General features: G+C 39.1%; 1 protein-coding gene and 1 pseudogene across 1 annotated transcript; both read left to right on the top strand.

Annotated features, from left to right (window-relative positions):
- The first annotated feature begins 11,474 nt into the window (after positions 1-11,474).
- LOC137287501 (uncharacterized) lies at positions 11,475-54,832 on the top strand. The gene is made up of 3 exons (XM_067819839.1): positions 11,475-12,208; positions 32,238-34,263; positions 54,187-54,832. The coding sequence occupies exons 1-3, from the start codon at positions 12,092-12,094 to the stop codon at positions 54,759-54,761; spliced, it is 2,718 nt and encodes a 905-aa protein (XP_067675940.1). The 5' UTR covers positions 11,475-12,091; the 3' UTR covers positions 54,762-54,832.
- LOC137286646 (uncharacterized) lies at positions 18,003-27,072 on the top strand (annotated as a pseudogene).
- Positions 54,833-64,320: the final 9,488 nt, after the last annotated feature.

Here is a 64,320-nt window from a genome sequence, read left to right as displayed (position 1 = left end):
TAGCATATTATCACAGGTGATAAGGTGATATTGTTTATGGTATTGTTATTCACTGTTCCCAAACACAAAATAAGTGGGATACTGAGTCAGAATTCTTTTCTAAAGAGCTTGCGCATAGTGAAAGAAACACCCATGCATCTTCACCCCACCGAACACTGTGGTAAGAGCATCAGTATCCTACCTCTAACAGAGTGACCACTCTCCACTGAACAGTGGTCTGTCCCACTCTCATTTCACGCCCCAATTACCCCATTAATTATGTCCAGGGGTCAAACTTGTAATTAGCCTTTGCGATTTATTAGGTGTGAATTTGAGGCCTTGCGGACCGTTTTACCATCACCCACCAGTTATCTCCCCTTGTGGATCTTTCCAAGTTGTAAATGTCTTGTAAACATCATCTTACCAAGCTTGTAAATGTGTAGTAAACATCATCTTTACAAGAGATTTACAAGCTTGTAAAGGTGAACTTTTTTTCCAGTGAAACCAGTACACACACCAGCACACCAACGCACTCTAACACACACTAATACATACACACACCAACACACCAACACACAGACAGAAACACGAAAACACACACCAACAGACCCTAACACACATACCCACACTTCAACACGCACACACCAACACAAAGACACCAACTTACACACAGCATACCGACACACACAATACACACAACACACACACACACCAACAGATCAAAATACAAACCAACACACAGCAAGAAACAGACGCACAAACACACACCAACACACTCCAACACACATACGGCGACAGCACACAGAGACACACACCAAAACACACACCAACAAACACACAATCAACATACAAACACACACAGACCAACACACACCTAACCCAACACACACACCTGCACACCACATACACACAGCAACACGCCAACACAGACGCACCAACACAAAGAGAGAAAGACAAAAACACGCACCAACAAACATATATTCAACATACAAGCACACACACCAACACACTTACACTAATATTTCCACCACCAAACACACACCAACACTCAGACAGAAACACGAAACAGACAATAACACCCATACCCACACTTCAACACGTACACTCCAACACAAAGACACCAACTTATACACAACACACCCACACACACACTACACACAATACACACAACACACACACACCAACACAGACTCCAACACACTCCAACACACACTCCAACACACATACACCAACAACACCAACACATACACACACTAACACGCCAACACAGACAGAAACACCAAAACACACACCAGCAGACCCTAACACACATACCCACCCTTCAACACGCACACACCAACACAAACACACCAACCTACACACAACATACCAACACACACAATACACGCGAGACACACACACACACTACATACCTAAACACACACCAACACACAGGAAGAAACAGACACACCAACACCACACCAACACAGTCCAACACACATACGGCGACAACACCAACACACACACAAACACACCAACACACACACACCAAAACACAAGTACACATTAGGACACCAAGATACAGACACACCAACACAAACACAAACTCACACGGAACACTCACGCACAGACATCAACACATACACAAACACCCTCACACACACAAACACTTATACCAACACTAAACACACACACTAACACACAAACACACAGACAAGAACACCAACACACACACGCACACACACCAGCAAACACACAACACTTACACACAACAACGCACTCACAACTACATTCCAATCAACACACACACCAACACACACACAACATATCAACACTTACACACACAGACACACAAACACAGAACAACAAACACACCAACACACTCACGAAGACACCAGCATGCACACCAAAGCACATACAGACACCAACACACTCACACCAACACTTCCATCCCCTCACAGACAGACAGACACACCAACCTACGCCAGCAACACACGCACAAACACACCAAGAGCCACTCCAAAACACACACACCAAAACACCAACACACAAAGAGGCACACCAATACACCAACACGCACGCACCAACACATACGTCACACACACACCAACACACACCAACACATAATCAACATACAAACACACACACACACACTAACACACACCTGCACACGAACACACACACCTCCACACCAATACATACACGCGCTAACACGCCAACACAGACGCACCAACACACAGACAGAAACACCAAAACACACACCAACAGACAAACAATCAACATACAAACACACACACTAACACACACCCACACTCCAACACACACACCAGCACACCAACACAAACACACACCAACACGCCAACACAGACACACCAACACACAGACAGACACAATAACACACACACCAACAAACACACAATCAACATACAAACACACACAGACCAACACACACCTACACCAACACACACACACACCTGCACACCAACACATACTCGAACACGCCTACACAGACGCACCAACACACCAACACACAGACAAAAACACAATAACACACACCAACAAACACAATCAATATATAAACACACACAGTAACACCCACCCACACTCCAACACTCATTAACACACAGAAAATTCGCACACACACCAACACACTGACATTAATTTTTCCACCACCACACATACACCAACACACACACATTAAGCCACAAACCCAGACGACGCAAAAACAACCAAACAAAGACAGACACAACAAAACACACATCAACACAAAAACACGCACACAGACAGATACACCAACACACACACACCAATACACAAAAACAGTCACACCAACACACAATCAACATACAAACAACACACACACACCAACACACCAGAACGTCAAGATACACGCACCAACACACAGACAGACACACCAAAACACACACCAACAAACACACAATCAACATACAAACACACACACTCACACACACAGACCAACACACTCTAACACGCACTAATACATACACATACTAATACATACACACACCAACGCATAGACACAAACACGAAAACACACACCAACAGACCCTAACACACATACCCACACTTCAACACGCACACACCAAGATAAAGACACCAACTTACACACAACATACCAAAACACACAATACACACACACCAACGGACCAAAACACACACCAACACACAGCAACAAACAGGCACACCAACACACTCCAACACACATACGCCAACAACACCAATACACACACAAACACACCAACACACACCAAAACACAAACAGACACCAAGACACCCACATACAGACACACCAACACAAACACCAACTCACACGGACCACACACGCACACACATCGACACACACACAAACACCCTCACACACACCAACACACATAGCAACACTAAACACACCCACCCACAAACTAACACACGAACACACAGCAGCAAACACACAACACTTACACACACCAAGGCACACACAACTACCTTCCAATCAACACACACACCATCACACAGACACACGAAAACACACACCAACAAACACACAATCAACATACAAACACTCACACTGACACACACAGATCAACACACACGCACCAACACACCAACACAAAGACAGATACAACAAAACACACACCAACAAACACACAATCAACATACAAACACACACAGACCAACACACACCTACACCAACACACACACCTGCACACCAACACATACACACACCAACACGCCAACATAGACGCACCAACACACACACAGACACAACAAAACACACACCATGAAACACACAATCAACATACAAACACACACACTAGCACCCACCCACATCTCCAATACTCATTAACACACACAAAACTCGCACACACACCAACACACTGACATTAATGTTTCCACCACCACACATACACCAACACAAACACACAATTGAAGCCACAAACCCATAAGACACAAAGACAACAACACCCACACAGACACAACAAAACACACATCACCACACAAACACGAACACAGGCAGACACACCAGCACACACATCAACACACGTCACACACACACTAATGCACTAAGCCAGTCACACCAACACACACCAACACACAATCAACATACAAACAACACACACACACACCAACACACCAGCACACCAGAACGTCAAGATACACGCACCAACACACAGACACACCAAAACACACACCAACAAACACACAATCAACATACAAATACACACACTAACACACACAAACACACGAAAAAAATGGTGATTTACAAAAATTTACAAAATGTAAATGTCATATTTAGAAACATTTACAAGGCTTGTAAACTTTTGTAAATTTAGGAAGGATTTTACAACTACTTCTTTCAATGTTTTCCATTTCTCAAGAATCCCCATGACTCTGTATACTTACTAATTTATTATTTTTTTTGTTCTGTTAGAGTTCTTACTGTTGATATGCATAATAGATCTTGCATGTGACATATTTATTCATGAAAACTGAATGGAATAATGGAAAGGAATAAGCCATAATTTGTATAGTCCATTTGTGCTTTATATCAATGCAACTGCGTCTGGTGCATGAAAACATGAAAGTTGATGTGTACGGCCAGCATTGATCTATATACCAAGTACTTGTGACTGTTAAAACAGATGTCTTGCCTCTGTTCGAGATCATCATCCCAAGCTCATTACGGTGATTTCACCACTCTACTCCGTGGGAACTATATGCATTCTCTAAATAACACCTGTCACCAGACCTTTTATGTTGGTGCTCATTAACGGTGTTATGCAATTGGCGTATTCAAGAAATCTCATAAACATGTCAATAGATAATTGGTTGTGATGTCAGTACGTGTGGATTGGAGCAAATACTCAAACGAATTAATACAAATCATTGTGTAACAAGATTTATATAATCATTTACAAGAAGTATGTTACAGAATATTTAAATGGTGCGTGCCGGTCTATCATTTGTTTGTTTACATTGTTTACATTGTTTCGGCGTACATAATTTTTTAATGTATCATTCATACATAAAACATAACTTACATAACTGTACTCTCTGTTTTGCATTTGGTAACTTTCGCAAATATAAGAAATTCTTAAAGTGCTACACAATCATACATCATCAGTGTCAACAGTGATAGTTCACTTTATACACAACTGACTCAACAAACTGGGAAAAACTTTTCCATACTCTATCATGGTCTTCCTTTCTGCTTGAAGATGTTTTTTGTCTTTAGTCTATGGTTACTTCGGTGAGCATCCATAATTTTACTATCAAGACACCAAAAATAATTATTCTCATAAATGCTCTATATTAATACAATTAGTTTGTATGTGTGGAATGCACTTTACAAAGGTAAATACACCAAAGTTCTAATACAAGATTATCATATGACAAACCACGAGGTTAATTCTTCAATCATGTTTAGTATCAAATCTAAAAGAAGAAGTGACGAAGACGTAGGCAGATTTTAAGATGGACAGATTATTAAGATCAGATAATTCACTATTTCCATATAAGATTGTCTTCAAGCTTTACCCATGTTTGTAATTCAAATTTATATGCATATGTGACAACACATGCTGCATTTAAATGTTGTATTGTATGTTGTATCGTACCGGTGTCGATATAAACTATAAAGCTGTTCACAATCCCATTTCATTTTTTTTCAATAAAAAACAAACACAATAATTAAGCACAAAAAATGAGATGTGTAAATCATTCCCTCTGCTGGTGATGGCTGTGAGGGATTAGTTAAACGACCAAACCCAGTTGAGCATGCCTTATAATCCTCTTACTCTTCAAATAAACAACTTCAGTCCAAAGAGGATATCACTAGTGGGATTATTTGGCTGATTTGAGTTAGTGTTTTGATAACGCTTAGTCTCGGTGAACAATAGTCTATTTCAACATGGTCAATTGGTAAAATTCATATTAAAGTGACATACCTTTATTTACATGTTTACATGTAGAGAAGTTACAGAGAGGAAGAGTAACTCAAAGTAATTTGATGACCTTTTGAGATCTAAATACATATATGAACACACGTTTGGAAAATGCAGTTGATCATTGCACACCAACATACGGACATTTTTGCTGTCGTGAATTTGAGACTTTACATCTACAAAGCCGTTCAGAATGTCTGTCAGCGATATTTCTTCAGAGGGCACATTCAGCTCAGGTGAGTATATTGCAGATGACGCAAGTATATCATTTGTAAAATCAGTAAGGTAATCCTGATGACGCTATGTGTTCCTTCAGCAGCAGGGTTGTTGAGAAATCTTAGACTCAAGACTACCATATCATTTAGCAGGGAGCTCAATACACAGAGTCGTAGAGTATCCCTGCCATTCAGTAAGTGTTTAGTATATTGAATCACGATATGAGAACAACAGCCCGACTAATTGGCTGATCAAAGGTTTACTACATGTCATAAATATTCTTCCTGGGACTTAATCAGGCTATGGGGGTGGAATATATTCCCTAGATATATATATAGGTAACACCAGCTGTTTTTTTAGTGGTTGAGCTGAAGGATTACCTGTTGCATGTAACTTCAATTATAACGTATAATTAGTATAAGACTGATTTTGGACGTATTCTTACAGACGTAAAACGTTCTGTTTTATGTTTTAAGACATAGGTTTCATCAAAAACAACAATGACGGAGCAATACAGACTAATCCCAGTATTTATGCATATACGTATTTTGGGTTCTAATATCTCATGTCATTATATGGATGGACTAGTGACCTTAATAGATATATCCTTTTCAAAATCGCTGAGGCATTTCAAAATCAAATTTAACACAAATATATTTTAAAAACTAAATTGATTGTTTATCTCTTTTTAAATGTTTGTAACGTTTTCAGACAGGAAATTCTTATACGATGTTGTATTAGCAGTAATTCGACTTTATTTAAGATTTTAGTTGTAATACCTGCTAGTCATTTTGTTAGGTTTTTCAAAATGCTAATTGCATTTTTCCCATGAATTTACTTTCACAGACAACTGTGAGGCAGGCTCTACGGAATGCTGAGTCTGTAAGAGGAATGACCCTAAATCCACAACAGATGTAAGAATATAATTTAATATGACTTAAATACAGTAACTGCAAGAGTTTCAATGCATTAAACCATTCAACAAGTCAAACTTCTGGTGTTTCTACAATAACCTCGACATGAATTTATCTTCATTGTGTAATAAATTTTGAATTGTATTTTTTCAGGTTGGAAACAGGACAGAATAAGGACGCTAAGGCAGCTCTCCCTGTTATTCTGCACGCTGAGTTTCAAGGTATTGCAGTTCTGCTTAATGCTCTGTCCTATATGCATCAGTGCACAACAAAATAATGAGCACAACCTACTGTCATATAAATAAGAATGCTCATTTCTTGAGCTCCAAACGTGACTTTTGTTGCACAATAAAATTATGCAACAAAATGTGATGTTCAAGGGCGATTTTGTTCAAACGTTTGAATCGGTTGCATGTGTTTGGTGACGACTTCTTGTTATAATTCTGTAATCACTCTATAATATACGTCAGTTTTATTGAAACATAAAGTTTCTGTCAGGGTATTGTATCTTGTTTGTTGCAGTGGCTATGACAAGATGTTTGCAGACAAAAAAAGGAAACTGTCTCAAGAAAGAAAAACAACCAAAACAAACAGAGTGATGTCATGAGAAAATGTTCCAGAAAAACTACAGTAAGTAAACATGAAAACCAATTTAACTAGCTTTCGGGAATCAAGAATTAGATGAAACTGTTTTAAGAGGATGCACTATGTAACTTAGCTTACCATCAATTAACAAGGAAGAAGGCATGTTAATTGATGAATCTCAACTGAGATGATATCAAGGTATTAGGCCTTGTTAATTAATGAACTCTTACTGGCATGACGTGCTCATCAATGAACAAGGGATTAGGCCTTGCTATGTGTTGAGGCTTTGTTCAAGGCTGGGAGATACAGTAACACTCACCCCACAGTATTAATCCTAGTCTGTCGTACAGACCCTGAAAGCCAAGAAAGCCCACGCAAGTCTAGAACATATGGCAAGTCTAGATTTCCTTAGCTTCAGAAAATGAAGAAAGTCTCAGGGCTCCATTTCATTATTTGTTTTCACTATGAACGTTTTCAGTGAAATATGTTCATTTCAGAGACTAACTGTTAGTCTATATTAATCCGTGTGATCTTTCAAAGGAGAAAGGGAGTTGAAGGGATGCGACAGGCAGACCTCCCGAGCCATAAGAAAGCAAAATATGAACCAGTATTAAAGAATGCACAACTACAATGCTACCACATTGTTTTTTTATTGTATATTTGATAATAATGTGTAACATATTTTCCGTAAATTTGTAATTGGAATGTTTTTGTATGAATTTTAATCTTCGTCTTTCTTGTTGTAATCTGTAAATAAACATCTAGTGTAAGCTTGACACTGTCTATTTGTTTTGGGGTAATTTCATTCGCATGAAAGACATGAGTATTATAAAAGTGAAACAAATTCCGCATTATAGAATACCATTTCCATCAACACTGCAGTATTGACCACGGAGCACTATCAAGCGAACATCAAATGTATTTCAATGTTATGATATGCTAAATTCCTTGTTCACGCGTCATGAAACAAATTCAGCACATTACAACTTTCACCACCTAAACCACCCGCTCCTCAGCGCATTATCGCGATGATGACACTTCAAGATGTCAAACCAGCCTACAACTCATCAGAAACAATTTCAAAATGTTTTTTATCCAATTTTTTATCCAAGAAAGATGCAGTAGAGTTGCGGGGGAAATGGAAGCAGTGTGACTCGCCACACCTCAAATATGGTTCCTATGTCATATGAATAAAATGACAATGCACAAAGCCGAACGAAGGTCATTCTGTGTATTTTACAGGCACAAGGTGGATAAGAACTTACTACTATTGATCACGAGATAACCCCCCCCCCAAAAAAAAAAACATATGAAATATCAACATGTCAAATATTCCACCACTATAAGTACTAGTAACATATATTCCATTATATCAGTTCTGCTGTTTGTAAGAAAATAAATAAAATTACAAGCGTACAGTAGCGATTCAGAAGTGCAATATGTTGTAGCAGGGAGCAGTATTGTAGAGTATGCCTGGTTGTACTTGGACTTTCGTCCCTCCTAAGGAAGCCCGCGGGAGACCAAACCCAGTCATACCTGGTGGATGTGCACTCAAGTGTAACGACGGCAACCGATTGTCTGCTTCATTTGCTGATACGCCGAGCGCTCATAAGGTGGGCCCATAGTGTGTTCAGAAAGATGTATTTGATGGGCATTTTAGAAGTATGGCGAGTCACAAGAAAGTAAGATTCTTTGTGGATATCAACTTTGTGTCTTGTATATGATGCATGGTTTCAGTATGGATTGATATAGCGTTGTCAAAAAAAACCAAACTTATACACTACGTTGTTATCCATAAAGAATGTATGTAGAGATGTTGGGTTTTGTAAATCTCTGAATTTGCGTTCGATCCAATCAAAAATCATCTCAGCAGAGATGGTGAGCTACTGGAAACTGTCATTCGTCCAAGTACAAAGCAGGACTTGAAACTGACAAGCGTTTGCACCAGTTTCCGTGAGATCCAGTCATCCATGAAAAACGGATGTAGTTTGTTTGCAACCCAGAGACATAAAAAACATGTAATATGTACAAGTATCACATCTGCTTTATTGCATAATGTGTCTGAGACAGGACTCGGGTGCATGAGTCAATAATCAATTTATTTTGTTTATGGCGTATAGCCTGATAGGTGTTAAGTTTAAATGGCATGTGGTCAATGATTGAAGCTGTGTATTGCATATTGTCTTTAGCAGACAGGCAGCCATACATATAGGTGTCAATAAACCAGACGTTAAGCTTTCTCTGTGATAGAGGCTGTTTCTTACAATCTACATGTTTTTTTATGTAACGAGTAGCTTATTTACTTGTTTGTGTACACAACCAAGATTAGACTACTGCTCACGACCTCATACTCCGGGCATGCATACTGTTTCAAGCTCCGCGAACCTATTCACTGCGCATGCGTTATGGGCGCAGCGCAGCACAACTGTTGAAACAACTTCTTCCCCCAGCGCTGGGTGAAATTTAGTGAATCGCTTCAACTCCGTATTCGCGGATTTGTTTTTCCATCGCGGTTTTTTTTCTTTATAGGTTGAATTGGCATTTTCTATGATTTGTTTCGGTAACTGCATACCGAAAGGTATCAGAATCTGCAAAGTTGTGTTTTCCTTTTTTATGTGACCTTTTAGAAAGTTTCGTTCCATGAGATAACCTGTCAAAATAATACAACATATCAATAATGCCCTATGCTCCAGGGTGGGCAGTTCTCTCTGGAGGTCTTGATGTTTCTTTTTCTTTGGGACAGTGTCTGGCCAGCACTATGTTGCACCATGTTCAGTTTATTAATTTGCGTCCCCAGTCCAACATGAAATTTATCACCTCGAAAACGTTGGGATGGGTTTTTCGAACAAGTTACTTTAACCTCCCATGCCAACCTCTTACCTGTTATTTGTCCAGGGCACATTTCTGTGATGGAGTTCCATTCCTGAAGGTTGTTGTTTAGTTATGTTACATATAGCAGTATGTGTTAACTGCCACTAACCCGTGTACAACAGGTGTAGTCCCACGAAGCTTAAAATTATTCAGTTAGGTACAGTTCACTCGGCTTATTGGACTTCATGCCTCAATGATTTTATGGGATTATGGTGGATTGTTGCTTGGCTGACCACAGAAAGGAAGAATCAACAGAAACAACAGAAAGCAAATATGATTGTAAAGTATTTCAAAAGGTGATCTATCCCATATGTATAACTGGTACTATTGGTAAAGGTTGGATCGACCACATGATTCATAGCAACATATACTGTCATGTGTTATGTTATCACAACACAATCTCTATCATTTAGCATATTATCACAGGTGATAAGGTGATATTGTTTATGGTATTGTTATTCACTGTTCCCAAACACAAAATAAGTGGGATACTGAGTCAGAATTCTTTTCTAAAGAGCTTGCGCATAGTGAAAGAAACACCCATGCATCTTCACCCCACCGAACACTGTGGTAAGAGCATCAGTATCCTACCTCTAACAGAGTGACCACTCTCCACTGAACAGTGGTCTGTCCCACTCTCATTTCACGCCCCAATTACCCCATTAATTATGTCCAGGGGTCAAACTGTAATTAGCCTTTGCGATTTATTAGGTGTGAATTTGAGGCCTTGCGGACCGTTTTACCATCACCCACCAGTTATCTCCCCTTGTGGATCTTTCCAAGTTGTAAATGTCTTGTAAACATCATCTTTCCAAGCTTGTAAATGTAAACATCATCTTTACAAGAGATTTACAAGCTTGTAAAGGTGAACTTTTTTCCCAGTGCATGCTGGAGCGTACATGTAGACATGCAGGAACGGTCATGTAGACATTTTGTAACGTTATCTTACATCTAGACATGTTGGATCGTACATGTAGACATTCTGAAACATTAGATGTAAGTATACTGGAACGTGCTTGTAGACATGCTGCACCAATCATGTGGAGATGGTGGATGGATCCTACATGTATACGCAAGCAATGGCGCAGCAGTATCGCGATCACAGTCTTTGTGGCTGTTTTTGGTAATCAAGTGCGGTGCAGTTTTGCCAGCCTGCCGTTTTGGGCAGCATCCGAGCACATCAAACGTGATGTCAAGAACTTGTACTCAATACGACATCACTACTACTTAAAAGTGAAAATTTATCGGTCATTTACATTATTTGGTCCTTTGCTTCCAATCACAGTATCGTGCAACCTTTTTCAAGGGAAGGTGGAAATACACTGAGATTTCGCAGTGAGAAAAGTGGAAGAAGAAATGGGACTGCCGACTGGCAAATAGTAACACAAGGAGGCAGAAAGATATGTGTTGAACACAGACGTACAGTTAACTGTCGAGATGTATTTGTTAACTCTTCTCACTCTGCATGTTTCTTCTGGACACGGATGCGTCAGGTGATAACTGTGTTTGAGAAGTAAAAGTAGAACCTACTAGAGGTATGGTTGAATCATTCTTCTGACTGCAAACAACTTCAAGACTTGGTGAAATGATACAAGATTCAGCATGAACGTTCATGGGTTAGTAGAAAAAACTACCCAAACAGATCAGACAAAAAGCAAGATTATTTCAGTATGCTTGTTCATTTTGAAGAATGGTGAATTTGATGATGTTTCTTACAGGGTGAGTTGTTTTGATATAGCTTTGAGAATGAAGCAATGTTTATTAATGACTGAAAATAAAATTTCCAGGCACTGTGTACGTTGCCTAATTAATTAACCCAATTATTGTACAGATTGATTGATAGCTGAACGGCTGTTATTGAGAAGACAAGATTAGCATGGGTTTCATTTGGTGATCACTGAGGCTTATTTTGATACAGCAATCTTTATTGCTCAGATGTCAGGTGTGATGCTATGGCATTATTAAGATCCCTTTACATAGAATGTCAAAAGAAGAGGAGTGAGTGAGTGAGTTTAGATTTTCACAGCACTCAGCAATATTCCAGCTATATGGCGGCGGTCTGTAAATAATTGAGTCTGGACCAGACAATCCAGTGATCAACAACATGAGCATCGATCTGCGCGATTGGAAATCGATGACATGTGTCAACCAAGTCAGCGAGTCTGACCACCCGATCCTGTTAGTTGCCTCTTACGACAAGCATAGTTGCCTTTTATGGCAAGCATGGGTTGCTGAAGGCCTATTCTACCCCAAGACCTTCACGGGTCTCAAAAGAAGAGGAAATGTGTTACAACAAAAGGTGTTGCTGTGAAACCAATTGTCTCCAAAGATTATTGGACAGGAAAGTCTTGCAGGGGGACATGCAGTCAATGGCCAGTGGATCACATAAGTGGATCCTGGTTTACCAAACTCACTTTACTTAATTCTGTGTCTTTCCTTCACTCACCACCAAACGTACAAGTGAAGTAGCATATCACCCCATGGATATCTTCTTGCTACTTGCTGCACTTCTCAGTGGATGAGTGCAACGACGTAACTATGATGTGAAACTGAAAGATATGCTTGTAGTGATAAGTTGAGTTTATTGTGTAACAGCAGATGCTACTAATTCATTTCTGTAATTTACTTCAGTATTGAAATCATTTCTGCTTCAATTAATTTGTTAGATATTTGTCACTTATTCAAACAGAATAAAATCCAGGCTAAAGTTGTCTTCTCGTAATCCCTTTTCAATAATAAGTCAGTCTGTATGAAAATTTGGTTAATCAATCAGGCCACAATGTACACAATGCCTGAAAGTTTTAGACAATGTACTCAATGATTAGTTATTTCATTCATTGTGCACATTGCCTGATTGTAGGCATTGACTGTAACATATGTTTCTGGTCCCAATTCCTAAAATTCTGGCCATAACTTTGGTGTGGGTATTTCACAAGAGAGTAAAACATTCAGATGTCCAAAATGATGCCATCACTTGCAGATGGATTTTGAGCAGAGGGTTTGCAGTTAACAGAAAAGAACAGAATATTTATTTCATTTGGGTCACTATGTATGAAATTCAGTGTACAATACTTATTAAGAACATGCAGGGTCATAGGACAATTGGCTAAACTAACTATCCATTAAGTAGCACTGAAATAAAATACAGCTAAAATTTTCAATTGGTTTATATCATGTTCAAAAGAATTGTAATGTTATGTATGAACAACATCCGGTAGTTGACTAACGGATCTGTTGTCTGAACTGAAGCCAAAATTATTTACCTTGTTCATGGTGTTTATTTCAAGTGTTCAGTGATGTGCAAACCCATGCAATAAAATATCACATCTCACTAATTATGAGAATGGCAGAAAATAAAGCAGTTTACATTACTTTAGTGCTTTAACGTGTGACATCACGTCACAAGTACAAAAGTTGATGGATTTGCCTGCTGAATATGCATAATGGCTGGTGCTGAAACAGCAGAATTGTTATTCAGATATTAAAAATGATACTTGTGCAAAAATAAATTGGGGTAAATGTTTCTGATGACTTCATCTTTAACCCCCTGGATGCCGAGTTTTTTTTCAGGCGCACATTTTCGTAAGGTTTGAAAAGTGAATGTTGTGCGAGATTTGCGCTCGCGTGGTCTTGGATCTGCGTACGGCTATAAAATTGCTCAGAAATGTAAAATAATAATTTCCTATCCATGCAGCTACCTCAGGGGTTTGAGAAATAGGCACGGCTAAAAGTTGTCCAAATCTTTTGTGTGTGTTGAAAAACAGTAAATTTCTCCATTTTGTATCGTGCACCAATAAAAGCACTCTGCTACGAATTTTTTAATTTGTCATCTTTACAGAAAGTATGAGCGAAGAAAATACAGCTTGATATCTGAATGACATAAGTGTATATGAAATGGATGTATGTGCTAGTGCATAACGTCATACTCACAAAATCAAAACTGACCTGCAATAAATGTCAAAAATCGATTTTCTTCAATGATGTCAAACATCGACAGAGAGGTCATGCATGTATAAAGATAAGGGGGCATAACTCCGCTATGGTTTACTTTAGGTCAATGTAACTCACATGGAGAGAATTTGCTGTGGATACGGACAGTATATTTTCGTTATGTTTTGTTCACAGTGAACCAAACTATTCCAATACTATTCCAATGTGAGAGGGTACCTTTTGGTAGTTTCACAATTTGTAAGAAAAGATGCCAGTGTACTACATCAAAAAGCAGGTAATAGAGATTTGGATGTCCCTATCCGATACATAATTTAGTTCTTAGATTCCCATATTCTCCTGTTTGTGTAGATGTATTTTGATTAATTTTGCATCATTATTAACGGAGTAACAGCCACATTTTCAAATGTAATGAAATAAAACTGAAATTAATGCGACATTTTAGTTGACATCACGGCATGTTTGAGGCATTTTGTGACATCGGAAAAGACGACTCTGGTTGCTGATAAGTATATATCTAGCCTAATTTCCACTCAATGTGTAAAAGATCTCAGCTTCTGTGTCAGAATTCAACACTTTTTAGCCAATATATAAAATGAATGGTTTTACCACTGAAATAGTGTCCTGAATATATCAACATTTACATGGTTTTACTACATATCTTATTGTGAGCAACACGCGCACCTGTCTAGCATCAATTTAGTGTAAATGAAAATTTCACAACACCTGAATATTCATTGAATACTCATTTCGGAAACAGACTTTTCTTCTTATGATTATGAAATTATTTCACTTCATATGTATGCAATGAAATTTAGTTTTTAGACAAAGAGATCACTTTTTCAGTGCAGAAGTATTGGAATATGGATGTAAGGCTTGTCCAAATTAGGACATGACCTGTTCATATATTTTCTTAACAATTTTCGCATAAATATTTTTTGGGTTAGATATTCAGCCATCAGATATATTTTACTCGAATTTGAATTGACTTTATTATCGAAAAAAAATGATAATGAATCATAAAGCGTTTTTGACAAATTCGCACCTAGTCAATCAATATTCATAAGTGTTTTGTCTATGAAAACGACACAAACCAATACAATGAACAAGACAATTCCTTTAAATGTGTGTGCCCCTACATTTCATAAAATGTACAAATCATTTTCATTAATATTATCAGTTTTACTTATAAGTTGGAATTAAATCACTGTTTATTAACCTGTTCATAGGAAACTGCAATATTTGTCCCAACGTATTGAATATTGTACATCATGGGAACTAAAGCACATGTTGCAGTAATGGCTATGTGTGATCTTCCAACACTTGTGTAGAGGCTTAAAATGTGGTATAGGACACTTACTGAGTCAATTTCCCATGTAAATATTATTCAAACAATCAAAAGCTTTCAAAGAATAAAAACGCATACCTTATATCCACATATGGTATGGTGTTGAACATGGATATATGTAGATACTGAAATCAGTTTCGTGAAAAAATATCTGAACGATATGCAAAATATACATTACAATAGACTACTAAAAGTGCAATCGGAATGGTATGGGCATTGTGTTTACTCTTGTTCAACTGACCTTCACCTCAAAGAAATTGTCTAATATGAGCAACAATGTTGAAGTGTGATATCACTACAGATGACCGATTTCTTTCAAAATGGTGGTTTCGCTGACAAGTGTACACAGGATTTTGCGAATACTTTTTCCTTGATTCAGGGATCTTTTGTACATAAATGTGAGATGTAAGTAATCAGAATTATTCTGACTATTGTTGTATTGTTATATGTTTTTATCATTTACATTGTAAATGACAGAAGAAGCCAGAAATGCCAGATGTGTACTGTTGTTGTTCTGCGTGATTTTGCGTCAGTCATGGCATCACGCTGCACTAAAAGTTTGACAGTTTCTTATGAATTACCAGATGATTTTATTGTATCTGTTTTTAATTTGCTATTTCTTGCTACAATACTCTTCTGAATATGCTAACCGTATTAAGCCATTGTAAGCAATGATTAGACGGCTGGATCTTAGAAAATTTCCGAAAATGCTACGCAGTGTAAAAGTGGAATTTTTCTTTGTTTACATTTCAAACAAGTGCTGTCTTTCGAGCACAGCGTTCGTTTTCATACCAATTATCTTTTGTTTATTTTTACCTAGACAGATGGTATTGGTGACAAAGACCATTTGTAATTTAATTCTAAGATGTGTGGGGAATTCAACGATGCATTTGTCTGAGCTGACTATGAAATATACGTGATGTTATAGGTGTCTCAATGCAGGCCTTCTTGAAATGTGATTTTGTAAACACTAACCTAATATGGCGGAAAGCGCACTTCGGCGTTCGTGTAAGTGTATTTTCGAAAACATCCCAACCGATTCTGGGCTCATCGGTGATGTTTCAGAATTATCATTACTGGTTACATGAAAACTTGATATCAGTGATCATTAATATGCTATTTTTGAAATTCATTACTCCCAGTAATTATCCGATTTTCACATTTCAAAACATACTGCAAATTATGCTGTGAATCTCGATTTTCTACGGTTTGAAAATTGACAACATTTATGATGAATCCTATTTTGAAAGGCAATTTTAAGCACTTCAGCTTGGTCTGAGATAATAGTGGATGGTATCAAGAAACAGGGAATTGTCCACAGAATTCAAAACAGTGAAGTGTTTATATATGTGTGGTATATTTAGAATTTTATTGGACTTCAAAGTGAGGCATGTAGAGGAAGGACATATATGTCCCTGGCATCCAGGGGGTTAACCCAGTCAGATATTACAATTTCCCAGTATTTTCTTCTTAATTATTTGAGTATTTTTGTGAAGAGACATTGCATTATTAGTTTCCTTATCTCCATTCCTGTGAATGGAAACATCTTTTCAAACTTAAAAAAAAAGAAGAAAATATTATCCGAGAAGAAAACTAAGTTACTCGAATACTTGTCAGAGTGAAAATTCTTCATAGTCATTAGCCAAATTCAGAAGACCTTGACAACATGGATGACAATCAGATTCTTAGAAAATTGACCGGTCTGAATATCCATAGTATGGTTTGTCTATTTTTCAAACAAAGAACATTTATGATGTCTTTTAGTGGCATTTAGAATTTGTTGAAAATGACCAAGATCTTTTATGGATAAATCTTCTTTTAATTCTTTGTCACACAACATTTTGGGGTCATTTCAGACCCCTTCATTACATGAACTGACAGTTGATGCTATGATGTCAACCCTATGATGTCATTTCTGTGCCATGACATCACAATGCGTGTGACATCGCAATCACTGGGAAGGGTTACTTACATTATGATGATGAATTTATGCTACAGTTGAAAGTTAATACATATTGATGATGAATTTATACCACATTTCAAACTTGAAAGTTAATTCATAGTGATTTCTAATTGCACAATGATTGTTAATTTCTTCTCAGAATGAATAGATAAGTGATTTCTCATGTATCAAATGTTCATCATGAGTTATCCTGCCGTAATGTATTTTCGCGCACCTATCATTTCCATGTTCACGTGGTTGGTACAGATAAAACCATGACATCAGATTTCATGTTTATAAACAAGAAGTCGTCAACTCGTCTCTGCCGTCACAATGTGGAAATCAAATGTGTCCAAGGTGAGCTTCTTATCAAAAGTTATCTAGCATACATATCTTTATGCTTCTGCACTAATTCCAAAAACATCAGGATGAAAATGTACCCTAGAAAATAGTTTTCAGTCATGACAGCACCTATCTACTGGTCGTCTGCATAAGTAACTACTGATGCTAAAAGGTCATGACCCCGGTGGGTAGGGTCTTGCTTGGGAAAAAAACCATGGAAGCCCAAATCAGACATATTCTTTATATCTTAAGAGCAAAATTTCATCAAAGGTTACCAATGAATAGTCATTATAATGACCTTATAGGATCAAATGAAATTGTTTTAAGTAATTAATTGAGAAAATATGCTTGTATTTATTCAGGAAAATTCTCCAAACTGATACTGATTACATAAAAAAGACAAATCAATGATGGTGATTTTTTTTTCGGGGGGGTGGGGTAAATTTTGTTGAAAGTAAATAACATTTTTTCATATTTGCGTACATATTTCTTGAAAATAAAATAAATCATCAATACATTTTATTTCTTTTTCAGAATATGTGCACAAGTCCTGACTTGCATTCAAGGCTTTGAGGGCGATACAGGCCTTACTCACCAACAGCAATGACAAATGCCTATGTTTCAGTTGTTGAAGGTGGTGCTTCTGTCCGTGGAGCAGCAGGAAAATATGATATTCCTGAGGCAACATTGCATGACTGAGTCAGAGGTTATGTGAACCCTGAAGTTGTCAAGTCCAGTATACTGCCGCTGCTCAACCAAGAAGAGGAATTGCATCTTGTTGAACATCTGAAGGTTATGGCTGGTTCAGGTTATGGCTATAGCAGAGCAGAAGTAGTGGGCATGGCAAGTACTTATGTTGTAGCCCTTGGTAAGCGTGATGAAGACCATCCCCTCACTTTGATGTGGTTCTACAACTTCATGAAGAGATGGCCTGAACTGAAGGTGTGCAAGCCGAGTTTGGAGCTACAGCGGGCAAAGGCCACATCACAAGAATGTGTCAGCATACTTTGAAGAGCTCCAGAAAATTCTCAGTAAATATTACCTCCTTAATTCACCAGAGAGAATCTACAATGTTGATGAAAAGGGACTGAAACAAAACCATTCGCCTCCATCCATTGTAACTTTTTAAGAAGCTGCTGCAAGAGGATGAGGCCAGAACTACTAAGATTGCACTTCAGGAGCTTCAATACTGAGGTTTTCCGGTACTGCCTTGAACATCATTTTGCCAAGTTTGTACAAGGCCGACATTCAAACAAGAAGATACTGATCCTGTATGAGGTCGCAAGTCCCGTATTTCTCTTCCTCTTATTGACTGGGCCAAAGAACACAATATTATTCTGTTCATCCTCCCTGCACACACAAGTCATGTTCTGCAGCCACTTGATTTAGGATGCTTTGGCCCATTTGAAAGGATATACAACAACAAGTGTCATAAATTTATGGGATCTAATGCTTGCACTGGTATTGATCGATATTCTGTTTGCGATCTCACATGTAAAGCATATGGCAAGGCACTTTCTCCTGACAACTTGAGAAGTTCTTTCAGGAAATCTGGAATCCATCCATTTGACCCACTTTCTGTTGACCAGTCAGCGTTCATTCCGGCAAAGGTTTTGAAGAGAGGGCACTTTGAACTCAGTTGACATCAACGTCAACATTCCTAAAGTCTAGGGAGGAAGCTGCTAAGGGAGTTAACAAGGTTACCAAGAGGAGGAGGACAATCAACAGAGTTGTGTCAGGAAAGGCCATCTCTGAAGACTCCACAAGGGGAGAAAATTGTACAACATAACATCCTGGTCACTGGTACGGCTTTATCTATACCCAAGAAAAAAGCAACAGCTTCATCATCTGGCCTCCAACAGCCTGGACCTTCCAACATCAAAAAGACAAAAGCTGCACATCAGGTTAAAAGTGCCACAGTTTCTGATAGTTCATCTGACGAGATCACAGAGAATGAGAAATGCTGTGTTTGTCACAGATCTGTGCCTTTGGAAAAAGTACATTCTGATTCCATCTATTTCACTTCATGGGGAGAATGTATGTATAGAGGATGTGACCACTGGACTCACCTCAAGTTACAAGGATATTTTTTACTGTCCATTCCATGATTTGCCATCCTTGCAGACTGAGGAATGAAACTGTCAATGTTCTCTACTAAATACTGGCAACATTCAACTTTCACGTCAGTTTCTCATGTTGTGAACTTTTCATGTTGTGAACTTTTTTCATTCAGGATTAATGGAACATTTACTACTTTCACTGCATTTTTTCTGAGATTATGCTGTATGCTATGGGTGCCCGAGCTTTATTGTTTTGAAGATGTGATGTTCACAGCAAATTACCACTATTTGTATTTGTCGCCCGTAAAAGTCATTGATTTGGTAAAAATTGATAGACAGTTAGAAGAGTTGTGATTATGATCTGGAGATTGAATACCTTCAGCGTGTATCTTGTCAGGATTGCACAGTAACACACATCAAAAGATGAGCAGCACTCTTGTATCTTGATCACTGGGCCACTGTCAGCTGCATCCACTAGCATCCTCCCACACAAATGCAGATCTGCCATACCTCCCGTGGTTTCTTATGTAGGGGTGAAAAGCACTTCCCAAAGTCTGAACACAATAACCTTGAAATCATCTTCATTTAAGGTTGTAGGCTGTGTTTTTCGGTGGATTCTTCAACATGAACATCAAATCTCGACAAGTGGGAATTCCAAGCCTAATTAAATGCTCCCTGTTATCTTCTTTGTGAACACTTCTCAACATGACGACTAGCACGAAAGCGATGGCCGACTAACGTTCAGGCAAGATTTAGGTCACGCAGTCAAGTTCAAAATGTTAACACTTCACAAGTGTTTTGATGAATTACATTATTGCATCTGAAACCAAGTCCTTAATTGAAAAGAATTAATTTTGATTCTGACTTGATTTATGTCTTTATTTGTTTGTTTTCTTGATTAGTCATAGGAAAAACATTGTCTCTACGCAGCGTAAGTTTTCCTGGAGTGAAGTGGTTGACATTCCAATCACCAGTATGATGTATTATTCCGCATTATGTATTTTAACGATATTTTCATGTCTTAGAACGTGGATAATAAATAGGATACAAAACTCATTCCCCTTTCATATCCTATAAGTATCGTATATGTGGGACTTACTAAACTCCTGCATAGAACATCCTACCTACTATTCATGACCAGGTAAGATGTTTGACTGCCTGGGTATGTGTATCCAGTCCCAGACTCAATAGCTTGGGACCATGATACTATGAGCTTCTCTTTGGGAGGGTGTGAATGCTCACATGTTGCAGTTCTCCTTCTGTGGGTTCTACAGAAACTAATCAACACCAAGAAGATGAAAATGCTTTTGGTCACACCAAACAACGTGGCACACCAACATGAACCCTCTGGTGCTACCTCTACAAGATGGTATGCTGAGCCACCCTCAATCTTAAGAATTCTTATTTCTTATTGTCTTTTTTTTCATGTAACGGTTATTGTCGAAATGACACTGGGTGTGTACACATGTAATAACACATCCATCTGATATCATTTATCTATTTAGTGATGCGGGGTGTAACCACACTTGATGACATATTCGTCTGTAACATTTATAGGTAAGGTGAAAGGAATATTTCAGCCTACAATCCTGTCATTGAGTCCTTGCAGGAGGAATGTATGGAGCTCAAATATCCACTTTAATTCAAGAGATCTTCATTTTTCCATGGTTGTCTCAGAGTCTGGATTGTCTTTGAGTTGGGTAATGATTTGGAATTGTAGATCATTTTTGCCATGATATTCCGAATTGAAGTGAAGTGCGACAGATTTGTTGCACTTATGTGTGATATCAGCATAGTGTTCTGCTAATTGGATTTTGAAACATCTTTTGGTTTCACCTACATACTGTTTCTTGTAGTGTTTGCAAGTGAGGAGGTATACAAGTGGCAAGCTATACAAGGTATACAAGAGGCAAGTGTCTAGGCAGATGTCTGAGCCACTTAATATGTGATGGCGTTTTCTGACAATGGCATTGAGTTCCATATTCATGGGATTATAGTTGCTAACTAGAACCATTCTGTTGTTATTTCGTTGTTGTTTTGTTTGGGAGGATAAGAGAGATTTTCTGTCCTTAAAATCGGGCCTGGTTTTGTTTTGTTGTATATATTTCTTTGGATACCCTCATTTTAGGTAGTAGTTGATAAGGTTGAAGCTATGTTTTTCATATTCCTCAGGGGTTGAACAGATGCGTTTCAATTGTAGAAATTGACTGAAAGGACCTTTCATTTTAATATGTTTAGGGTGAAAAGATGTATACAACAGGTACGAGTGCATGTTGGTGGCTTTGCAGTAAACTGTGAGCTACAGTTTGTAGAGGTCCAAACCAGGACCCAGTCAAACCACCACCAGCACCTGTAAAACGTCTGGAAACACCCAGCCACAGATGAGGCCACATACGTGGGATTCACACGGGTCTCAGCGTTCCATAACTGGTCTCACACCTTTAAGGAAAGTGATACTGAGCCATGGGTGGTGTACTGTCAACGAAATCGGGAAGACATACAGTATCCGCCTGGCGAAGCCGGTTACATTCAACCTAAATCCGCGCACCTGGATATCGTCCTTCAAGAGTACCAGGAGATCAAACCTGGTGCTAACCATTAGGACATTTTGAAAACTTCTATGTTGTTAACTCTTACAGAGTGTTAGCAATATAAAGTGGAACAGTTAGTTGCCTCGGCACATCAGTGCAGTATATTTCATGGGCAGATCCAGCCCTGTGGAAAAGAGGGGTTGCACTTTTGTCAGCGTGCGTGCGTGCGTGCGTGCGTGCGTGCGTGCGTGCGTGAACAAACAAGAAGAGAGAAAATAAAAGGAAAGAAAAACCAGAAAAAAACATGAAGAACCGAAATGATAGAAAAGTAAAATAAAATAAAAATAATTAAAGGTCACAAAAATCAAACATGATTCAAACTCAGTTATCACTTATTCATGATATATAAAATGCATTGCTGATAAAGAAAAAACAAATAAACAAAATTATGAGCATATAATCATAAATCAAAAGTGCAGTATTTTGGACTTGGGTTTACCTCCCCCCGAAACAAAGCAGTCAGAGCCGGTGGGTGTGCACTCAAGTGTCAAAAGTTTCTTCTTCGGCCACTGTGCCGATATGGCTCTTCGTTTATGGCTTATAAGCCTGGTAAGTGTTAGTTGCATGTGCTCAGTGAATGAAGTTGTGGATATTGTCATTAGCAGACAGACAGGCAGACATGTAAGTGTCAGTAAACCAGACATTGAGCTTTCTCTTTGACAGAATCTGCTTTTCACGATCAACATGTTTTTTTATGTAACAAGTAGATTATTTACTTGTTTGTGCACACAAACAAGATTAGACTACTGCTCACGACCTCATACTCTGGCAGGCATAGTTTCAAGCTCCGTGAACCTATTCACTACCACTTTTTTCCCCAGCGCTGGGTAAAACTAGTGAATCGCTTGACCTCCAGGTTTGTGGGCTTTTTTTCATTGCGTTATAGAACTTTATAGATTGAATCGGCATATTTGATAATTTGATTTGTTAAGTGCATACCAAAAGGGATCAAAATCTGCAAAGTTGTGTTTTATGTTGCATGTAACTCAGCAAAGCAAAGACATCTCACTTGGTCTCTCTTTCATATCCCTGCATTCTCTACCGTATCATTCGAATAATCACTTTTACAGGCCCATGAACGTTCGTGGTAGAATATGCCTTCAGGAACCCATGCTTGCCATAGAAGGTACCTACGCTTGTCGTAAGAGGGGACTAATGGGATCAGGCAGTCAGACTCACTGATTTGGTTGACACATGTCATCGGTTCCCAGTTGCGTAGATCAATGCTTCTGCTGTTGATCACTGGATTGTCTGGTCCAGACTTGATTGTTTACAGACCGCTGCCATATAGCTGGAATATTGCTGAGTGCGGCATAAAACTATAGTCACTCAGCCAATATAAGTTATTAAAATAAGTTATTAAAATATAATTTTAATTCCTTCTTGAAGTGTGATAACATAGGAATTATCTTTCACAACTTACATTTATAAACAAGATATTTGACCAGTAGAAGTATCAAGCCAAAAGAATATGTAAGAAGTGTGGTGAACCCGCAAAGAATCAAGAAGATATAAAGTGAAGATATAAAGTACCAACTTCAGCCAAAATGGGAAATTTGTCCTTTTCCTAACTCATGCTTACTATGCTTATCTCCTCCCTCTACACCATGATAGTAGAACACTTGAAATCCCTTTGAAGTTCCCTTCTCTGAAGCAGATGTACAATCATGCTCACCCACAAGTAGTCTCCCTTTGCCTTTCCCGAGCCGGACGAGACAGATGGAGGCAATTTGGTGACCCTATACAGCATCTATATCCTTTCATATTTCGGGCCTTTAGTCAAAATTTAGCTGTATACGGCTTTTAGTCTGTATTATTTATCATTACGATGTGAAATTGTTGATAAAATTTACATATTTTTCATGTTGTTTGACATGTTTTTCATCAGTGTAGGTACCAGCTGTCTGAAGCTGATCCGCATGTATTTTGTCCGTCTTGCACACTTGTGTTCGTAGTCAACTCGAAGGAATTGTCTGATATTTGTCTATATTTATTTGCTGTTCAGAGACGTGCAAAGGACAAATTACGAAGGCACTCTCTAGTCATGCCCAGTAAAATGGTTGATGATGTGTCTAGGAAAAGTGTGTTTATCTGCTGTTCATGTACGTTTGTAGTGAACACCTGACATGCATCGGGTGCAGGGTCGAGGCAGCACAGAGGCTGCAGCCATGTCACAGAAGAGGCTGCCTCGGACTTGGGGTCACCTTAACCCAAGAAGCTGAAGTTGTCTACATTGTCTCAGACATCAAGATCTAAGTCTTCAGCATCTAGATCATCAAAGTCCTTTGATGAAGACATAAACCCTCTTGATGAAGACATCAACCCTCTCAATGGGAGACACATCTACGATGAGCTGCGTCTACTACTTCCCGAGGTACTGATAATCAACTGTCACCAGACTAGCACCTCACTCAGTGGAGAGCCTGCCTTCAAGGTAGACATCTGGCACATCAGCAGGCAACCTCAACACTCATCATCTGCTGAGCTACTGCCACAGCCTGCACCTTAGACTTTTGACACTGGCTTCATGCAGCAGTTCACTGAACACATGATGAACGGTGCAGAGGAAAGGAAACTCCAATTGTCAGTCATGACACTAGCCTTTGACGCACAATCCACAGGCAGAACGGCACTTTCAGATGAGTTGGATGAAAGCTTTCATTCAAGGAAGTCCTCACCATCTGTGTCATCTCGTCTCAATCTGGAAGAAGCTACCTCGCTGACTTATCTTACGCATGCACATAGAGATCACATTCCAACCAGAAGGATACACTGTATGCATCACCCAGACATTACCGACCTTGACACTGCTCGTTGTTGCTGTCAGATTTGGAGCACGCACATAGGCCTGCAGGAATGCATTTAGGGCATGAAGACCTCTCCAGAGTTCACGGAGGCAAGAGAAACAGTCTGATGATGTTGGGATGATGTTCAGCAAACCCAGTCTGAGCATCAAAGACATTCACACAAGGTGGTGAACAGGGATGACTTCTTGGACAGATAAGAGCTTTGCCAAGCTGCATCAGAGGCTGATTAGGAGGTTGTATTCAGTGACTTGGAGATTACATAGTGGATTACCAACGGGTTGTGGATTACCATCGAAGAAATCCATCTTTCCACAGATTGCACCGATATCTACCCCCCAGACAGCTTATCTACAGCCTTAAACTCAGCAACTAAGCATCAGAATCAACATATCCCATCTTTCAATGCACAGAGGTTTCCTCTGCATCACATGGAGCCCTTTGTGAAAGCGCCTGAAGTGGATGACAACTACAAGCTCATCAGCAAGGCTCATACCCACACTTTTAAGGTGGTTGATGAATGTCTAGCACAAATGGATATTACTACCCAAGCGAACCTTTGGACTTGCATGATCCTGTGCTATCAAAGAGGCAGTCATCTCCACTTTTCACGAAGACAGGATGATCCTCTCTGCACTTATTGATGGCATCGTCTTGGGGTGAATCTTTATCTAGCCACTACTACAGGCTCCCTTGGTCATCATCCACCATTCTCCAGAGGAAGAATTGAAGACATCGCCAAGACAGTTACTTATGACTCACGGGAAGTCAAGATGATCAAGAGCATCGGTATTTTGGCCACCATCATCAGACATACGTCTCAGTGCAACTCTACAAAACATCGGACCTGTGAAGGTCCCGGGGTAGAATAGGCCTTCATCAACCCATGCTTGCCATAAAAGACGACTATGCTTGTCGCAGGAGGCAACTAACGGGATTGGTTGGTCAGGCTTGCTGACTTGGTTGACACATGTCATCAGTTCCCAATTGTGCAGATCGATGCTCCTGTTGTTGATCACTGGATTGTCTGGTCCAGACTCGATTATTTACAGACCATCGCCATATAGCTGGGATATTGCTGAGTGTGATGTAAAACGCAACTCACTCACGCACTCGAAGTACTCTTGAGTGCAAAAAGCCAAGGATAAGAAGTATGTCAACTCTCGGAGTGGCAGGGGCTCTTTTTGCCAAGTAACAAGAGCTCCCTTTGGAAAGTATGTCTTTCCTGGGGTGCAAGAGGATGAAAGGACTGACAAGAATGTTTGAAACTACTGAAGTATTCCACCCCCAGCCGTTCCTGTACAACCATCACAAGGGGGTGGACGTCTGCAATACTACTGGAAGAATTGGGGCATCTTCATCTCACAGATCCTAAGGACAGGCTACAAGATCCCACTGCAGGTCATTCCGCCTCTCACAAGAGACCCAGCTCTCTTCATGTACACTCAGGATCAAGTGGACAAACTAGTGGATGTCATCTCGTCCCTACAGGAGAAAGGCACAGTCGAGGAATTTAATCCAGATTTTACTCCCCAATTTACCTTGTAACAAAGGAAAATTCAAAAGAAAAGTTCAGGTTACATCCGGAATCCAGGAAATATCTGCACTTCCTATTTAATGGCAGTCACTTCCAGTTGAACATCTTACTGTTTTGAATGTCATCAGCCCCTCAGTAGTTTACTCGAGTAATGAAGCCCATCGTAACATACTTACGTCATTGAGGTCTACATAGTGCTTTCTACTTGAATGAAGGCATTTAAGTTAATCATGACTGCAACTGGACTTCACCATCAGACTGCTCACACAACATGGATGGCTTGTAAATCTACTAAATCAGAGCTGGAGCCTCAGCAGGATCTACAATTTCTAGAGATTCGATTCATTACTCCATTGAACTGCATTGTAGTCTCCAGAAGACTGCTGGACCAAGATTCATGATGAGACAGAGTAAGCACTACGACAGTGTCAGTGTCTTCTCGGTATACTCACTTCAGCACAGGACGGATGACTAGACCTGCGCTCTTTATACGCCCTTCCAGAATACTAGCCTGAACAGTTCGGATAGGATAGCCCTACCGGAAGCACTGAGACCATACCTGCCCTGGTGGATTCACAGGACGAATTTTTGCACAGGAACCTGTTTGATAGAGTTGGACTGCAACAATAATCTCTATGTAGATGCATCGCAACAAACATGGCAAGCCCACCCATACTATGAAGCATCTGGAACTCGGACAAGCCACGAATGCATTCTACACTTCTTGTAGATGAAAGGTGATGTCAATGCAATACAACATTTATTGGCCGCTTTAAGGAACAAACTACTCATGGTCCATATCGGCAACTCTACAGTAGCATTCTACATATACCAGGAAGGATCAACACACGCTACTACAGCTAACCTTTCAACAGTTTGACATTGTCAACGACCTGGACTTCTACATAAAGGCATGCCACATTCCATGGAACATCATGACAGATTGCATCCCCTGCAAACATCTCCAACATAATGGGTGTTACATCAGGAAGCGTTTCGGCTAGTCAGTCAAACACTTGAATCAAATACACCTAACTGCGACAAGATTCAACAAACAGATACCAAGGTTCGTATCTCCAGTACAAGATCCACTTGCATGGGCAACAGACGTTCTACTCAGCATCTCGTGGAAGGACTGAACGCTTATGTGTGCCCAGTCTTACAACTGAAAGTCATGGGAAACTCAAACAAATGAGCATGCTACAACTGACTTTGGTTTGGGTCTGTTGGTCAGCAAGAGAATGGTTTCCAATACTCATAGAAGAAGTAGGAAAGCCATCACTAAAACTACCAGAATGGGCGAATCTACTCATCCAATCTTGCATCAAACAAGGTCACGGGAATCCATCATCATTCCAACTACTTGTATGGATCATATCAAAATTTGCTAGATGAAATGTGGGTATTCCGAAGGGAGTAACATTGGCTCTTATGCAGATCGACTGGCACATCATATGATGACAAATGGATGCTATTTGAGACATGTCCCAAACAGGCATTACAGCATCGAAATCCCGACATCCTCAAGCGACAGACCACTTATGTCACTTATGACATACTCAAGGACTCAAACGTTGCACATTATCAATTTACCCGGCAGCACTAAGCAACATTATAACCATGACAACACGGATCAAGTTGACAAATGTGCCAGAATTACTGCAGTTCTACTGCTCTCATTCAAGTTGGAAGACCCAAGTTTAATTGCCTGGTCAACCAGACAGACAATTCCACATCCTCTCATTGTAAACAGTCCACAGAAGATAAGCAGGATTTATCTCTGCCCTGTGGGAACTTTGAAAATCTAGAACGAAAACAAGGAGATGATGCCTATTCATCTCCTTATCTACTGAGACACCTACAGATATATCCCAAATTACAATCTCAGTGTGGATATGAGCCGTTACACTGAGAGCCTACGAAGCAGTCGGACTTGAACCTTTGCAAGCCTCAAATCCACAGGAAGTAACTGCTCTGGCAGCTAAACTTGCTCTGCATGGAAATTGCTCGCTCACAACTATAATGGATGGCTGCTTATGGAAATCAGATATGGTGTTCGCTAACTACTACATAACCACAGAGGGGGCCAAAATACTGGACATATTTAAAGACAGCCAGAAGAATCCAATTATTGCCTGACCCACCACCAATTCTGTTGGATTCTGCAAGCATAATAAGCATACATAATGGAGTATATAATGTGTAGTTTTCTGAATAAAATTGATATTTTATACTAATCCTGACTCATGATGTGGCACGTTGGATCTCACAGTAATTTCATGTGTCCGAGAGTGACAAGCATGGCATTTCACGCAACCACTATTTCGGAAATCACATTTAGACAAAAACAAAATCACCACCAATGGTAACATTAGGATATCTCTAAGTCAGTCTCATTAGTGGCGAAGGGAGGCTACTCATGGGCGAGTTTGATTGTACATCTGCTTCCAAGGAGGGAACTTCAAAGCGATTTCATGTGTTCCACTATGAGAGGAGATAAGCATAATAAGAATGAGTCAGGATAAGTATAAGTATAAATATCAATTTATTTAAAAAATCAGATTTTATGCCAATAGTTCTTGATTGCTCAACAATTTCAGAGCAGATAAACTACTGATTCACATTCTGTCCCATAAAAAGAACATAGATTACTTTCAGCAATATGCATATGGGTAGAATTCTCTGAATTAGCCTGAATTGCATCCAATTTAGTTTTGGGTCTATTGTGGTTTTGAATGATCAATCCAGAAAATTCCAGCCATCAGAACCTGGACGCTTGTTATTTTTACGTTTTTAAGGTGCTGTTAGGAGTTCATCTTTAGTTACTGGCCCTTCAGATCTGTCTGGTTTTTCCAATCTTATATATACTGAATTCCAAAAGAATTGCAACCTTTCAAACCAAAATTTCTTTCTCCTCAATGTCCTCAGTGCTCGTTACTGCCAGATGCGACTGCAGTGGGCAACTCAACATCAAAATTGACATTAACAAGAGTGGAGAACTGTGCCTTTTTCTGATGGAAGCTTATATTGCATGTTGACAGCTGATGACAGAGTGAGAGTCTGACAAAAGTGTGGGGAATGATTTTCCAGAGACTCTTGCGGGGTGGTTCAAGAATCATGTTGTGGGATGCAATTGGTCAGAACCAGAGAGTTGGCCCCCTGGCCCCTCTTGCTAATTCATTCCATGTACAGACAATGCAGCGCCATCATCAACACTCATAGAGGCCACTGATGAGACTGACTTTGAGCTGGGAGACAATATATTTAGAGGGAGAAGAAACTCCCCAAAAAGCCCCTGAACCACTGTCTCGGATTGTTACGTAACCAGTGTAGCCAATATTGCGGCAGCACAGTATGTAAGAATGAGCCCGATTCATGTTCAGCCGCTGATTAAATTCGCTGGGCGTCGTAACAACTTAAATCCTACATGTGGAAGATAAGTTAACTATTTTGTCACTTCAGTTTAAGTCAAATAATTGGTATTAGTGTTCCTAGTTATTTCCTCAAAAACATCTTTCACATACACCTTTAATTCATATGAGGGGAATATACTATCCAGTGAAATGTGTTTGCAAGTAATAGTGATAAGTTCATAATCTGAAACAAAATGTTAGGGTGTATTTGAGGTGTGTGAAAACTAAGACATATTGCTGATCTGTTCTGATCTGCCACTGAAATATTACACACTTTTGTTTTGACTATTCCTAGATATTTCCTCAAAAACATCTTTAACATATACCTTTAATTCATATGAGGGGAATATACTATCAGGTGAAATGGGTTTGCAAGTAATAGTGATAGTTTTATAATCTATTAAAGAATGTTAGGGTGTATTTGAGGTGTGTGAAAAATGTGACATATCGCTGATCTGTTCTGATCCGCCATTGATGCTTGTGGGTTATAGTTCCATAACTTCTTTCTTTCTTGTTGAATCTTATTATTTGCCAAACTGGAAAGGTGTTAGAACACTTTGTGACAGTTTTACACTTTCTGTTTTTGAGGAGTGTGTGACCGTGTTTGTTAATATTTTGTTAATGTCCATGCCATTCCGTACATGCAATAAGATTTCTGAATTAATTATTAATGTAAACAAAACTGTATCAAAGTAGATTTTCTAAGAGGACAGCTGATGTTAACACATGTGTTCTCGCGATACTTTTGTATTCTTTAACATGTTTGGGAGGGAAGGCTGGTGTGTATCATTTATTCTTTCATTCATTCACATAATTCATTCATTCATTCATTCATTCATTCATTCATTCATTCAAAATTCTGACTGAAGCAATAAACTGGCTGAAGTTAAACACAGCTGAAGTTGGGCTGGGAACGAGCCAAGTCACTGTGTGCATGACGAGGCACAAGTTAATTAGTACAAATGGTAAAGAAAGCGAGCAAGTGACCTATCCCTGTTGTAGATTATCCCTGCTTTGAGGTATCCTAATGGTACCACAGGTGGTGAATTTGTTTGTGTGAAGTCTAAATGTGATTTCTGAAAAAGTGTCAAAATTGTCAAATTTGAACACAGACCAGCATTTTGATTGTTAATTAAAATGAATGAAAGTGTGTGGTTTGAAAAACTTCCACTGATATGGTGTTTTTTTGCAGTACAATTTTTAAGTTCAGTTAGTCTCTGAAATGTACAGCAACAAATGGACAATTTCATATTTTATTCCAACCATGTTCATGTGCACATTAAACAAAATTTTGTACGAAACTGGCTTTTCTAGTATTAATGTGATATGTTGAAACAACATTTCACTTCCATTGCCGTACTTGTATGGGAACATCAGTTCATGTATGGAGATGTACCTTCTTTATGTCAATAAATGGGATGTTTTGGTGCAAATGATAATACAGTTAGTAGGCAAATGAAGTGTGATAATGACGTTAATATCTGCACCAAAATGCTGCATCTATTGTAATAGAAGAGTCTTCCATCCATAAAATTGTTCCTCTTCATCATGCAAACTTCTAAATGCCATCCACAGAAGTAACTGAAAATAGTTGCTGTGAATTGGCTCCCACGAGGGTGCATTAAGCTTCTGAACTGTCCGCATAAATAACTGTTTACAATGCATGAGGTGACATAGATTGCCCCTCTTTTTTAATTATAGAACTGAATGCATTATTTGTTAATGACCATGTAATAATTTCAGTTTTTTTTCTGTTTTTGCAGGTGGTTAAACGGACAGAGAATGAAGAATGTGTTGTGATAACCTATGACCATTTGTTTGGCATTCTTGGAGAAAACATTGATCCATTATCAATATCCATTTCTCATCGTGGAACTTGCAAAATATATATTCTGTTTAGGCCTGTAGAAATTTATGATCTAGTGATAAATGGATTGTTTGATACCGTCCACTTCTTAAATATTTTGAGACATTTTCACAAAGATGCCACATTTTGTCCAGGAATATCTTTAAAATTCCTTCAAACTGACATTCACCCAAGTGCTATTGTGCAACATAAACATCCCTTTCCACGCTGCCAGTCCGTTAACTGTCCAGTATATTGGGTAAAGTCAGATGGGTTGCTGTCTTCCAGCACATGTTTTCCATGTAATTCCTGCAGTTTGCTAATGGTAAAGACATCTGACAAATTAGATTGTGATCAGGATATTAACTTGCCAAGCGATATGGTCTCAAAATTTGCATCAAAAGAACATGATGTTTGTAATCAGAAAACAACTGAATCATCCCTCATGTTGCTTTCAAACAACCTGATCCAACCCTGTTTGCCACAGGATTCAAGATTTGACAACAATGATGATAGTGAACCATTGGTAAAACAGATATGTTCATTCAACAAGAAGAATCATAAAAGAAGTCCTGTGACAGATAAAAAGAACAGAAAACATGTTGCATTGGCTTCTATGGAACATCCTCACACAGAAAGAAACCTTACTACTGATTCTTGGGAATCGTCATCCAAGTATGTAAAATTAAACAGTTTGCATACTGCGTCAACCTCTGTTTGTGACACAGATGTACAAATATATCCAAATGCACAAATGGATGTGATGTCAGAAATGAGTATTTGTGAGTCTTCAAAAGTTAGGAGTAGAGTAGCCAAAACCATTGCTGAAGAATTGGAAGCTAATTCCACACATATATTTGAAAGAAATAAAATCAGTAACAGTTGCAGAATGTGCATTCTGATGAGAAAAGAAGAAAACTGTGACCATGCAGTTTCTGTTGAAAGTAATAATCAGATAGAAGTCAGTCCTACCGAGGGGCAAATAGCTGAACTGTGTACAAGGTCAGGGAAGCAAAACATTGATGCCTCACAGATTTTCCCATCTCAAAAAGGCACTCATTCGAAACGACTATGTGATTTGAAATATTCAGTGACACAATTTCCCAGTACAGGCAACTGTAGCACAGAAAGGACTAAGAACTACCCATTAAATATGGAAACAATGCCCTCTGTCACTGACACTGTTCCAAGTGTATTGCATTCAAAATCAGTCATTGACACACACACAGATACTCTGAGAACATCTTTACAGTTTAGGAATGTCAAGGAGAAAAGGCCCAGGATGATAAGTGCATCATTAAGACTGGATGAGGTGATTTCCCAGTTAAAAAAATCAGTCAGTAAGCCGCAGCTTTCAGTTTTACATCCACAGTTGAATGGAATACAACATACCTCACAAGAGATAAGTACTGACTCTGCCTCTGGTATACTCAACAGTGATGATTCTGAAGTCACTAATAATACTAAAAAATGGCCAAAAAGAAAGAGAAAACCATCAAAGAAAGGAATAGAATATCTTGAAAGTTTAAAGTGCAAAAATTATGAAAGGGAAGTACTCAGCAAGATAGCTAAGAGAAAAACTAGAAAAAATATCGCTTTAAAATGCAACAGTGTTGCAGTGGAAACTGTGAATTCTTTTCGTCCAGACCTCAAACGTGCGAAGGCTACAAGGATTAACAGGACAATTTCAGGTCAGAATATTGTAAGGGAAGCCTCAAATGAACAAAGAAGTTCATGCTCTATGCTGAACCTAAATGCTTCTGAAATTTTACATAAGTCTCAGGAAGGTATACTTTTGAAACCACCACGTAGAGAGGGAGAAAAGGTAACAACAAGAAAAAAGGAAAGCTCCAACCATATCCAGGCCAACAATTCTGTTGACATGTCAGCTGTAAAAGAAGATAATGCACAGACTGACACAGGGACACAGCTGAAAGGAACAGGTACAGTATGTCTGAATACCATTGACAAATTTAATTCACTTATCTGTCTAATGTTTTGAGTAACATGTATAAACAGTCTTATGTAAATTGGAATTCTTTGACAGTTATGTTAGAATTTCATTGCCACCTAAGCATTTTGATTTTCAAGCCAAATATTGTTATTTTTCCTTATCCTGACTCATGCTTAATTGCTTATCTCCTCTTCCTGGCAAGGGTAGTGGAACACCTGAAATCCCTTGAAGTTCCCTTCTAAAAGAAGCAGACTTAAAACTACACTCACCCATGAGTAGCCTCCCTTTACCCACGCACATAGTCAGCTGATCGGCCATGATTGACACTCTCTTCCTATCTCCCGACGAGGGCGGCTGGAGGCACCTAGGGTCCAGATTACAGCAAAAAGTTTTTCAACGATTCCAGTCCTTTAACTAATTTATGTTGTATGCGTTATTTTGTTTATAAATATGTGTCATAATTGGTTAAATTTGTGATTATCGTGTGTTTATATAGCACATAATTCCTCAACTCAGACAAAGTCTCAGTTGATGAAATCGTGGTTGCAGTGTAGATTCGGTTGTCAACAGTTAACCTGCACCTGAACCCCATATGTTCTTCCACTTTTTGCTGTGAATTTTGCAGAAATTTATCTCATAAATTCATTCTGTTCACAGGCGTGCTAGGGACAGACAACGTCGACTTTTATTAGCCAGGTCTAAATCGGAAATGATTTAGCTTCGGGTTACCGTTTATTATTAACTGCTGAAATTCGTTCCAGTGACCAGTTAGGCCTGTCTCCGTCGCAGCCTAAGAAGTCTAGATCTCATCGTTGCGAAGATGAAGTTGTCGACAACGGAGTCATCGCAGAATCAACATGCTTCAAAGAGGTGTCCTTTGGCGACGAGATCGTCCCTCTACAGGAACAACATATCTACGATGAGCCGCCGTTGATTCTACACAACGAGCAGATTGTCAACCGGCATAAACAACTTTGCCCTGACTGCATTGGCACCACTCCGGAACCTTTATGAGGGTCATCAGACAATGCAGACTTTGTCAGCAGCTTTGGTCATTGCAGCAGACAATTTTACGAGTCAGCCATCACTACACTCAATGCAGCCGCAGACGCCCTCATGCTACGTGAGCTTGGGAAAGCGGCCTTTTTGAACAAGAGCGAAGACTAGCTCCGTGTGATCACTCATCTAGATCTGCACTCAGTCCAGGGGATGAAGAGGAGGCGTATGTACACACATGTTCAACAAGATTGCCTCCGGCTGCTGCAACTGCTGCTCCGTGTGAAGACTACATATGCATCCACTCCAGGGGATGAACAAGAAGATCGTCAACCGTCGTCCTTGTCATGTCATCGCAGTTTGGATGGAGATCCACCTACGTTGAGTGAGTGCACATGCTCACACATCCTGCGTTCAAGTTCATGTTAGAACAAGTTCTACTCTCTCCACTACCGTTTTGACAGTGTCATGTCATCTCAGGATATGACCAGACGAAGACGCCTACAGCTACATCTATGACAGCGATTCCTGTGTCACGGTTTCATGCACTGACCGGTTTACGATGTTGGATGTTTGAAACCACACCTGCTATGGGGAACTTGCCACTCAAATGTGTGCGCAGGAACTTATATGTGACAGTTGTCATTCAACAACCATCTCTGTGTAGACACGTCTCTTCAAGGATGGGCTGCCCATCTAAACAACGATGTTGCAGCTGGAAACTGGAAGAAGGAAGATCGAACTCTTCCCATCAAACAGTTGGAGATGAAAGTCGTGATTATGCTGTCCATCACTAGTCGACAACACTGAGAGAAAGCTACTAATGATTCACACAGACAACTCAACAGTGGCTTTCTCCATTAACAAGCAAGGGTCAATGAGATCGCCATCTCTGCTACAGCTGTTGTTTCATCTCTTCGACATGGTCGACAGTCTGAATCTCCAAATGAAAGCATGTTACATACCATTAGTCTGCAACATCATAGCAGACATCTTATCTTGTCCTCTTCGTCCATCACCAATAGAGTGGATGCTGTATCAACTAATGAGCCAGACATTCGGCTCACAGCAAATAGACTTATTTGCAACAAGGTTCAACAAACAGACAACCTTTGTATCACCGGTACCAGATCTGTTAGCCTGGGCAACAGACGCCCTCAGCATCCCATGGGAAGGACTAAACGCGTTTGCGTTTCTCCCTCCGGTGCTGCTACCAAAAGTTATTGAGAAAATAAAAGCAACCAAGAGGTTACAACTGACTTTGGTCATGCCTTACTGGCCAACTAGACATTGGTTTCCAACACTCATAGAGGAGTTAGGACAACCAGTGCTACAACTACCAGAGTGGAAAAATCTTCTCGTCCACCCCCACATGAAACAGGCACACGACAACCCACCTGCGTTCCGACTTCACATGTGGAACATATCAAAATCTGTTTAAAACACAGAGGATACTCGGAGAGAGCAGCGAAGGCAGTTACTTAAGCCTTATGGAAATCCACTTGCACCCTTTATGACGACAAGTAGAAGCGGTTTGAGACATAAGAAAGGAAGAAAGGCTTCACGGCGATGAAGGCTACATATCCGCAGATAGCAGAATATTTATGTCACCTACGACATTCCAGAGGTCTGAAAGGCTCTACATTATCTACATATTTGGCAGCTCTCATCTCAGTCATCACCATGGAAACGGGAACCAAACTGACTCAAACTCAAACTCATTTGAACTGCTAACTCAGAAGACGCTGTTTTTATTTGCCTTGGCTACAACTGCACGAATGTCAGAAATTCATGCTCCAGACTTCAGCTGCACAAGCTTTCATGCAAATCATCAGCAGACAGCTCATCTGGGTCTGCGATTGGATTTTATTGTGAAAACTAAACTGCCAGATCAACCGGATAGACAATTCCACATACCTGCATTATCTTCAATCCTGGGCCCTCATGATACTCAAGATGTATCCTTAGATCCAGTCAGAGCATTGAAGATATACATCGCACGCACCACAAATGGTGGTGGAGACTACAATTGAAACAATACAAAGATTATGATTTGTTGACTAATAAAAAAATGGGTGTAACCTACAATAGCCAATGAAATACAGAATAAACAAAATGGGGTGTGTCCTACCATTACAACTTCAGTGACCAGACAGGGGGAGTACTTAATCTTTTAATCCTGTTATCTAAGTGACATTAATCTTGTTGGCACATTTACTGGATGCTTGATTGCTTACTCTGGGCTGGATCTTTAACGACCCTTAACTGGTGTTTGCATAATGTTATTTTACTGTAGGTGATGGCATGTTTACCTCATCAAAGCAGTTTATTAACCTGTCTAGACATAACCCTTGTCTTAGTGAATGGTTTGTCTTACAGTGGTGTTCTGATTACCTCAGGCTAGGATTTTTAACTATGAAATTGTGTGGTCATAACTTATACCTTTTTCAATAGAATGCCTGTGAGATAAGCTTTACTACTTTTGAGAGGAGTCTTGTCTAAGCTATTACTGATACAAGATGAAACTAATATTCTATATTCATATTTTCCTAATATTTGAATGCCAATATATTGCTTGTACTGGTTACAATTTATAATGAATTTTGGTATGAATTATCATTTCTTGGTATGAATTATCATTTCATGATAACACTATCTCAGTGTGGATCAGAGCTGTTATATTGAGAGCAGTAGAAGGATTGGAACCTCCACGAGCCTCCCACCCACACGAAGTCAGAATCTAGGCCTCTACACTAGCGCTACATGGGAATTGCTCGCTATCAACTATAATGGAGGGCTGCTTTTGGAAGTCAAACGCAGTGTTTGCCAGCCATTATCTATGAGACAGCCATTGAGGACGTCTCTGGCATTCATCAGTTTGGGCCTCTTGTCTTTGCTCAGCAACTAACAGTGCCTGGAAGGCGCTGAGTTCACTCAGCCATTTTATCACATGACTTTATGGAAGCCAGACGCTCTGCAGAATAATAGTGGAAAGTCCACGCGCACGTCTTGAACAGACTAGCACGAGTGATTATGACCCTGTACTCGTAATGAAGATACTTGTACGTGAAGAAGGGTCGCAACTAGTCTCGATTGCTATATCTTGACATTTAGTTGTATCAGTAACTAGCAGGACGCTAGTTACATTTGATGTCATCACCTGCAAGTCAGCGAAGTCATCTACGGAAGACAAGTTCAACTGGATGTGATCCCCCCAGAATCTACAATGAATTTTAGAAGAACAGGATCAAATTATCGCTGTTATAAGTTATTGGGGGGGGGAATTATTTGATGTAATTTTGAACAGCCAGCAGAATCCAGCATGGCCTGACCCACCGCTGTTTCCGTCACATTCTGTAAGCAATTAAAGGGGCACTGATGCGGAGCGAATAATGTTTCTCGCCAACGGTCTAATTACGAAACCAAACCGCAATTTGGTCAGCGCCCGCTCCTTCGACCGTGACGGACAAAGGAACTGGGCTCCTGTCCATATTAGCAGAATTTTTTCACCTAAACAGTCAGGAGGCCGGATGCCCATCATATGCCATTTGTTTAAAAATATCCATGGTATTCCTTGTCCGATCGTAACCAAATATCCCAGCAGTGTAGTACTTTTCGGATGCTTGGATGGTATAGTTACTGATCCAATTTGATCCTATTTCTGCGTTTTTAACCTCGATATTTAATCATGTCACATGAAAATATGATGTCTACAGGCACGTAGCAAGCCATCTGTTTCAGTACGGAAGATTGCAAAGCTTTATATTTAGGTAGTTTTAAGTGTTGGTTGAGCTGTGATAGCAAATATCATACGTAAATTTTGGTAGCTATGGTAGCTACAATGGTTTCTTATTTATGATAATAAAAACACACAATTGATTTATTTGAATTTGTAAACAAAAAATGATGACTTTGCCTTTGGTAGAGAAATCTGAAAATTTTCTTACGTAAAAAAACCCTTATTTCACCTATTTACCAAAGTACACAGCAAATGCCAGTGTGTATTCCTTATGTAATGAAATTCCGTTGGTATCCTCAAAACAGTTTCGGCCCATAAGTGTTTTCAGGCTGCATGCGACACAGAGATTACATCTTCCTTGCTGTAACTCGCGCTTGCATGCGACACAGAGATTACATTTTCCTTGCTGTAACTCGCGCTTGATGGTGTAAATACACGTTATATTTGTCATCATTCCCTGGATGTCAATTAATGATTTTTTAACAGGTATGATTAGTAGTAACACCACTTCGGTTACTCAACAAAGGTTCCCATTTGGCATTTCTCCTGTCTGGAGTAAATACTCAACATTATAAATTAAGGTCTGTAATGGCAAATGTATTGTATGTTATGTAATATGTGCATGTAGGTGATGCAAGAGGTTTTATCAGCTGAGTTACAAAAGCAAACATCGATCAAAGGATTAACCGATAACACACTGATTGATTAATTACTTTTATCTTCTAGCGGATTTGTCAAAAGGCAGTGTGTGTAGATGACAACACCCTGTCGTAAAGTGTGAGTGCAAAAACAACATCCTCCCTTCAAAGAATTAACGTTGATTGATTGATTGCTCATTATTGGTTTACTAAATTACTTAGAATAGTGGACATCATACAATTAGTTGCCAGGTGTGCTACCTTGGGAGACCAATGAGAGGTTTATCTGGTTTTCACCAACGAAAGACGTGAAACGATGTGTTACTTTTTCGCAAATGAGACAGTTGTAAGACACGCGACACAGAGCAGGATTATTTACCAGCTGCAGATGAATGGAATACGATTTCTTTTATGTGGATATTGATGGATACACTCCTGAACAAGGTAGTAGCCTGACATTGTTGCTATAAAATTAGTCTGTTTTACATTCATTATTTGCATTTTGTATTAAATTTATTTGTTGTAGCATTCAGCAGAATCTGTATGACAGAAAACAGACACTAGATTGCGTATGTGTGTGAAATAGGATCCACATTGGCAATCTATACAATGTATAAATGTTGCTGTTATGTTAGAAATTTACTATGAGTATAAGCAGATCGCGTGTTCTTTTATTAATTTTCAGAATCATACAAATGACAATAAACTAATTAGGGTTATGAGGCAAAGTATAGAGACGTACATTGGCTTCTTTATGTTTCCGTCCTAATAGTTTTTTACCATTTCTACTACTGGCAGATGATTAACTTTCATTGTTTCATTTGTTTTCATAATACATTTGTAATGAAGTAAAAAATGACTTCACCTCAGCTGATCTGTCTATAATTAAACTATCAGTTGCGCCTACGGACTGCGCAGCAGAGGTCACGAACCAGTCACGAATTCTGGGATATCATCCGGGTACTCACGGGAGAAAAACAATAACAAAAGTTTACACCAGTCCTCGGAAATTGCTCCGCATTAGTGCCCCTTTAAGCATGAGTCAGGATAAGGAAAAGTATGTAATCCTGACTCATGATGAAAGCCCTCCCAACCGCCCCTCACAGGCATGCTAAATTCCTGTAATTCTCGTGTTGGGCGATTATTAAGGAGAGAGTGACAATCACTGGCGATCAGCTGACCATGTGCGTGGGTAAAGGGAGGCTACTCATGGGTGAATGTATTTTTACGTCCGCTTCTTTTAGAAGGGAGCTTCTACTTCCACTACCTTCACCAGGAAGAGGAGATAGGCAAATAAGCATGAGTCAGGATAAGTATAAAATATCAATTTTATTCCGAAATTACATTTAACTTGTAGAGTTGTGGAGTTGTCATTTTTCAACAGGGCTGTAACTGTTGGACAAGGTCCAGGTCGTTCCAAACATTGTTGTAAATGACATAGTCTCTGGACTCATTAGTTCCCTGAGATCAAGACAACACAGTTGGGAGCATTCGATTTTGAAGTAAGTCCCCAAACATGCTATATCAATTATTGGAGCAGTAACAGTTTACACCTCTATGTGGTCTAGACTTAAAAATGTAGTAGACTTTTAGCAGTTTAAGACTGTAGAAGTTTTTGCCATAATCATTAGTTATACAAGTTACATTATATTTTTTTTATTATATGTGGCCTAGAAGTTCAAATAATTTATTAATTAAAATCAATAGGAAATTCTTTTATATATTTGTAGCCTTTGCAGTGAACAACATCATTCAGTTGCCTCCAACTTGAACGTGGACATTCCTCACCATGACATTATGCACTGTGTAATTTTGTGATGTTGTATATTAAAATACTGTTTTTAAAGGTCTCATGGACCTGAAAAAACAAAAGTAAAAAAACGGAACTAAAAGCATACAATCGCAAATCGAAAGTGAAATATTTTGTACTCGGGTTCACTTCCCTCGAAATTAAGCACCCAAGAAATTGAAATGGGTATGCACTGAAGTGTATAGTCTTTCATTGGCAGCTTCATTTGCCAGTACCATTACTAGGGCTTATGTGTATATGGTGATGATCTGTTTGATTGCCATTTTAGACGCATGGTAAGTAATAAGAAAGTAAGATTCTTTAGGGATAACAACTCCTTTTATCTTATGTGATGTGACGTTTCGATGTGGATTGATACATCATTGTCAAGCAAAAGTGACAATGGTATAAGAATCCATGCCCAAACATCACATCATATACAATGGAAGAAGTTGTTATTTACAAGGAATGTATATATAGATTGAGGTTTGTAAATACATGCCATCTGCATTTGTGTTCAAACAATCAGTAAATACTGAGATGGTGAACTACTGTGTGGCTGGAAACAGTCATTCGTCCAAGGACAAACACATATTCTTCTATGTTTCCATAGACATATATTTAAACATTTCAGTTTTCAAGCTGAGCAATTCTTCACAATATATTTAGTATTTCTTATGCTACACATTCTTGCTGACAGGGAGCAGTGTGGGAGCAGTGTATTTTTATTTTTGAAGACCCAGGATGCTTGTAATCATAAGAAACGTCTCTTGTTCTCCACCTTGGATCACAGTGATAATAGTTGCCTTCCCGGGTTCAAGCCGTGTGAGCCTAATCGCAATTGGTGCAGTGCAGCACAGCTGTTGAAACCAATTTTCACCCCAGCATTGGGGTGAATTAGAGAATTGTTTGTATTCTGATTTGATGGTTTTCTTTTTCATTGCTTTATATTTCAACTTTATGAGTTGAATTTGCATTTTTGATAAGTTGTTTCTCTAAGTCCATATCGAAAGGTATCAAAATCAGTAAAGTGTTTTGTGGTGTATGTGACCTTTAAGACTGATTTTTTAAGAAGCAGCAAATTACAGCAGAACAATTACCGTAGTAAAGGTGTTTAATCATATATTCATGATTTTGTGTGCTTACACTCGTAAATTGGATGACTTTTGTGCTAAAGTTAAATTTTGACAGGGTGCATATTTTGTGTCCTTTCTGATTTTTATCACGTAATTCGATGCTGCTTATCTGTGTTTGATAAATATTTCTGTTTCCTAAAAAAGTTAGCAAAACTAAATCAAATTAAGCTCAAATAGTCATTAATTATGTGACACTTTTCTGTATCAGTTGAAGATTGTAGTTTTTAATATGAATTACGTATTGTTTATTACTTATTATTTGACACTCCTAGTTTCTGAACATCAGGTTTGTTGGCTTGAATTCGTCTCAGGCTGCATATTGTCCTATTCCAGAGAAATTTGAAAGCATCATTTTCCAAGGCACTGTTTCCTGGACATTATTATTATTATTATAAAAAGTTTTACATTGTCATATATACCAACATGATACTTCAAATGAGCCATAATATTTTACTTTGAAAAAGCCGAATTACAATATCTGTCAAAAAGATGTTTGTTTGATGATTGAAATATATGTGTACTTACTTTCCCTTCATAAGTTTCTCAGAAATTCTTGTGCCCGGAACTGTGTCAAACATAACGCCTGCACATTTAACATTTACAAAGTCTGTGCATAAACTTAAATTAAACTACTCAAAAAAGAAACGCATATTTAGTATTTTTCCATGTAACTTTTCGGATTTGAATCATTGGTGTCTATGTAATCAGTATATATCTGGTGAATGCAAACATTTGCAAACATTTTCGAGTTTGAATCCATTTTCATTGAGGACAACACGCCAAAATGCACCAAAATCTCTTTTCCTGTGAACAGGAAGAAATTCATACGTTTCCTTTCGGATGCATATTCCATGCGTCATTTTCAATAGAAGTCGGGGGGTTTCAATGCTCTTGCCACAGTTGACAACCTTAAATTTGGTATTTAAGTCATGCCTAGACTTACTGAAGCTCAGCGCAACAATGCGATTGGTCATTTGGAGGCTGGGGAGTCGCATTCTGCAATTGCAACTCAACTGAATGTGTCACAGAGTACCATAGCAAGACTTTGACATTGCTACCAGCAGCAAGGATCAACACAGGTCGACCCCATGTGACCACACCCAGTCAGGACAGGTTTATTTTCCTTTTCCATTTGTGGAACAGGTTCACCACAGCATCCTCCACAACATTGGTAGTGCCAGGACTCAGAACAATTTCTGATCAGACTTACATGAGCCTGGTATTCATTCCAGAAGACCTTTGCAAGGACCTGTCCTTACATGTCATCATCGGCAACAACGCAGACAGTGGTGTTGCCAACATCTCCCATGGCCATTGCATTATCTTCAGTGATGAGTCACGTTACATGCTGCGACGTCCCAACGGAAGAGCATGTGCATATCGTAACGAATGCTACACTCCAAATTGTGTATAGGATGTGGATTGATTTGTGGTAGAAGTGTCATGGTTTGGGCTGCAATCTAATAGAGAGGCAGGACAGATCTCATTCAGGTCCTGGGCAATTTGACAGCTCGACATTACCAGGATGAAATCATCAGGCCTCATGTACTTCCTTGCATGAACATGCCAGAATGTCATTTTTGAGCATGATAACACTCAGCCGCATACAGCAAGAATAATCAGGGATTTCCTTGCCCAGAACAACGTTCAGGTTCTTGATTGGCCCTCACGATCACTGGATCTTAGCACTATTGAACATTTGTAGGATGTATTGGATCGTCATGTGCGACAGTGTGACCCTCAGCCACAGATGTTGCCTGCTGTGTTTGTGGCCTTGAGGTAAGAGTACCAACTCATTCCCAGGCAATGCATCCACAATCTGGTCCAGTCTATGGGACGCCGTTGCCAAGCAACCATTGATGTCAATTGTGGCCACACAAGATACTTACTGCTCTGCGACCTTGACCTTGGAACACTTGTCAATTGTGACCTACAGTTTCTTGCAGCATTGGACCTTTGATGTTCATTCATTACTGAACCTTAAATGGGCACTGATGTGGAGTGAATAATGTTTCTCGCCAACCGTCTAATTACGAAACCAAGCTGCAAATTGGTCAGCACCCGCTCCTTCAACCGTGTCGGACAAAGGGACTGGGCTCCTGTCCACATTAGCAGAATTTCTTCACCCTGAAAAGTGAGGAGGCCGGATGCCCATCACATGCCGTTATTTAAAAATATCCATGGTATTCATTATCTTATTGTAACGAAATATCCCAGCAGTGTAGTTTTTTTCTGATGCCTGGATGGTATAGTGACAATTTGATCTTATTTCTGTGTTTTTACCTCAATATTTATTCATGTCATATGAAAATATGATGTCTACATACACGTAGCAAGCCATATGTTTCATATAAGTCCGAAAGATTGCAAAGCTTTATATACTCATGGAAAAATTTAAGGGAATGCATGAAATAGCTGTGACTTTTAACCTTTGAAACTGTAAGTTCATACAGATGAAAAGGCTTATGTCAAGTGATGAAAATCAATATCGGGTGTGTGCCCCATGTCTATGGAGAACTGCTTGGCATCGTTGTGGCATGTTGTGAATGAGTGTACTGATGGCACCAATCAGAATTCTACGCCATTCTTCCTGGAGAGCTACGAAAAGTTCATCCAAATTGTTGGGTTGAACAGGTCTGTCCCGAACATTGCGGCTGAGAACATCCCAAAGATGTTCAATGGGGTTAAGGTCAGGACTTTTATAAAGTCATTGCAACACCCAGACACCTGCAGCCCTCAGTCTGTCCCGACAAACATGAGCGATGTGAGGGCGGAACTGGAACAATTGACCTGCTGTATGTGCAAAGGGCATCACAATCGGGTTAAAGATTTTGTCACGATATCATACACCTGTTATCAACACACACAAGATCTGTTTTGTGGTTAAAGGTAACCCCGCCCCACACCATAACAGAGCCCCCTCCAACAATCATGCTGTTTGATGGTGCAGGCACTGTGACGTTCCCCAACGCATCTCCAAACTCGAATTCGACCATCATTATGGTCTAGTGTGTACCTGCTCTCATCACTAAACATGGTGTTTCTCCATTGACGTACGGTTCTTCCTCCATGGTTCGGTGCCCACTGCAGTCTCAAGCTCTTGTGTTGACCAGTCATGTTGATTCCAACCAATGGACAGCGGCTTTTTAGACCAGCCGATTTAAGACGATTACGCACTGTACAAGAACAAATTCTGACATTTGTTCTTTGCCTGAATTCCGTATTGATTTTGGAGGAGGATTTGAACCTGTCTTGCAGAGCAATAAGGCGTAGGGTCCGGTCATCCCATGGGGTGATTTTCTTTCTGTCCCCAACCATGCCTCATTTTGACATCACCAGTCGCTCTATAGATTCCAAAGTCTGGATATCACGCTAACAGACTTGTGAAAAGTTGTTGCAACCTGTCATAATGAGCTTCCACCATTAACCATGCCAACTGCCTCCCATTTCCCAGTGCCAAAGTTAAGTACTGTCTCCCCAAGTTAACAATGAGTTTAACCATTGTGTTTGACAGTGCACATACATGTCGGGTGTAAATCTAAGTGCATGTAACTTTAGCAGCATGTAGTGCACGTGCATGGAAAGCGTTATGGTGAGTTTGAGTGAACTGCTCTTCACGAAAACGATAATACACGGCGCTGAAGTTAGTAAACAGAACTTTTGAATTGCCCTAAAAAACATGCATTCCCTTGAAGTTTTCCATGAGTATATTAACTATCTATATGCTTAAAGCTATTAGAAATGCATTGCTTAATTTGGAATGTGAACAACATCAGAACATCACAGTTCTGTCTTCATTATATCTTTTCTTCAATGAGTGTGCTTGTGTCCGAGGGAATGGGACTTAAAAAGTTGTTGAGTTCTAACCAAAGGTGGTCCGATTAATGATTTTGTGTAAATATATTTTCTGTGTTCTTAAAATGCATTTCCACTTGGGTACTGCATAAACAAAATATGACATTAACATTACAAATTTAAAGATTTTAACCTAAAGGATAATTCTCACTAATGAGTTTTGTGGTTCATGCTGAACAACTCTGAGAAACAAACTCTGTATGATGGTTAACAGTTGGCATCCACCTTACCCTATTGACGACCTGTGACACCTCTGCATACCTGTCACATGCAGAGCTGACCTACCTTGACAAATGTTGACCTTACTGATCCAACACTGCTTCTGTTACAGGTCATTGGCTCAATCCGTCTGCGTTCTACTGTTTATTTTGTTGACAGTTACATAGACAGATTCCATCATACAAATGGATATCTGTGATTTACAATATGATTAGGTTGTCTGACAAAACATCCACTTGCAAAGTTTGAGATCAATTGGATCATTGGATGAAGAGCTATTTACAAAAAAACGGGCCCACATGTATTTCATGCCAAACTATAGTAACTGCTCTATTGCCAGAGTGGCCACTGACTGACATGAAAAAAGTCTGTATATACAGATGATAACAAAGAGTGATTACACAGAGTGTAAAGATATCTGTGGAAAGATACCAAACGCGCCTCGTGAGGTTTCAGTTATGATATTTAGTCGCCATCAATTCAGTACAGCATGTCTCTGATTTTCAGACACAGTAGGTTTATCTCCAATCTACCATGACCCATTTAAAATCGAACTTCCTCGCTCTGCGGTAGACACTTCGTGATCCGGCAAGGGATGAGAGGTCAGTTGATCTCGTCTGTAAAGGGAGTGGTTGGTGTCTTTCGTATTTTTCAAACATTTCAACATAAAAAGTATTCTGTCTAAAGAAAACAAACAACTGTTTATTTAATGCAATAATGTGATACCTAAGAGCTTGTTTTTATCATTCCAATGACTGAAACCAGCCTATTGTTTTGTTTGCTGTGATACTCTATCCCCTTGGTTACACAATAATGGAATCGTCTGACCTAATTATTTTCATGGAAGTAGAGTTACGCAACAGTTTGAAATGGCGGACAAGTGAAAGTGGAAAATACTTGACTGGATGTGGAATCAGAACCCTCCAGAATTGAAGATTAGATCCTTTTGTGATAGACCTACGATCTGTATCTCATGAAAAACTGTTGATTTTTACGCTCAGCGAGTGTCGATTGTACTCTCATGTACTTGCCTCCACCCTGGCATGCGGCAAAAGAGTGACAGTGTCATGTTGTCAAAATGTGTGTACACGACTAACTGGGGATTCCTGGAAACTTTGTTTTCATCATATGGATGGATTGAGGCCAAGCTTTTCTCAAAGTGTACGAACATAACAGTGACTGCCTTGGGGGGATGATGGCAGAGCAGAACTCTGGTGGTTCAAGTTTTTACATATAGATATTATTGTGACATGATGGAGTATGAGTAGCATAAATCTGGTGTTTCGCCAGAACCGTTATCTTGCGAATTTCCCATTCTACATGGAAACAAATATACCATATTCGAGGTAGGTAAATGCTTACTAACGTTTTGCTGCACAATTTTATATAGATAGGGGTGTATTTTGGCAAGGCATTCTGACTTATGTGTTAGATATTGTTTATGTTAGGGGCTGTGTATTGTAATTGAATGTTTTTATAATAGAGAGTAATATGATAGTGAAATTCCCATAGAATTGTGGAGGAAATATCATATAATTGTATTTTTTGAGTTTGAATAAATGTTTTTTAACAGCTTTTCGATCATGACTGTTGTGTTCATATTAGTCATGTTGGTGGTCAAGCTGAAGTAGTGTGGCAATCTTGTATATACATGCGTAGTGAAGCACAGTGAAATCAGACGCATGTTCAATCCAAAAATTTTGAACTGCATAGACCTATGTGGCAAATTCCCAAGTCAGCGTCAAAATCCATGGAATTGTTGTTGTTATGACCTGCCATCATTGTGGTCAAATGGAAGTAGTTCTCACAATAAGACTTGTTAATGCGAGGTGAAATGGCCTAAAATCAGATGGCGTCAATCCAGAATTGATTTGAGTGATCCGTGTGATTTTTCTGAACAACCAATCAGAAACCAGTATTTTCTTGAGTCATGGTAGAATCTATGTTAAAGTCAGTGGACATTTTCGATTCATGAGGAAGAGCAGAAATTGTTTGAAGATCTAAGTCAAAATCTTCTGCTGCCTGGTCTGTAGACATGAAAAGGTCTAGTTAATCGACCTCTGCTACTGTTGGAGGCATCCCAAGTGTATGATGATTGGGATCTGGAGTCCAAGGCTCTGATTAATGCAATCTCTGAAAGGAGTTTGAATGAGCTGATGGAGGAGGGCGAGATTTCTTTAGCAGAAGAGTACAGCCTAGTATGTGCTAGGAAGGCCAAAGCTAACTTTTCATTAAGATTCCTCACAATTATAGCATCCTTAGACCTGATGGCTAGCTGATACTGGCAAGTAAAGGGGACAAAGGAAACTAATGGTGTCAAAAGAGCTGTTCCTTGGCCACTTCCGGTAGATTCCTCACTGAACCTAACCGATGAATTTACTCCAGGGCAGTCAGTTGACCCAGTGTAGTCATGTCGTTTGAGTGGCATCTGATACACCCAGATGAATAACATCAAGAAAGGAATGCGCTAGGGTAGCCTCACGATTGTCTAAGGTGTCTTTCTTAACTCCCAAGTAATCTTGGAAGATAGGTGGCAGTAGTGCACAGACCCCTACAACAAACCAGTTAATTTAGGATAAGATATCAATTAAAGATCTAGCTGTCTGATCAATTTCCTGTAATTCCTTGATTACAATGGATTTGGGAACCCTTTCATTGCTCTGGAATCCAGTTGGTTATAGTGTCTGACCAGCTCTGGCGGATAGCTCAGTATTATCCATCATAAATGGAGCATACTGACCAGGTGTTAACCACTGATCCTTGGACAGATTAAAAGAGTCCAACACTGCTTACACCACTGTTGAATGAAAGATATATATCTCGAGAGTTCATTTGGTGTGGGAGGGGAACATCCCAAAGATCCAAGTTCAACATGGATTTCTGATTAGGTTGTCTGACAAAACATCCACTTGCAAAGTTTGAGATCGATTGGATCATTGGATGAAGAGCTGTTTACAAAAAAACTGGGTCCACATGCATTTCATGCCAAACTATAAAGAAGAAAGTGGTTATTGAAATGTCCACACAAGATACATTGGAGGGTTTCTCTTTATCACTGTTCCTGGTACCCAAGAAGGGTAGATCTTGGGATCCTGGATCAATAGATCTTGAGATTCTCAGCAAGAACAGAGCAAATCATGGTTCACAACATTCTGGCAGTTCACTCAAAAAACAGGGATTTGTAATGGATACAACACAGTTGATCAGATCCTCAACAGCTTCCGTGTACAATGCCAAGTGGCACTGATTTATCGAGTGGAGACAATACCAACAACACCTTGACTCGCCCATATGTATCCCATTGATAGCAGGTTTTGTACTATGTCTCAGAAACACCAAGAAGCTTGATCATAGTACTATCGAAGGGTATAGGTCTGCCATTTCTTCAGTGTGTAATATTCAAGGACTTGCAGTAGACTCTAATAGCTCCCTTCACAAGCTAATAAGATCCTTCCAAATAAAAGATATTCTGCACTAGCAGTATTTCTTAAGTTCATTTGATGCCTAGTTCTTCATTCCCTGCAGAAAGCACCCTACAAATCAATTCACTGAAGATCCTATCATTGGAGACAGTCTTCCTGCTAGCTTTTGGTTGCCATAAGAATCTCACCTTAGATTTTAGTTCAGTCAGTTTTGCAGAAGGATACAAGGAGGTAACATGAAGAACCTTACCTGAGTTTGTGGCCTAGAGCTAGGCCTCTTCTAGTTGCCCTTTAGGCCAGAGTGTTTACAGGATTCCGACAAACTTCTCTGTCAGATTAGACAGATTACTTTACCCCATACAAATGAAGTCAAATCAATCAAATTTGACGTTTGTGTTACGTTAACTGTTATATGTGTCTTGGGTCAAAGTGAGGGTTCCAGTGAAATCCCTTATCTAACTGGCGTGCTGGACTGCTTGGGGGAATTAACTCAGCAAAGAGTCTCAAGTCACAAGAAGCTAATTACATCTTTATTAACAAGAAATAGAATAACAAAGGTGGCCACAGAGAGTCGGTACAACCATCTGGTCTGAGGGTTAGAGCTGACCTGTGTTGGAAGTCTAAACCCTACTGATGAACAAATGGTGGTGGAGACTACGATTGAAACAATACAAAGATTATGATTTGTTGACTAATAAAAAAATGGGTGTAACCTAAAATAGCAAATGAAATGCAGGATAAACAAAATGGGGTGTGTCCTGCCAGAACAACTTCAATGACCAGACAGGGAGAACTTTTAATCCTATTTTAAGTGGCATTAATCTTGTAGGCACATTTACTGGATGCTTGATTGCTTACTCCGGACTGGATCTTTAACGACCCTTTACTGGTTTGCATGATGTTATTTTTCAGTAGGTGATGGCATGTTTACCTCATCAAAGCAGTCTATTAAACTATCTAGACATAAACCTTGTCTTAATGAATGGTTTGTCTTACAGTGGAGTTCTGATTACCTCAGGTTAAGATATTAACTCTGTGAAATTGTGTGGTCCTAACTCATACCTTTTTCAATAGAATGTCTGTGAGTCTTTGTCTAAGCTATTACTGATACATGATGAAACTAATATTCTGTATTTATATTTTCCTAATATTTGAATGCTAATGTATTGGTTGTGCTGGTTACAGCTAATAATGAATTTTGGTATGAATTATCATTTCATGATATAACCTTAAAGAGGACATGACATCATTAACTCAAGGTGTCATCACAGTCATCTGATAACACAGTTTTGTTTACTCCTTCACACATTGATTGTTCCCATGTGATGGATTAATCGACGAATATTGAAGATTGAATCATATTATACAATCATATGGTATTAGTTGTTTCAAAGGCATTTTCAAGTTGGTGGAATCAAACTAAAAGTGCTTTATGGTTCAACTTCTTTATTATACAAGGTCACAACGTTTCGAGACAGATTCTAGTCTCTTCTTCAGGTGAGGTTGTATAATAATGAAGTTGAACCATAAGGCACTTTTAGTCATATGGTATTACTAAAACACCATAAGTTATTGTCTCTGTTATAGTTATCATATTCCTCCACTTAAAACTAATTTAGCTGACTAAATTAGTGGTATTCCTGTAAATTATAGTCTGCATAGACTTTTGTTCCATATGTGGGATTCAGGCAAACCTAATCTAAAGAGAATGTTGACATAATTGTGAATGGTGCTCTGGTGTACCTAACATGGTAGGGAGGATCATGTGACATGTAGAAAGGATCTTCCTTTCCTCCAGTGAGAAACAGTACACAGTGCATGTTATCACTACAGCTCTTCAGGGATAATGGTTATGACCAGATAACCAATCCAACTGCTACCGACACGCCCCAGCGACATCCCCCGCTGCTAAATTGACATATCTTATAATTGTTTCATGGAATCAAGTCCTAAGTAAGAAGGTATCCATCCTCAGAGTATGCTCAAGATGCCAGTCATCATCCAGAACTCAAGAACAGTTTCATGTCTAACATTTTTAGATTTCAAAACACTGTAGACTGTGTTCATTTCAAGGATTAGAATTTAGTCAGATTGTTTCTTCTTTTCGCTTGTACATATACATTCACTGCAGTGTTGCTTGATGTGAAAAAAGAGAAGCCTAACAGGTTGCTCTTATGTATGGAGCTTAATGTGGACAGAACAGGCACGCAGGCACGCAGGCACGCACGCACATTGGGGAGGGGCAACAACTGTCTAAACAACTCATCTATGAAAACGATAGATTCCAGAGATGGGTGGTCATTTGTTGGAGTCTTACCCACTGATCCTCTCCTTGTGACATACTCGTCCCTGTTTTCATTATTTATACTATTGAGAGCTAGTAAAAAAGCATTCATAGTCTTCAAGTGATTGAGAAGTCACGATGCTACTGACCTCATCCAAAAATTTTTCATGCATTAATGCAATACAATACAATACAATACAACTAGATATTTGTATAGCGAAGATTTCCAGTCAGTTCAACTCTTCAAGGGCACTCTGTTTTTCCCTCGATCATTGGATGTCCATCACAACAGTACGTAGTATTTTTTCAATCTCAACTCCCTGGGGACTATACAGCTCTTGCAGCTTTACCAGGCACACCGAGTTAATGTGGCTTTCCCATCCTTACAAGGTACCCATTCACAGCTGGGTGGACTGGGACATGTAGTCACAGTACTATGTCCATGTTTACTGCACGTTGCTGTACCTGCAACTAGGCATTTGCACATATTTGTGTGGCCACCATCTGGTCATCTACCAAAGGATTCGTGTGTTCCTTTAAGTGCAGTACGCGGTTGTGTACTGCACACTAGGGGTTGTGATAACAAGGAAAGAGTCTGCACACAAAGTTGACTCCAAGTTTTTTACACCCAGTCACCAGTGGGCTCGATCCCAGCACCTCCAAGCTTGCTGGATTAGTAGCCTGGTGCCTTAGATAGCTCACCCAACGGGCCTCCAATTTCTTTCTTAAGTATCTGTATCAGTTACCCTACCTTATATAGTAAGCAGTTGGCACAAAGGGGGTATTTCTGTGAAGGACAATGTGATGAATAATTACTGTCTTGATCCAGCTTCCTGATGGCTTTCTCACAGTAAGATCAACCAAGCTTAGAATTTTGGTCACATCTTGGATATCATTTTTATGGAAAATAAACATGCTATAATACAATGTATGTGTATAAAGAATTGTCTTATCCCAAAGAAAAACCTCCCACCACCCACTGTCACCAAGATCAAGTTGTTCCTCTTTAAAGTTAACAATTAGCAGTTGACAGGGATGCAATATGTGCACATAATTCAAGAGCTTGGGCAAACACTAGTATAGCAGCGGTCTCCATACCAATGTGTCAGCATGAAGGTTGTTTTAATCATCAACCACAGTAGGGAATTTAGGAACTGAGTTTGTCTCTTTTACTGTTCTGTCTTTTGTGTCAAAACAGTTTTTGACAGTTTATTTTTCTTTTTTGATGTTACTGGTTGGGAACTTGAAGAATGCAGAAAAAGTGGTGCAATGAAATCTGTATTCCAAAGTTATTTCCATTGGTGGATGCGTTTTTATACCTTGGGCACTCACAGTTATGGCCCTTCACTGTTGTCATATCAGGCTGTCCAGAAAAGGCGACTTTGCTTGTCGTAAGAGGCGACTAACAGGATCAGGTGGTCAGGCTCGCTGACTTGGTTGACATGTCATCGGTTCCCACATGCGCAGATCGATGCTCATGTTGTTGATCACTGGATTGTCTGGTCCAGACTCGATTATTTACAGACCACCGCCATATAGCTGGAATAGTGTGGCGTAAAACTAAACTCACTCACTCATTTCAGGCTATGCATATTGTACAAATCGGGACATGACTGTAAGCAGTTTTGGTAGAGTATGTTCTTAGGACTTCATGTGACTAATGGTTTGGTAAACATTTTCTTTCATATTATTCATTATTATACTCTCATAATTCTAATATGCCGTAACTCTGTCAGACAGTGTTTTCATGTGGGAAGATGAAACTGACAGTGTGGCATAATATTATTATTTGTAAAAGTACAATATATTGTAAAAGTGTCAATTTTTGTTTCAGTCAAAGGGGAAGAAAGGCGTAAGCCTACTCAGTGTCCAGTGTGTTATGAATTCTACAGCAATGAAAGAACCCTTGGCAGGCACATGAGGATTCACAATCTAGTAAGGCCTTTTAAATGTCCTGTTTGTGAGAAGTCATTTGTTCAGAAGATCACCATGAAGGTTCATATGCGTTTACACTCCGGGGAAAAACCACATCAGTGCATCATTTGTGGGAGATTATTTGCTCAGAAGAGTAATATGGAGACTCATGTTAGAAGACACCTTGGTGTCAGACCATACCAGTGTGATATGTGCAGCAAGGGATTTAGTGACAAAGGTAGCTTAGGAGAGCACAAGAAGATACACACTGGTGAGCAGCCATATGTCTGCACTGTTTGTGGTAAATCATTTAGTCAGAGAGCAAATATGCGAACACATTTTCACCGACATCAAGAAGAAAAAACATACTCTTGTCTGAAGTGCAAAGAGTCTTTTAATAAGAAGGAATGTTTATTGAAACATGCTAAAGAACATGATACATCCATGCAAGGAACAAGGGAGAAAGAAGATCAGCTCGTCAATGCTTTTATTTAGTACCTAAATAAAACTCAATACTGCTGTGCATCAACTATAAAAAAAAATAATTATAATGTGTGGTTGGTCCATATGTAAGTAAAGGCTGAGAAACATCTGAATGAAAGTTTAATTTCCCAGTATTCTTTCATGCGAACAGTTTGAAATATAAGCCCCATAAGCAGTCCTAAGGACAAGGGACTAGGTTTTCGAAATTCTGTTAGTTCTATGATAGTCATAAGCCAGTGTTGATGTTTGGTACTTACGACTATCTTAGCGCTAAGAGAGCTTCGAAAAACTTTGAAAACCAAAATGTCTTTGACTTACAGGAAGGTTTGCTGGTGATTATTTATACCTTACAGGGATTTCTTATATCGGAAATTATTCTTTGAAAGATATCACTTTCCTTAGAAATACTTCCTTGGTTTAACTTTGTATACTAGGCACATGAAGAACCTGTGAATTGTCAAAATATTATCCCAGTTCTTAAGTATGATGACAATGTCAAAGGTACATATACTAGGCACATACAGAATCTTTGCATACAAAAATTTAAAATCTGAATTTATCAAACCTTTGTAGTAGACACATATTATGTCCGCAGACCCTTGTTTTGGTGGAGAAATGTTGTTTTACAGATGAGTCCAGGTTTAACATTTCCAATAGTGATGGACATCAATGTGCCTATAGACAGGCCTGTGATGATGGGGTGGAACAAAAGAACTTCTTTGGTGATTGTTCACGGCAACATAGATGTGGGCTACAGGGATCAGATTCTTCGACCTGTGGCAAGTCTTATCCTGCACCATCATGGCCCTGAGTTAACATTCCAACAGGATGACCTGTGACGGCCTTCCTTGCGCGTTTGATAAGCTCTGTGCATCATCGATGCACTGCTGTTCTCAATGCAGATGGTTGACATACTCGTTATTAAGCTTGTGACATTGGTCGTTAGACCCCTGTCCCGCTTGTGGACTCTGACATCATTGTGATTGACTTTTCAATCTAGCTTCTCCTGACTTGTTATGGTCCTGGGATGGTCCGGGCAGTCATCACTGCAGTCTGAAGCCTCTGGCGAAGATGGGTCACCCTTATCCATCTGTCCTGTCTTGGCATTGTAACACATGGACGTCCAGAACGTGGCCGATGGATGTTATTTGTGTTCTGGTAGCGTGTCACCATTGCAGAAATGGTGTTCCAGTGGCAGTGGAAATGTGCAGCCACTTGTCGTGGAGACATTCACCCACAGACCATTCCAATGGCCTCATGATGTGCAGTCGTTAGCCTTGGCATGTCGTGCATTTCAATAGCCGTTAATTTTTTTAACGATGGCAAGGGCAGGTTTTTTTACAAAGTGACAGTATTGTGTGGTATTCATTTGCTCTGTTTCTCTTTCCCTAAATGCACATGCAACAACATCTTGCACGTTTCAAGGACGAAAGCACTGACATCACAGAATGTGGCACGAGCATACATGTTGGATACATGTCACTAAGCTCTGAGTTTAAATCCTTATGTGTCTACACAGGTTTGATAAATTTAGATTTTAAATTTGTGTATGCACAGTTTCTTTTATGTGCCTAAGATCCGTTGAATATGAGCAAAATTTGGAAAAGGCTTCAGCCAAGATTAGTTGAAAGTGACTATAGTATAGCACCCATGAGTATGTCACTTTCTATCTTACCTGAAGTATAGCATAATATGTATTTTTCATGCATTTTTGTAGTCCTAACCCCATTAAGTGTTGGTGATATGTCTGTCAAAGGGTTGAGGGTTGAAGTAATCTTTGTGGCAGTTATGAAATGTGATTATTTAATTAACTTCCAGATACATGTTGCACCTTGAACAGTTTTAAGACTTAGTAATTAATGCATTGATGTCATTGTCTGGTTGAGGTGTTGACAGATGATAACAGCATGTTAGTATGTACAGATTTGGATGAAACATCTTGGTCACTGGGTCAATATTTATAGATAGGAGGCAAGGCCATTTGCAAAAATATACTTTCTAGTACACATTATATTATGCATCTGTCTGTGCATGCATATTTGAGAGCAAACTATAGACCACTTCACATCTCATTCACTAAGACATCTTTTCTTTCCTGATTTTTTGTCACATCACCTAAGGTTGTAGCAAGTTGTCACAGCGCACTTTGAGTCGGGAACCAGACTGGAAGCGAGAAGTTTGACTGCAACAAACTAAATTTCACCCATTAACTTAGGTCCTTAATTTTTACATGAAACCCTCTATTATCACTATAGTTAATGCTGTCGTCATTGGGATTAATGTTTTTTCTTTGACTGTTTTTTTTTTGTTTTTTTTTGTTTGGTTTTTTTTGTAGAAATTAGATAGTACAGTATTGATCAAACATGCAGAAAAAACTTCTTCATTTCGTGGATGCAAAGTTTCAATACATATTCCGGTACATTCCTGCTTGACAAATAGAAGTTCCTAGATTTCCTAATCTTTTTACTGTACCTGTACTTGTCATTAGTTTTACCTGATGATTGGGCCTGAAGAGACCCCACGACTCATCAGAATGAAAAGAAGATGAAATCCACAAAATTTTATACGTTCACAGAAGTTGTTATCCATGAAGTTTGGTCAGGGTTCATTTCTAATGTAAATAAAGCTACTCATTCAATTACCTCATTTGAACTAGAAATGGACAGGACTCTCTAACATCTTTAGTCATGTATTTCAGGAATTTTACACTTTAACATGCACTTACTACAAGAAACGAATCTTAGTAGTTATGATATTAAAGCTTACTTAGGAATTTCATTAGTGTTAGTAATTTAATTTGATTTTTAGCCCAAACAACTGAAACTTCTGTGCATTTGGATACAAGGTAAGAACAATGTAACTAAATTATTTTTAGCCTTAAAGTGCGCCATACAATATGCTGATGTGTGCATTGTGAAGTCTAGCAATATGTCACTTCTGGTAATTTTTTTAAGATAGTAAATATGCAGTTGATCTTATAGTTGTTACAAGATTACTCATGTTGGAATAAGTTTTTATTCCTGCAAAATGCAGTGGAAATGGGAGTGAAATCAGCTTCATAATATTGTAGAACTTGTGTCAGTGATGAACACTTTACTATACCCACTGACAATCCACTGAAATAAATCTATTTTACAACAGTGATGACTCAAAATATATTTCTGATTTTATTTCAGAGATGGCAGGAGAGTTTATCATGAGATGTAATGTCACACTTCAGCAAGATAACACCACAAATCATCTTATCTTTTTACATTAAGGAATAACATGATTTGTGTTTTTTCTCACAGTTAACAGGATGATATCAAAATCTGTATGCTCTTGAAGAGATGTGCTGTCAAAAGTCAGTTCACAAATTCAGTATCTGTTTGTCCACCATTCGTGTTGTTGCCAGCGTGACATGGACGACACTAAGGGAGGAAGAAAGCTTGAGAAATGTTGTTCCATGTCTAAACTAACAGCAGTGGCTGATTCTGGGCTTAAAGGTTGCTCCATTTCATCCCAAGCACGCTCAATAGCAGACAGATTTAGAGTAACAACTGTTTGGGAATGTTCTGTTGTCTCTGGAAATCTGTCACAACATGAGCTACAAGTGGACATGCATTATCTTGTGGAAGCGTTGTGTTACGTCTCTGTCGTTTATTGAACAGCTCCAAATGAGGCCAAGTGATCTCATCCCTGCACTGCACACCTGTTAGATTGCCATTGACAATGACAAGTTGTTTCTGAACACGATACAGGTGCAGACTTCAGAATCTGTTCCAGTCAGAAGGGGCATAGTCAAGGGAACTCGTTTAGTCCTTTGCTTTTTTGTCTGACCTTCTCAGTACAGATCCTGAACACCTTTTACACATCCCCTTTACATGGATGACATCAAGCCCCTTGCCATTGGAGATACCAATTTGAAAGAACAGGTTGTTCTAGTTCAGTTCTTTTCTAGTGGTATTGGCATGACATTTAGACTTGACAAATGTAATACCCTTCATTTGAAACATGGCTAGGTAACTTCTGGATGACTACAAATCTCCCTTAAAGAAAATCTGGAGCTCAGATCAAAATGCTCAAAATAAGATCAAAGTCACCAATACTTCTGCTGTGCCAGACCCTTCCTATTCCTTGGTTCCGAGTAGTTGAATGGACCAAACAAGATATCCCAAGAAGTCCGCTTGAAATACTGAGGTTAAGGTTTGTTTCCATCAAGTTAGAAAATCAAAGGTACTTTCTACTAGTAGTTAAATGTGTATTTGAATCATGACCAAAAGGATTTTGCATGTCAACTTGTAACATAACGACTTCTTCCACGGAAGCGAGGTGAGTGGGGGTCGAATGCGCGATAAATTTCTTCACTTGCTAAATTTACTTGGTTTGTAAACGTTCATTCACCAGTATGTAGACACTTGTCAGTGTGGTCTTTATATTCGGTCTTTTAATTCTAATTCTACTTTATAATCATACTTGTGTGCATTCTGAAACTTCATAAAAAGAAGCGAACTGCTGATACTTACAGCGAATGTATAACAGGAATGTAATATCTAGACGTTAAATATTTTATAATTTTTCAATGTGAATCATAATTCGGATGCACGCCCAAGTGTATGTTGTCTGCATCATTCATGACGAAAACAGTGATTCTGTTGAATGCTACGACAACGTATTAAAAACAAAATGCAGCTGTTAAGATTGAAACAAATTAAAGTTATAGGAGCAATGTCAGGCTATTACCTTGTTCAAGGAATGTATCCATAAGTATCCACAAAAACGAGTGATATACCATTCATCTGCAGATTTCCCAAGTGATGTGTCTTTAAACAGTCTAATTATATAATATACGAAAAAGTGATGTATCGTTTCAGATTTCTCACACTAGTGTATAGTCTCATTGGTCACGCATGATAGCACACCTGGCAACTGATTGCATAATGTGTGTCATTCCTTTAAGAAAGTAATTTAATTAGCCAGTAATGAGCAATCAATGTTTTGGCAGTTAATCCTTAGAAAGAAGGGTGTTGTTTTTACATAGACACAGACACGACAGAGTGTATTCAGTATAGACTAGTAAATGTACATACAGAAACACTATCTTTTGACAAATCCCCATTTAAATACGCATAAAAGTAATTAATCAATCAGTGTGTTATTGGTTAATTGTAATGCCAAATAGGGACTTTTGTCGGGTAATCGAAGTGGTGTTACCACTAATTATAAAATTCATTAACCGAGGATCAAGTGAATAGGTGTAGGTTTATACCACCTAACACGGATTACAACCTAGCGACACCAGTTAAGTGACTTTGACAGAATCCTCTACGAAAACAAGTGTTGTAATTCGGAAACTAGGAAAAGCAGGAGAGAAAACTAAATGATAGTAGGTTGTGAGAACATGAAGCTTTCACTTTTCACAGCAGCTGCCATGATTTCAGGTTTGTACAAACCTGTAAACGAAATAACTTATTTCCTGAAATGCAGATAAATTCTGCATAGATCCTCATATCTACGCCTACTATTACGTCACGGAGACGCGCTGCTCTGATTGGTTGAAATTTGGCTTGCGGCTGAGAATTGTGCACTGTTGTCAAAAAGGTCAATTTCAGGTAATTAAAGATCGAAATGAGCAGTTTCAGTGATTAGGTTTCATTTATAATGATGTCAATGAGTGATTTATACATTTACACCCTCTAGAGTATATTGGCTCTTTAAGAAAACCCTACACACGGTGCTGCCTGGTTCTTTTAAATTCTGACCGAAAGGGTCATACATTGATATGAAGGTAGATAATCTGGCAATTGTTATGGTTAAGAATTTACCGTGACAAACTATTAAAGAAATCCCAAGTGAACCAGCAATACAGAACAAAGACAAGTCGTTTACGTTCAAATTTCTGTTATTATGCAATGACAGCAAGGTATACAAAGTCAGAAGTCAATATAACAATGCAGATATCAGGTACAATTCAAGAGAGACAAAATCTAAGTCAGTGGGTGACAAAATTCAATATAGCAAACTCACCAAAGTCTTGGTATGAGAGAGAACAGCTATGGCAAAATGCAAACACAGCGATCGTGCGACAGAAGATAATGTAGATTCAGGCGTTGACAGTATTTAAAGCGTTGGCAGTGATGTGAATGAGTGTGAGTGTCGCCCTCAACATGGCAGCCAGCCTTTATATATATTTACCAAGTCATTTCCCGAAAGTTCGAGCACAAAAGAACATCGTCCACACTGTAGAATGCCCTCGAATAAGTCTCCCGGAAGTAGACACATAGAAAACTAGGAGCAGATAAATTCCAGAAAACCAGAATGCTAAAAGTGTTGACCAGCTATTAAAACGAAATGTGACCCATCATATTATATTTCAAAACACTAAATGTTGTGACCCAATAATAATTATTACTTAATCAATAACAAAAATATACAGAAAATACACACTCGTAACACAACCTACTGATAAAAATAGACGAAGTTTTAATGTATTCAGCTAATTTGGCGCATTCTCACCACGACTTTCGATCGGCAAAGGCGCACTGAACGCTTGTGATGCAGAAATCATGTTCCAACCAGAGAAGAAAGACCTACACAAACTGCTGTCAGGTTCTTTTAGATACGAGCCGAAAGTGTCATACATTGATATAAAGGTAGACAACATGGCTATATATCGATAGAAATAGACGACTTTTTAAAATACTGAGGTATTTTAGCATATTTTCACCTTCACTTCCCCGGGTCAATTCGCATCGAACGCTTCTTGTCTGCAAACTATTGAGCATGTGATGTCTCACGGTATTTTTCGCCTTAAAGTAATACAGATGAATTCAGGTTAATGATGGAGTTGCTAGCGTTCCAAGGTTTATTCAGATGCAACGTGTGACCAATAAACATTTCAATTCAAATCAATATATGAGATATGAGAATAATAATACAATATTGCAATTGGCTTGAACATATAATATTCATCTTCATAACTATCAAGCTTAGCAGAACATCAACGTTTTGAACATTGAATAAATATGATATTTCAATTCATTGATATATATTTAAATATACACATGTATATGAACACATGATGAGGTACGTTATTACAAATAACTGATATGAACATTTGTACTCATATACATAACATTATTGTTCTGAGGAGTTTATGTTCTCGGATGTTTTCGGTTTGATAGCATAAACGCATCCGCTTCGCGGCCAGGTCATGACTTTTCATGATGCACAGATTTTGTGCAAGGTCCGACTGACTGCGCATCGTTAACAGCGTTAAGAAAAATAGTATACTTTGAGTGTCAGAGGTGAAAGGGTGTTGATGGGTTGCTTTCCCCAAGTATTAGAAATATTAGAAATAGAAACATAGTTGGAGAAAGTTACCCATTGACAATTTAATAGTATCGAAATAGGCAACAGTTTCATATTCAGTTTAAAGTTCATAATTTATTAGTTTATTTTCTCATTTCGTTACAAGAGAATTTCACGTTTAGTTGGTTACAAGGGGATTTCACGTTTAGTTCGTTGAAAGGTAAGTCAAAATTTATCTTAGTAAGTTAGTTTAATTTCCACTGCGCAATATTTGGTAGGAGAGCGTGGTTCCTCTGGTTAGAATATTCAGTTTATTTATGTTAGCATTAAGTTTAGTTAGAGTAGTATAAGACATAGAAGAGTTACTGTGAAATAGCTATTCACGATGTCAGAGTCCAAGCCAATTGTTCAGTCTACAGTACAGGTCGCTCCCAGCGACATTGAACTGAGAATAGCCAAACGTAAGCAACAGAAGACTGTGACAAAGTCGGCTTTAACCAAAGCGAAAAACAAATTGTTGAATTTAGTAGAAATTGAGACTCCAGGCCACAGACCAGGTTAGTTCTCTGCAGAGCAAGGCCATAGGCATCATAGTTGAGTTATTAGAGGCTTGCAACTTGATTGGCGACGCGGACAAAGTTAAAAAAACTTGTAAGGAAATTGGAATTGTTGAAGAGATACAACTGGCCCTTGATAATGCTGAGGGGTTTCTTAAAACCAAAGCACTTATTAGTTCAAGTAGCGTCATGTCCGAAATAACTAGGTTATATCATTCAAGTCATTCGCAAGAGCAATGTAAAGGTTCACAACATGGTTCAGACATTGGTCAAGGGGACAAAGTTGATTCATATACCATAGGGTGTGTTCCACAAAAGACAAATATGGTAAATAAACTTTCACAACTTCCACTGGACACCGGAGGTTTTCATTCCTCGTCAGGTAGACCATCTAGGCAACACAATTTAGGTGAAGACATGTGGAAACAATTGAAGCAAGTATCAAATACAGTATTTCATGGTGACACCAGAGAATATGAAGGCTGGAAAGCTGCTTTTATGGCATGCGTTTATAAAGCACCAGCCACTAAAGAGTATAAGCCTCTGCAGCTTAAACAGTATCTTTCTGGTGAAGCAGCACAACTTGTGGCTAAGTTAGGCCACAGTGCTTCAGCCTATTATGTAGCTTTAGACAAATTGGATAGGAAGTATGGCGGCAAACGACGTCAGATAGCGCTGAAACTGGAGGAAATACATAATATCAGGCCAATAAGACCAGGTAGTACAAAAGATTTGGACAAGTTCGCTGACATGCTTGATGTGGCTGTGGTCGGTTTGGTGTTGTATTCTATACTGGTTCAAAAAATGAATGAGGCTGTGATAGCGCAGTTTCATAGATGGATTTTTGAGCACCAAAGACAAGAGTCAGTTGAGACACTTAGGGAATGGGTACTACAAGAAGCAGAGTTTCAGACAATAGCGTCAGAGACAAAACATGGAATAGTAAGCAGATCCAAGATAACAGATAAGAGAGATAGTTACAAGAAAGGAACATTCAAAAACATACACAACACGGCCAAGGTGAGGAAATGTCATGTTTGCCATGGAACAGATCATGACACTTGGGGATGTTCACACTTCAAATCTCTTGGTGTACCGGAGAGGTGGGACAGGGCTAAACAGTTAGGTTTATGCTTTCGCTGCCTTGACATCGGCCATCTGGGTAAATCATGCAGTAGAATTGTGAAATGCGGGCTTGATGGCTGTATAGCATATCATAATAGGCTACTTCGTGACAACAGCAAAGTGGCCAGGAAGGATAGGACTGACTGGTATTTCAGAGGTTAAAGGTACAACCACACAGATGCCTCCCGAAGGTAGATCAGAGACAACCACCTTGTCAACTTCTAAACAAAAAGCACATTATGTTGCTTTGAGGACAATACCTGTCACTCTTAAGAATGGTAATCGTAGAATGGCTGTGAACGCATTGCTTGATTATGCAAGTACGCATACTTACATCAAAGAGGATATAGCATATGAACTTGGTGTTCAAGGTAATGCACAACAAGTGTCGATCAATGTCCTGAATAATAAACAAGAGACCTTTGACAGTATGCTAATTGATGCTGGTCTGGAGAGTATGGATGGTTCAGTAGATATGACCATTACAGTTTTGACAACTACCAAAGTAACAGGTAGAAAGGAAGTTATTGATTGGCGTAAACATGCCAAACAATGGACACATTTGAGGAATATTCAATTTCAAGAGGTATGTTCTCGGC

The sequence above is a fragment of the Haliotis asinina genome, chromosome 6 (genome assembly GCF_037392515.1).
Source record: "Haliotis asinina isolate JCU_RB_2024 chromosome 6, JCU_Hal_asi_v2, whole genome shotgun sequence".
Taxonomy (NCBI): Eukaryota; Metazoa; Mollusca; class Gastropoda; order Lepetellida; family Haliotidae; genus Haliotis; species Haliotis asinina.
The sequence above is the reverse complement of the archived record's forward strand: the minus strand, read 5'-3'. Positions and strand labels throughout refer to the sequence as shown.

What these genes read in the sequence shown, in the direction of transcription:
- LOC137287501 (XM_067819839.1), top strand. Translation starts at nt 12,092, where the DNA reads ATGAACGTTCATGGGTTAGTAGAAAAAACTACCCAAACAGATCAGACA. An exon ending in TTGATGATGTTTCTTACAGG is followed by an intron (nt 12,209 to 32,237) that starts GTGAGTTGTTTT and finishes CTGTTTTTGCAG; the next exon opens with GTGGTTAAACGGACAGAGAA. An exon ending in GACACAGCTGAAAGGAACAG is followed by an intron (nt 34,264 to 54,186) that starts GTACAGTATGTC and finishes TTTTTGTTTCAG; the next exon opens with TCAAAGGGGAAGAAAGGCGT.